The following is a 72,089-nucleotide window of genomic DNA, read 5'->3' on the forward strand; positions in this document are numbered from 1 at the left end:
AAGGGAGCCACATTCAGAAAGAGAACAGCTGAAGAAAACTCGGCTGAACAGATAAGGTAATTACATAAGTGTGGGAGCTGAGTGTGTACGAGAATATTCAGTCAGAGTAGGAAAGGAGATTCCGGTGCCTTAATCACATGTTAATGTTGCAAATTGGGTTCTGTTCTCCGCCACTCTTTTTTCAGTGTATCACAGACAATGCTGTTACTGTGCTATTTTATTTATTTCTGTAAAGAGTGAGATCGTGTTTAAATGCAACTTTTATAATACAGAAAAATATTTGAAAGCAGACGGGTGGTGTGTCTTATATTTACCAATACAGTGCTGATGATGAGGGGAGATTTTTAAACAATGCAATTGTCATTTTAAGACAGATGTGTGCATGATCATATTCAGTATGGACAGTTGAGAGTGATTGTTTGTAGCATAGCTCGTTGGAGGTACATGAGCCAACGGGAAGAGGGACTCTCTGAACATAGTTCCCTACTATATATAAGGTAGTGGAAATTACCACAAAATTACCACATATAGCTCTCTGTCGTAAATAAGTCAGTGAGATCGCCCATGGTGGCACACTAACACTAACACTGAAAATGTGGTATTCCTGAAATGTAGGTCTGAGGTCTCTCTAGTGATTACACGAAAAATCTAAGCAAAGATAAGGGATTCTGGACATTGGGGCCACAAATAAAACAAGGGAATTATGCTCACCAAAATACCACCAACCACGCATACCAACCACGCATACCAAATATGCATGTCTGGGTGCTGAAATAATGCATGTCCACTGTATTATTGTTGCACATGGCCCAATCTGAATACAAGGAGTGATTATTGCTAAGTTATTTTTCGGTGGTAATAAAATACCGTCAGGCCCCAAATCTCCACAAAATACCCTACACCCCTTAGTTACCCCAAATAGGACCCTCTCCTCAGTGTGATAGCTCAGTGGGTCAAGAAACCTGTTACAGACTTGTGCGTGCTTCTTGTTGATCACAAATTCAATTGTGGGCGGAGAGTACTCAGCCTTGCATCCTTCAGAAATGGTCAAAAAGAATACCACTGAATTGGGAATTTTTGTTGCACCAAAAAGTAATTCCACTTGCAGTTTACCCTGCTAAAACCACAAATATAATTATTTCTTTGTGCCTAACTAAGAGTTAATTCCCAACTTATTGATACTCATTTCATTACTTTCAGAAGGATAAAATGCTGAGTCTGCCCTACAAATATTCAAGTGTGTGTTCTATGGGTTGCACACAGAGGTCTGCAGCCAGTCTGTTTTTACCAGAGAGTAATAGGGAGGAAGGTTATATTGATTTGATCGATATCAATGTCGCCTTCCTTCCTATATTATGCTGCTTGATTTTACTGCAGCTTTTGATCTCCTAGATCACAAGAAGTTACTGACCACCGTATCATCGATAGGGCAATGCTCGGCAGATACTGCTAAGTGGTTTGATTAATTCCTTTCGGATAGACTGTGTATACTCTGCTAGGGAAAGGTGTTGTCACCGGAAGAACCATCTACTTGTGGCGTACCCCAAGGTGCATGTCCAGCACTCTTTAATATCTATTTGTGTCCCTTGTGCAACATTCTAGGCAAAGAGGGAGCCAGATTCAAAAATTACGCTGACGATACTCTGATGTTGATCGAGTTCAGCAGTGATTATGCCCAGCAGACAGAATGTATAAGGTAATCAAAGGCTGGATGACAGCCAATTGGCCCAATTTGCTTTGTCTGAATGGTGCCAAGACTGAGATCTTGATCTTCGGATCCCCCCAGGCAAGAAGGAAACCGGGCCCTTGCTTTTTGAATTTCTTTATTGATGGTCATTGCATCAACATACAGGATAGAGTTAAAACACTAGGTGTTGTATTGGATGTTTCACTAGGAGCAGATGCACAGGTGGACAGTATTATCAAAAATTTTCAATGTCACCTGAGACTACTCAGGTTGATAAAACCCTATGTCACAAGTACCACCTGTGAAACATTAGTGTGGCCCACCATCATACCCAGGCTATGTATTTATCTATTTATTTATTTCATTGTTGCAGCGCCCACACAAAGCGCTACAGATGGTACATTTCAGTCAGATTCGTTTGGCACACTGGTTACAGAGTAGTGTTGGCATACAGTTATCATTTCAGGCAGATCAATACAGGCAATGGTTTATGCATATGTGTTAAACAGTGATGTTTTGATCTTTATGCAGAAGATCTGGTAGGAGGTTTCTCTTTGATGTTTGGTGGGAGGGTGTTCCAGAGGGTGGGGGCGAGAACTCTGAAACTTGTTCCTCCAGCTCTATTTCTGGTGAATCTTGGGGTTACTAATGAGGAGGAGGAAGAGAATTGCAGGTGGCGTAAGTTGGATATTTTGGAGATGCGCTGGTTGAGGTATGTCAAGCAACAATGAGTGGTGGAGAGGATTTTGAACTCTATGTGTGCTTTGATAGGTAGCCAATGTGTTTCATGTCTCATTTCGGAGATGTGGTCAGACCGTTTCAGTCCCCAAACAGCTATGAGGGTATTGTTTTGGATCAATTGCAGTTTTTTGAGTTTTTTTGTGGAGGTTCCTGCCAGGATGGATTTGCAGTAATCTAATTTGCGCCAATAATAGCCCTCGCCAGCGTGAGGCAGGTATTTGGGATGAAGAATGTCCTGGTAGGTTAATAAGTTCGGTGGAGTAGGCGGCAGATGAGGCGACAGCCTTGACATATTTATGCATGTTAAGCTGCTCATAGTCAAGATATACTCCCATTGATTTGACATGGGAGGAGACGGGGTGATGTTCCTGTTGATGCAGAAGGAAGTGAACACAGGGTCTAGGTGTTTGAAGCAGTGCAGTGAATCAACAATGAGCAACTCTGTCTTGTCATCGTTAAGGCAGAGATGGTGGTTAGCCATACAAGCTTGCATGATGCTGTAAGCTCAGATGATACTTGGAGAATCATGTTCGTGGTTACTGGTGAGTTTGAGGAGGGCCTGCATGTTGTTGGCAAATTTGGTATAAGGAATGTTTAGGCTGTCCAAGTGATCAAAGAGAGGCTTGGTCTACATACTGTATAGTGGAGGAGAGAGACAGGCCCCATGAGGTACTCCATAGGAGACGGGAATGGGTTTGGCTGCTTTAGCCCTAGCAAAGACCCTGGAGGTTTGTCCACTTAGGAAGGATTTAATCCAGTCAGCCACTTCACGGGAGAGGTTAAACATGACAGTGAGGTGGTGGCATAGGATGTTGTGGTCGACTTGATCAAAGCCTGCTGAGAGGTGGAGATGGAGGAGGATGGCGAGGTCACCAGCATCATGGGTATGATGAAGCTGGATCTTAAGGTCAAGGAGGGTGGATTCAGTGCTGTGTCTGGGCCTGAAAGTGGATTGTTGGGTGCCAAGCAAATAGTTGGTTTCTTGGTGGGTTTGGAGTATGCAGTGCGGTCGAGGATTTTCAGTAAGTAGGGCACAATCGTGATTGGGTGGTAGTTAGTCAGAAGGGTAGGATCGAGGGAGGTTTTGTTTAGAGGCGAACCTAGATTATTGTAATGTGCTCCTCAGGGGAGCTAGTAAGAATTGCATAAACGAACTTCAAATCCTCCAAAATGATGCTGTGTGGATCATAAAAACATTCCCAAGAGGAACCATATTTCGTCTGCGAGAAAGGAGCTTTACAGGCTGCCAGTTGAATTCAGGATCCTCTTTAAGATGATCACCTTAACCCACAAATGTCTGCATGGACTGGCCCCTTTGTACACAAAGAAATTCTCTCCTTGCAATCACAGGCAAGAATGACCAGGTCCAATGACATGTGGTTGGTATGCCGTAGAGTCAAGAGAACAATAGGAAAGGTACGTTCCTTCTCTGTAAAAGCTACATACGCCTGGAACAGGCTGCCAGTGGATCTTCGCAGAGAAAGAAGCCTGGTCATTTTTCGCAAACGTCTCAAGACCATTTTGTCGTTAGTTGTCTGATGTGCGCCCTGATGCCTGCGGCTTGCTGCGCATTGTAAGCAATAAAATACATTTTTAAAATGTAATATGTCTTTGTTAAGACAGATCAGTTGATTAACAGGTCTGCTACAGGCATCGTTGTGCAAGCAATAGATAAAAGGTTCACATGCAGGCTGTGAGGACTCTTCCTTTCACCAATCTGATGGCCAACAAAATGAAGCCTACAGAGAGGGAAAGGACTTCCTGTTAGTTCACAAAACAGTGCGACTCATTTCATCAACTCAAGGGAAAATTCCAGAGTCCTCTCTACCTGAATTCAAAGTTGTGATGTAGAAGTACCCCAAAAGCTATCTAACCAATCACTAATAGTAAGGACATTTATTTGGTGGGGTGACACAAGTAATTCAGATTAGAGCTAGCCAAACAAGAAAATGATTCTCTGAGCTCATTGAATTCTTGAATTATCAACACAAACACTTATTTAGCCTTGAGATTTACTCTACCTAAAGTCATAACTCAAGAGCTGTTATAGGTTGAGATTTCTGTGGCCAGATTACAGAAGGTTTGTACTGCTTTATACACAGCACAAAGCTTCTTCTAATTCAGCTGTGTGTTGTGCAGAGTGCCTCGCAAATTGTCTATAGCACACCCCTGGGTTACTTTTACTATTTGCCATCACAACATACCTATGATTGCTTTAAACCTAACTATATCTTGACTTTTACCATAGTCTGCAAAACAAACAGTGTCAATTATAAATTGTTCTGTTTGGTAGTCGGATTAATCATTTACAAACATTAACTCTTTATGTACCTTTTTGGAAAACCTTTCGTTGTAGCAGCAACAAGCAGTGATTCTCATTGGGTGATGAATTACCATGCATTAACCTCTAGTGGCAGTTCAAACAACACATCTCAGGATGTGAAGAAAAGACTGGGGATATTCAATGCACCAATACCTCAATGAAATGCCAAATCTTTATTATTGTGTAAACAAAAATGAACCCTGCTGTTCATAGATAATAGATTCTATCCTGTCGTATTTCACGGGATTAATAGATCCCTGGATTGCATTCAACACTGATTTCTAAATGATGCTCATTCACTTTATAAAGCTAACAATATTGCCTATAATGTATCATTCTTCAGATCTGAGCTGACGGACAGTAGCCATCTTCAATAATCTTCCAAGTGAACCAGATAGTCTTCCAAGCATTCTTCCAAAATCACTCTCTGTATATTGAGTTATCAATGTGATGCTGCTCCTATAATCATTGTGATATTGGCATGATGTTGCGTCCGCTGTCTACAGAATGAACTGAAGTGGTCTCTCTATCCTATCTGGGTAGATCTTGATGCACACGATACACAATTTAAGTTGCCAAATTAGAGTAACATTCTGGCTGCTGAGCACAAAATTAACTGCACCAGTCTTGGATAAACAACGCTGTAAAAGGAAGTTGCTCAGTATCACAGCCACAGAAGTCCAAGCTAAGGTGTCACAAGAGGATGCCAGTGTAAAAATTCCAAAAACTGTGCATTAAGAGTTAAAAAGCTAAAGCCTTTATTTTCTTGGACACCTAAAATGGTCCTTTTGATTTGAAACAATTGCATTTTGACCCTTTGTATTCGATCCTTTCACCCTAAACCGGACTGTAATACTAAGTTGACAATGGAAGGGGACATGTAGTTTGGGGCCACAGGTTTCTACCACCTAAAGAATCTTAAAAGGCAGAGGACTACTGGGTGTTGACCTATGAACAGCCCGCCACAGTAAAAGGACCCATTAATATGAATTCATTCGGTGGCATGAGAAACCCTATTGGAAAAGGAAGAACATCAGTAATACTCTTCACAGAAGACTGAACCACTTCCAGGCAGTGCCTGATGCACCAGCCAGCCCACTTACACCAGGCTGTGCTGAGTGCCTCCTAGCTCCTACTGCCTATGCATCCTTGCTGATTGACACAACCACATGTTCAGGAAATCACAGAGACCCTTAATATCTGCCATGTTGCTAAGGGTAGAGGACCCTGTATATTCAATGAGTGGGGCTCACCCCACAGTCCTAAAAGCAGAATCTATGCATCAAGAAGGATAAGAGGATGTGATATTAATAACCTCACTAGAAAGGGAAACATGGCATGACTTGGCTGCAGCAGTGCTACAAAACCATGAATGTGCTCTTTTTAACTGACTGCAAAACTGTTCTGGGGATCATTGCAAAGGGAACTCTAAAAAAGATCCAGACTAAAAAAAGTGTCAAAAATGCAGGTAACCTGTGTGATCAGTTTGCATGTAAGTAGGTCCTGTGTTCCTGTGTGTGTGTGTGTGTTCCTGTGTGTGTGTGTGTGTGTGTGTGTGTGTGTATGTGTGTGGTCTGTGTGTGGGGTGTGTGTGTGTGTGTGTGTGTGGGGGGGGGGGCATTTAAAGCATGAATCCTGGTTAACATCTTGTTAGCAAACATCAGTTCTTTACATCTCCGAACTTAATGGAAAGCAAATCCGCTGTTATTGGTCTTTGCATGGATGTGGAATGCTGGAACCAATATTTGAGTTTGGAGACTGTATTCCCAGAACTGTCAAGCTAGATAACATAGGACTTAGATGATTTACTTAATGAACTGCCAATATATTTACCATCATAAGGACCACAGAGGACCTTCGAATTTTCATATGGCTACACATTTCAGTTCAGTATGTAAGCTGTTCCTGGATGTTAATGAGTTGGATGTTCTCTGACCTTCACTATTTCCCTATGGTGGAGAACAATGCTTGTCCCCATGGCATCCAAAACTATTATCATTTCTGGATTTGTCCTCACTAGTTGATTCTGAAGGTGGAGAAAGTGGACGGACACTGGAAAAAGAGCATGAATGGAGCTTGGTAGTAGGCAGCAACCCAGGCAAGGTTTCTTCCAGGATTGTTTGGCTGGTGAGTAAACTCAGGATGTTTTAATGAGGCAGAAACCATATGAATCTTAAACACTAAAAAGTCTAGGTCCTTTCATGCAATCACAAATAATTTGGAACACTCGGCAACAAATCACAATGCTTCCATAAGAGTAAGGACCACTACAATTAAGCAACAAAGCTGAGTTTGGTGGGCTGTCTCTCGTGGTAACTGCCCACCACACTGATAATAAATTTGAGCCAAGGTTTTCCACTGAAGGCATTTGCAGCAGCATTCCATATTGAGTAGCACTGGTCTACCATTCTTGACCATAACTGTTTCGCTTAACTGCTGGCCTGGTGACTTTTGTCAAGGCCACAGCTGCAATAGCTTCCACAGCAGTACCATACTACAACTGGATGTGTAGCTCCATGTGTAACAAGATGTGTAAATGTTTCACAAGAATTAGGATAGATATATTGAAGATGACTAGATCCTCCCCCTCTCTCTGGTGATACACAGGTGGAAATGTTATTCATGGAATGTGTCCTGCCCTCCTGTTCAACACTGTAAAAGTCAGAAGCATTGTCCATTGAGGCAGCCATGTTGTCCTTATTATAGGCAGGTACATTCGAAAATTGACATGCACACATGTATTTAGGACTACATAAAAACAAAGGAATGCTTAAATTGTGCACAGCTTCCAAAATATATAATATAGCTTTCTGACATAAGAAATATTACCCGCAGTCAATAGACATTACAAAAACATATCATAATAAGGCCCATAACAATAGCAAAAGGTAGCCATTTTTCCCAAAACGGAAGCCCCAACATACATAAAACTGAATGCAGGCCTTAAGTCTTGTGTGAATTCAAAAGTGCTGAACAAATAAGGAAATACAGAGTTGGAAAAACGCAGACAAATAGATAAGAATCCCAAGCCAAGGTTGACTGAGAGCAGGCTGGGGATTGGGCGAAACAGGTGCACTATTTGGCAGCATGACATTCAGAATACATGGTTTTCCACAGTGCTGCTCACAAAACAAAAATGGCATAGAGTCAAAAATAGATAATGAAGGGGGATTAGCCAATAAGAAACTATACAGCTTAATATGTTACCTTTGCAGTTGTCTGGAGAATGCGTAATTTCTAAAACCTGTTTTATCCAGTTTTAAGTTTGTGAAATTGGAGAAAAGCAAAGTCATACTAATTAACATAAATGAGGTCATTGTGACAGCAAATGATCATGTGTTTCAGGTAGGTTTTATATGCAATATAAATGGTCAGTACACTTTGTAGAAAATTGACCAATTGCATTATAAGGTTCATATTAGAACAGAACTGATGGAATATTTTAAAATCTATAAAACCATGATGGATGCAGAAATGCAGTTAGCTCTTCTTTTTGTCAGCCTGTAAGAAGGGTGATTCAAACCACATATTTCCGGCTAGTCATTATTTGTGTCCGTCATTTCCACATCATGGGTTCCGTCCCAGGCAGGCTGGCAACAGGAAATTATCCTAAGAAATTGACCTCTTTACATTTGGCAGACCACGAAGCAACACTTTGATTCTTTGACAGATTAACAGCGACAAGGACTCAAACTCTTCTCTGATGAGTGGCGCTGCCAGGTATGAAGAATTTGCAACAAGAAAAACATGAGAGACACAGAAAGGTTGCATACTCACCCCCATGTTTCAAAAGCATATAGTCTTCATGGCAGCTAGTGCGGCAGACAAAAGAGAAGGGAGCCCACCTCCAAAAATTCATGGTGAGGTATCACAGGGCAAACAACAGGGGTGAAATTAGTTTGCACGGGTAAATAAATATATATACATACGTGAAACAGTGTTTCTGTGTAAATAGAAGGATTTGTTTCAGGAAAGGATACCTCTGAATACTGGTAGCAAGGGCTATTGAAAGTGATGTGCTGTTTTCTGCAAAGTGACAAAATATTTATGTGTATTTATCCTGAGGCAAGGGCCTGAGATGAGCGTATTTCAAGCTCTAAGAAGGGGAAAAAATGGAGAGGTCAGTTACACCCACTGCAGACAGTGGGAAAAGACGATCGTAAGGAATTCAAAGTGGACATTTTGTTGGGGTTTAGCTGTGATAGTAAAGCTAGTTTGCATTAAGCATTAAATGTATATGGTGAATGAAGCTGGATTTCATTTTACTGCATATGTTTACTGCATATAAATGGAGAAACGGGCAATTGGTTTTTAATGAAAACATTTTTTGAATATTTGTTATATTATTCATTTTATTGTGTGACCATGAAGATTAACCCATGTTACATGTGGTATCTGGTGTGTGTTGTGTCATCGTCTGGTGAATTCAAAGAAAACAATTCTTTTTTTCATGTGCCAAGTGATTTTTATTTTACTTTTTAACAAAGCAGTTCCGTTTTTGTCATAGTTGCCATAGAAACAGAGCCACATTTTTGACCAGTGAAGAATAAGTGATGAGGTTAAGTTAAAGCATAGATCTTTAAGTGTTTTGTCATATGTCAGTGATGTGTCAGTATGTATTTTGTGATGTGTCATTTCCACTTGCGTCGAGCGCAAAGACAGGGATTTCATTTTTAGTTTTAAAAGAAACTCAGTTTGTCCGTGGCTAAGCTGTGGGCTGCATTTACAGAGATAACAGCCATATGCTTGTGATCAGTAAAGGCTGTTTCAGAAAAAAACAAATGGCTTGAATTTGGATTGGGTTGATTGATAGGGAAGCAGAGAACTCTTTGTTTAAATAGCTCTGACATTAAAAAAAATGTTTTTCAAATCCTTTTTTATTTAGGCCTAAAGAATGTGCATATCTTATAATGTATTTAAGTGAAAAATAAAGGAGTTTTAAAGGAAACTCAGTTGTTTGCTATGCGAACATTTCAACTAATGTGCAACATAATTTATGGTCTTGCCAAGCAAAGATCACATTCCTTTGCTTTGCCTCGAAGACTTCAAACAAGTGGCCCGTGCTGCCAAAATTAAAGACTTCAGCAGAAGACAAGAGAGTAGGGCTCAGAAAGAGAACAGGACTCAAGATAGTTCAGTGTGTCAAAGCACGGGTAGTTGAGATACTAACATGGATTGCAGTAATATGCATTTAGAGGTCAAAAGAGTTTGGTTGCAATGTTTGTGTTAGAGATGTCAGTAGGGTTGGGTTAAATGACAGTTGAAAATTTATGGAGAAGCTTGGAGAAATGCTATGAAGGGTTTGGATTTTTTAGAAAGATCGAATGGGTTGTTGTGCTAGTATTTTTGAAATAATATATGCAAAAGTAGTGGTATTTTTTTGTGGTTGAACGCTCAGCAGGAGTATTTCAAAAGTCATGCACACACACATATTAGTGCCAATTTCGATTGGGCAATGATAAATAGTAATATATAAATAGTAATATATGTAAATATAGGTCATGTAAAGCGCTTTGAATTAAGGGGCTCTCTGATATACATTGAGTTATGATGAAATACAATGTGAAGAAAAATGCAGTTTGCTTTAAATATTAGTAGTTACGGGTTGATAATTTGGACATGAGATTGGGATGTTTTGAAATGTTAGTTTGAAAAAAAATATACATAATGGGAATCGCACAGAGAGTGGGTGTAAATGTAGATATTCGACCTTAGAATTAAACTATACGTTGTATATAGGAGAAAAGTGATTTTGAGCTGACAATGTCAGTAGAAGAAAATATTAGACTGATTGTGGTGATATATTTTGAAAACAAATCTTTTTAATACAGACCTTTAAATGAAGCAAGGGCTCAGTACCACTATCATTGAAAGGGTATTTTAGAGCCAGGACTCATTTAAAATGACTTTCATTTTTAAGCTTTTTTTATGTTGTATATCAGTAATAATGGTGTTTTTTTAGTAGAGGATGTCAGTTTTACTTTGATTTAACAACACCAGTTGAAGGAATTTGAGATTGGATTTTGTTAAAGGAAAAAAAGAGATTGGTATTTTGTTATGTTATTTTGAGATGGTGCCCTTGGGACGCCTTTGATTGATATGAATGGGATTGTAGGATATATCAACCCCTTTTTTTTATTTGGCAAGGGTCTATATTTTTGAGTCTTTTTGTTTTGGCCAAAAGGTTTTGTATGATTAACCATATTTGCAGCACATTCTCTGACACTTACACTCTTTAGAGCTTTTTGGAGCTATGCCAGATAACTTTTTTTAGGACCTGATCATAGACATTATATTAGCACACATCAAAGCCCCCCCCCCTCCAATTGTTTTAATCTCATTTAAACAGTGTAGGTACCTTTATTAGTAGTAGATGGGGCATTTTTAAAAAGCATATACTATAAGTGTGCACAGGGTAGTCACACCGATAAGAGAAAGGCATATTAAGCAATGGAAATAAACCATTTTTAAAGTTTAGGCACATTATTGAAAAGTAATTTGGAAAAGGGAAAGGTGCCCTGCCAATGGTTTTTCAACACACAATGAATGAGCAAATGGAGGTGTCTCACACCCTTGTGTTAAATAGTGTAAACATGATTGCAACTTAGCGCCTAGAGTGGCTCTTAGATGTGTCAGTACATTATCAAAAAGAAGAGCAGATGCACACAGTTTATTTTCATAGAATGTGCAACAATAAGAAAGCAAGGAAGTACGTTAGAAGAGGGAAATGAGAAAGTGATTGAGGAAGGAGAGGGAGAGAAACGGTAGTGAGAAAGAAACAGGCATGGGAGAGCAAGAGTGAGATAGAGATTGCAATGAAGGCGTAGGAGAGTGCTGCCACTTTCTCTCCCCCTCCTCTTCCTCCTCTGGCTGACTCACATCCTGACACAGTCCTTTCCATGCTCCACTCTTAGATCTCTGACACTCTTGATGTTCTTGCCCCTGTCATGAGGATCCGCTTAAAGCCCAAAGCCAAGTGCAACTCCTGGTATGACTCTGACCTCGTTACCCTTAAATGTAAGTGCAGGAGGGGGAGAGGAAATAGCTAGCTTTTGCGCATCCTCTGACAAGCTAGCCTGCCACCTGCTCCAAAGGCAATACTGGCTCTCTGTCCACACTAAGAAGAGAGCCCACATCCAAGCCTGCGTCTCTGCAGCATCTCGGCAAAACTCTTTAAAATCTGCAAGGAGCTGGCCAATCCTGCTGCAGTCTCTACTTCTCCTTTCCCCTCCCAGGTCCTCTGCACGGCCATGGCTTCTCATTTCATCTTTAAAACCAAGGACATCCTGTCCACCCTCTCGTCCTCTCCTCCTCCTCCCTCTACTCTCGCCTCTACCTCACCCCCCCCCCCGTGGCCACCTCTCCTCCCTCTTTCTCATCCTTTTCTCTGTTCCCCCCGATGCAGTTTCTAGACATGTCCGATCTATGACAGTCTCGTCAAAACAGGTTCGTCCCTGTTCTTCCAAAAACATCAAGGACCACATTGACATCCTCGATCCTGCCCTGGCTGACTTCTGCAACCACTCCTTTGCCACTGGAGCATTCCCTTTCCCATTAAGCACTCTTTTGTGTACCCTCTTCTCAAGAAACCCTCAGCCGACCCCTCCTGCCTGGGTAACTATCACCCGATCTCCATCACTCCTTTCCTGGGCAAAATCCTGGAAAAGCTGGCCATCTCCCAGTTTAATATTCACACTGAATCTGTAGGTTGTCTCCATGACCATCAGTCTAGCTTCAGAGCAGCCAGAAGCATGGAAAGTGCTTTCCTGAACATTCGTGAAGACCTCCTCTTTAACCTTGATTCTAATCTCCCCTCTGTCCTCATCTTACTCGATCTCTCTTCTGCCTTTGACACGGTCAACCATGCCATCCTGCTCAGTCCTCTCCATGATGACCTGGGTGTCACCGATCAGGCCCTGGCCTGGCTAACCTCATTCCTCTCTGATCGACCCTCCCAAGTCCAACTTGGGTCTTTCCTTTCCTCTATCTCACTCTCTACCTGTGGTGTTCCCCAGGGGTCCCAACCTCTCTCCCTGGCTGTTCAACCAGTACCTGGCACCTCTCACTCACCGCATTGCTGCTCTCTGCTCCAACTTTCAGTGCTATGTGGATGACACTCAGCTCGGTTTCAGGCTCCCCTCTGCCACCTCTTCTCCTTCTCTCATCTCTGTCTGTCTGTCTGCTATCCAGGAGTGGTGTGCCGCCAACAATCTCTCCCTTAATACCAGTAAGATGGAGATTCTCCTCTTCAGCACACCTGCACCCTCCTTTCCTGTCACTCTCTGACTGGCCTCCTTTGACCCTCTTCTTGCTCCCACATGTGAGGCTAAGAACCTCGGGTCATCTTTGACTCCACACTCTCCTTCTCTCCTCACATCTCTGACGTCTCCATGAAGTCTAACTCTCAACCGCACTTCCTCAGAAGTATTCTTCCTTTCCTCTCCTTCCCCCAGAGACTCACTGTATCTAGAGCTCTGGTTCTCTCTAGGCTGGACTAATGCAACAGCCTCTTTCTAAACATGCCTGCTTCTACTCTCCGCCCTCTGCAACTCATCCAGGACAGGACTGCGAGACTTGTCCTTGGCCTCAAGCCCAGGGATCCTATCCCTCCAGCACTGGTATCTTTGCATTGGCTCCCAGTGGCTGCAAGGATTAAGTCCAAGACCCTCTGCATTGTCCACAAGGCCTTCAGGGGGATGGGTCCTCAATACCTCCAACTCTCTCTTTGTAAATTCTTTCATACTCAAGCTCTTCGCTCCTCCACCTCCAACTCCTTTGAGTTCAATCGCTTCTCCAAGCAACGAGTTGGTGGTAGATCTCTTTCTTTGGCTGGGGCATCCCTCTGGAACAGCCTCCCTACCTCTCCTAAACTCGAGGAGAACAATCTCTCATTCTGGAAGCACCTCAAGACCTTCCTGTTATGTTATGTTATGTTACTTTGCATTTATATAGCACCTTATGTACCATTGGTATGATCTCAAGGCACTGGTAAGTTGAATGCCCTCGGGAACCAAAGTTCAAGTCAGTAGAGAGGGAGAGAGAGAGTCATAAGGTCCATGTGAGCACCGGATATGTGTGCAGCAGTAGTGGTTTTCATGTGATAGCTGATTCTTAGCAGTAGGTGTGGTGGGTGGGAGATCAGGAGTATGTGTTCGTTCTGGCAGGTTGTTATCCAGACCGATTCTGGCTGTGTTAGACCACCTAGGCTGGAGGGTGTGTAACCGGCGGTGTTTAGTTAGGATGTTGGGGAGTATGAGGCAAGTGATGGTATGAGAACAGCTGTACTGAATGGTGCCATAGTATCGCTGTGTTCTAGTTGAGTGGTAGTGTAAAGAAGAGAGTAAGTGTGGAGGTGTGATATGGTGGTTTACCTTAGATGGTTGAGATCAAGCACACTCCAATAGTTCTATGCACTCCAACTGTTCCATGCACTCTGCCCGTTCCATGCATTCTGACCGTTCTATGCACTCCAAACCGTTCTATGCACTCCAAGCCGTTCCATGCACTCCAAGCCGTTCCATGCAATCCAAGCCGTTCCATGCAATCCAAGCCGTTCCATGCACTCCAAACCGTTCCATGCACTCTACAGCGTTCCACGCACTCTGTTTTATGCATTATAACCATTTATGCATTCCAACCATTCTATGCACTCCAACTATTCTATGCACTCCAACCATTCTATGCACTCCAACCATTTATGCACTTCGATCGTATTATGCACTCCGACCGTTCTATTCACTTCAGACCGTTCCATGCACTCTAATCATTTTGTACAGTGTCCATTCCGTGCCCTCTCTCTGTTCCGTGCATTCCATCCGTTGCATGTACTTGCTCACTTCTATGTACACTATCAGTTCGATCAGTTCTATGAATTCCTTCTGATCAATGCACTTCATCCCATCTATGCATGTTATCCCTTCATCATCCGGTCTGCCCATTTCATTCGTTCTATCCACGTTATCCATTCTTCATGTGTAATCCATCCACGTACTTGACCCATTCCATACACCCTGTTTCATATGTTCCATCCACATACGTCATCCGTTCCACCCACTTCACCCATTTCATCCACACACTTCTTCCGTTCACCCACTTCACCCGTTCCACCCACTTCACCATTTCCACCCTCTTCACCAGTTCCACCCACTTCACCGGTTGCACTTCACCCGTTCCATCCACTTCACCCGTTCCATCCACTTCACCGGTTGCACTTCACCCGTTCCACCCATTTCGCTGGTTCCACCCACTTCACTCGTTCCACCCACTTCACCCGTTCCATCCACATACTTCATCCGTTCATCCACCTATTTCATCCATGTCACTCATTTCACCCGTTCCATCCATATACTTCAGCCGTTCCATCCATATACTTCACCCGTTACATCCACATACTTCACGCGTTCCATCCACATACTTCACCCGTTCTATCCACTTACTTCACCCATTCCATCCACATGCTTCAGCCGTTCCATCCACATGCTTCAGCCGTTCCATCCACATACTTCAGCCGTTCCATCCATATACTACACCCGTTCCATCCACATACTTCACCCGTTCCATCCACATACTTCACACGTTCCATCAACATAATTCACCTGTTCCATCCACCTACTTCACCCGTTCCATCCACCTGCTTCACCCATTCCTTCCATATACTTCACCCGTTCTATGCACCCACTTCACCAGTTTCATCCACCCACTTTCTCCGTTCCATCTACCTACTTCTCTCGTTCATTCCACATACTTCCCCTGTTCCATTCACCCACTTCCCCGATTCCATCCACCCACTTCGCCTGATCCATCCACATATTTCATCCTTTCCATCCACATACTTCATCCGTTCCATCCACTTCACCCGTTCCACCCAGTTCATCCATTCCGCTCAGTTCATCCATTCTACCCAGTTCATCCATCTGTTCCAACCACATACTTCGATACTTCACTTGATCCATCCACTTCACCCGTTCCTTCCACATACATCACCCGTTCCTTCCACATACTTCACCCATTCCTTCCACATACTTCACCCGTTCCTTCTACCCACTTCCTCCATTACATCTACATACTTCACCGGTTCCTTCCTCATACATCACCCGTTCCGACCACATACATCACCCGTTCCACTCTATAAACCCACTCCACACTCTGCACCCGCCCCACACTCTGCACCCGCTCCACACCCGCTACACACCCTGCATCCGCTACACACCCTACGTCCGCTACACACCCTTCATCCGCTCCACACCCTACATCCGCTCCACATCCTACATCCTCTCAACACCCTACATCTGCTCAACACCCCCAAACCCTATATCGGCTCAACATCCTACATCCGCTCCACGCTATCATCCACTCCATACCCTACAGCCGCACCAGACCCTACATCCGCTCCATGCTCTCATCGGTTCCACGCTCTCATTCATCCTACACTCTCATCCGCTCTATGTTCTCATCCGCTCCACCGACATTCATCCGTTCCACTGACATTCATCCAAACCACCCACATTCATCCGCTCCACCGACATTCATCCGTTCCACTGATTTCGTCTGCTCCACTCACTTCATCCATTCATCCTGCATTATCGGTTCAGCCTATGTCACTTGTCGCATGCACTCGATCCGTCCCATGTACTCCATCTGTCCCATGAACTACACCCGTCTCATGCACTTGAATCGTCTATTCTAATATTTCCATTTTTACCATCCACATATTTCATCCTTTCCATCCACATACTCCATCCCTTCCACCCACTTCACCCGTTGCACCCAGTTCATCCATTCTGCCCAGTTCATCCATTCCACCCAGTTCATCCGTTCCATCTACATGCTTCATCCGTACGAATCCCGTACATCGTCTGTTCCAACCACATACTTCGATACTTCACTTGATCCATCCACTTCACCCGTTCCTTCCACATACTTCACCCGTACCTTCCACATACTTCACCCGTTCCTTCTACCCACTTGACCCGTTACATCTACATACTTCACCGGTTCCTTCCTCATACATCACACATTCCTTCCACCCACTTGACGCGTTCCTTCCACCCACTTCACCCGTTCCTTCCACCCACTTCACCCGTTCCGTCCACATACATCACCCGTTCTGTTCACATACATCACCCGTTCCACTGCATATACCCGCTCCACACTCTGCACCCACTCCACACCCGCTCCACACTCTATACCCGCTAGACACCCTACATCGGCTACACACCCTACATCTGCTCCACATTCTACATCCTCTCAGCACCCTACATCTGCTCAACACCCCCACACCCTACATCTGCTCAACATCCTACATCGCTCCACAATATCATCCACTCCACACCCTACAGCCGCACCAGACCCTACATCCACTCCACGCTCTCATCTGTTCCACGCTCTCCTTCATACTACGCTCTCATCCACTCTACATTCTCATCCGCTCCACTGACATTCATCCGTTCCACTGACATTCATCTGCTCCACCCACATTCATCCGCTCCACTGACATTCATCCGTTCCACTGACATTCATCTGCTCCACCCACATTCATCCGCTCCACCGACATTCATCCTTTCCACCGATTGCGTCTGCTCCACTCACTTCATCCATTCATCCTGCATTATCGGTTCAACCTCTGTCACTTGTTGCATGCACTCGATCCGTCCCAGGTACTCCATCTGTCCCATGCACTACACCCGTCTCATGCACTTGAATCGTCCATTCTAATAGTTCCATTTATACCATGGAACTAATACCTCCAACATTCCATGCCATCTATCCGTTCCATGCACTCTACCTATTCCGTGCACTTTGTGCGCTCATCCGTATCATGTATTCATCTTTTCCATCCTCTCCATTTTATTCCTCTCGTCCATTTTGTTCCTCTTGTCCTTACATTTATTTCATCCATTTCATTAAATTCAACCACTTTACTGCTTTCATACAATTTATTCTTTTTTGTTCACTTCACTTCTTTGATCCATTTTACTCATTCTATTCTGTTTGTCCTTTTTAGTTTACATTAGAGGTTGTTAGTTTTCGATTTCTCGTTTGGACCTTGATGCTGGATTGTTAATTATTGTTATTGTTATTTATGATCTAGAAGTTTGGGCTAATGTTATTAAGTGGCAGTTATCCAGTTTGAGTTAGGGGTCGGTTTTAGGGGAAGAGCCTTGTTTTCAGTAATTTGCGGAAAGACATGAGGTCCTTGGTGAGTCGGATGTGGGTTGGGAGTCCGTTCCACAGCGTGGGGGCCAAGGCTGAGAATGATGATCCACCTAACGTGACTGAAGTGTTGACATTGAGGGCAAATCGGTGAACCGTTCCTATTTAGTAGGTGGGACCTGGGTCTTCCATACTCTAGATTTTCTTTGAGGTTAACATTGCTGCACTAAACACCTATTTATTTTGTGGATAGTTTAGTTAATTTAAAATCACGTCATCACCCAGAATACAAGCGATATTACAGAAACTTTGCACCTTACACCAGGAAAAAATTCCTCAAATGCAAAAATCATATTCTTTCAATGCATTTGTGCACCACAGTAAAGGACTAACATGGGGACTAAGATGTCAATGTCACTGCCTAAGACCTTTACAATCCCCCTAGTCACCTCTTGCCAGAACGTTCAGATTTTACTGCATTATCACATCATATCTTCGTTTCTTCTCTCGCGAGTCCAGCCTACTCTGGTCATGATTGTAGTCTGACAAGCTCTGGCGACAAGTTCAGTGAACTCAGCCAGATATTGTCACAGCACTTGGACCACATTTCATGTTCCGGTTCTGCCTGACTTTGACCATTCTTTCAGCAGTTTGGTGTTTGGGTTGCATGTGGATCTCCACACAACAATTATGGGTGTCGCTGAGCATGGTTGGGTGCGTAGGTCAATAGTCCTAGACAGTAACATGCTCGTCCCTATCTGATACCCTAATGGTCCGGACAGCACATTGAGTATGTCCTCTGTTTACCGATATTGGCCATCTGTGCATTCTGCCATTCAATATCACCGGCATAAAGCACCAAACGGTTACATGTGATTATATCGAATGAGAAAACAACTAATGAATTTTGAACGAACAAAAAACATCTCCTCTTTGCTTCTGCCTTCTCTCTTCCTCTGCTCTGCTGATTTCCTGTCTGTTACTGTACTGGTCACCTGGCTACCCTCTGATTTTGGGCCCAGGTCCCTACCCGCCCAGTTGCACAACCGCGCTGCCTCCTGGCAACCCTTGCACTTGGGTCTGTATCTGTAACCCTACAGTACCCCTACCTGCGCATTTGGACACCTGCTAGCTGCACATACCCTTGCTCCTGCCACATGCTGGCCGCACTTCTTATTATTTTTTTGATCCCATGTACAGCACTGCCCGCTCCCCTTTCCCATGGCACTTCCTCCCCTCCACTTGCGCAATCTCAATGTCACTTGGCCTATTAAGATCGTTGTCTCTGTCCAACCTCTGTTTCCCCTTCCTTGCCTCGTTGTGCCTTGAAACACTTGTGTATAGGTGCATTACAAATGCCTTGTCATATCATACAAATAACCAGACTGTGAGGACACTGGTCAGAAGTGTAACTAAGGACAGAAAGAGGGGGGACAGCACACTCCCCACTGCACAGCACATAATCATTGAAATATTATGCCCAGGATCACACATGGTGCCAGGCATGCACCAAGAATGGAAGTGTAATTATATGTTTTATGTTTATGTTTCGGAACTTATATACCCAAAGGCTTAAGGGCGCTCAACATACAAACACAAGAAACAAAGCGGGCTGCAGATGCTAGCCCAGTGACAGGCCAGAATATGGGCTCTGTGGGTCGTCATAACAGTTATGGAGAAAAATGAGATTAGCAGAAGAGGACTGTTTTCAACTTTTCCTTGAAGACCTCTGTAGATGCAATAATACTCAATGAAGGCATTAAAGTGTTCCATGCCTGGGGAGCCCCCGATGCAAAAGCAGCATCCCTGGACTTCTTTTACATCACAGGATGTTAAGAAGATTAGAGTCATCTGACCTAAGAGGTCTTGTGCTTTGCATTAGAATGATGACTACTTTCAATTTCATGGGCATTTGTCCCTGCACACATTTGTGGGTGATGAGAAGCAGCCTAAAGGAGACTCTGGCTTGAATGGGCAGTCAATGGAGACTTCTTCTTGCTTCCGTCACATGATCTCTTTTCGTGAGACATTTAACAACTCTTACTGCCCCATTCTGAATAGCCTGGAGACGGTGAAAGTCTGATAATGGCAAATGTAAATTGCACAATAGAGAAGGTTAATGCAATAGTAAGTGATGCCAGATCAGGCACAGCACGCTTTTACATGAGTACAGTAGATTTAATAAATTGCTAGCACCTTTTGCCGTAGCACCATGAAAAGCGCATGCACTGACACAAACATTTGTATTCAGAATGGGGGGAAGTAATAGTAATGAGAGAGTAATGAGAGGGAGCACACACCCTGATAAGCATGGCTTTCAAGAATTAAGGGTGGATTGTTAAGATTACCTATAGAGTTTTTATTTAGATAAAACATACCCATGGATGAGAAAGAAGGACCAATGTGTGCAAGCAAGCTAGGGGCTGCAAACATGAGGGAATGAAACTGAGGGACAGTGATGACACAGATATACAGATTGATTTATTTGACAAATACAGGCTTGTTAAATTGGAGTTTATTTAGCAGTTAAGAGTTGTAAACAGAAACAAGAGGATTTGCTCTCCCTGCTCTGAAATCCAACTAGTCAGAATACTTGAGATGAACTGTGTGATGCTAACAACCAGCAAGGACATAAAGCAAATGTGCAGATGGAGTTGCACAGACTGTGAATGCATGACATGAGTTTATGCATAGTGACTGTGGTTCATCAAAGTAGAGGTACCAAAGCACACTGGCACTGGGACGGTACATTTGTATGGTGCATCGGGAGAAAGTGCTGCTGGTCAAGAATCACTAAGAGGTGCTTCGGTATGGGTGGCCACAAGCTGTTTAGCCATGTACCGAAAGACTGCAATTCCCAATTGCAACTGATGAAAGGAAAGGGAAGTCTTGAGTACTCCTAGCAGAATCAGAACCCACATACTAATGAGACAAGACTTCAAGAATTGCTGCTACATCTGTTAAGAGAGATGGGAGACGTGGAATGGGAGCAAGGGAATCTCTGAGTATGTCTCTCCCTCTCTGATTTGTAGGAACGCTTGCCCATTGCCCTGATCACCTAAATGCTTCTTATCTATTTGGTTGTACAGACAAATCGCTGCACGACATCCCCCAAGTGCATATCACACATCAATGATCTCACCCCAATGCTGCTGGCAGCATCAACGTCCACAGATTCCCACTCCACTGGAGACGTCATGTTGTGATGCTGGAAATGCCTTATGGAGGAACAGGGCCTCCTAGTCCTTGTCCTACCACTTCTCTGTGTGTGTTGTCTCTATGTTTTATGTCACTGAGGTCCAGCCTGGACCTCTGGCAGTGCAGCACTTCTGGTGATACCCTTTTGGCACCCATGGGTGGGCGTACACCCATGTACACCTTATGTGTGTTTCTGGGCACCTGTGTGTTGCCCACAGAGCTGGGGATGTGCTGCTAACAGCTACATGCTGACTTGGCAGTGGCTCTGAGTTCCCCTCTATTTTCGGGACACCCAGGCCCTGCCATAGGAATCAATGGATTCCTGATAGAAGGCATGATGTCCCCTGTGGCCTCTTAGTTTCCATTGCCGTTTACCTTGTTTCCCAAAGTCCTGGGAAGCCCTGACTCTGTCTCTTCCACCTAACTGGCTGTTGAGTGGAAATACCATATATGGCTCTGGGGATGCCTCCTGTCAGACAGACTGGAGCCTTAACAGGTGTTGTGTGTTGAAGGGTATACACTAGGAGTGCGACCTTTGTGAATGGAGTCTGAAGTGAAATTGCATTTTGTGTAATGGGTGCCAGGGTGTGGAGTGTGTGGCACAATGCCTGAGACTGCCCTGACTGAAACTGTTATGAATTCAGTGTAGAGTGTGTGATTGGTTGACTGAGCATGGCTCAGCCAGAGTGAATGAGGAACAGATGTGTATATCTGGGGCCTCTCACTTACCAATTGGTTCAGAAGCTGAAATCGTAGCTTAATCAAGAAGAAGCGATTCCTTAAAGCCCAGCTGGAGGAAAAGTCTGCTGCTGCATTTTCTTTGTGTAATCCAAAAGCTGCTGTGTTCTTCCAAGGACTGATCCAGAGATTACCTGCAAAGGAGACCTTTCCCTGAGCTACAAAGGGCCATCGTGCAACCTGCTACTCTTCATCCAAAGTTCCCTCGAAGCCAGTCCTGTGTGCCTGCCATACAGCAAAGGGGTCTTCATGAGTCCTGAAGAGGAGTGCCAGGACATCTCGAGTCAAAGAAGTCCATTGGTGTCACCAAGGGTCCAGAGGTGCATCTCATGACCGCTGGAAGCAGTTACTGTCTACCGCCCAGAAGAGGGGGTACCCTGGCATTGTGCTGCTAGACACCTGTAGGTGCAAAAGTTCCCAACTGCCTAAGAATATTTTTCAAAGGACATCCTTTCCATTACCATTGACCACTTTTCCCACCAGAGAGATTCCAGAGCCGCTGGGTGCAGTGTAAGGTCCGCCGGTGGCTGCTAACGAAGGCATCCCAAGGGTCCAGACTTGGTGAGGGTCCACGGCTCACTCCAGTGGTCAGGTTGCAGTCACCAGAAGCCGTTGAGAGGTCATTGAATGGTCCCAGGGGTCTTACTCTCATCTGTTAAGCCTTTAAGGAGACCGCAGCAAATGTTACCTTCCCAGGACTTCTGCTTTTGGAGAAATCGTTGACCGAAGGAGAGCACTGCGAAGAGCCAAACTGCTGCACTTCAGAAAGACTTTGGTTACATTTTTCTTTTTGGACTCAGCATCCCAGTGGCCCCTTCTTCCAAGGGGACGGGTCTATCCTCGGAGGAAATCATCGAGTGAAACGAAGAAACTCTGCCACTTCACCTGCCAAAGCACCAGAGATACTGTGACAAGGAAGATCATCTTTCAACCTCAGGATTAGTTAAGGGGTCCCAGATTTGTCTTGGATCCTGTTCTCCTGTGGCCTATCAGGTACTTTGGGATGGTGGAACATTTTAAAAGAAAGTATAAGGTTATTAAATATTGTTGGGCTGTAAAAGACAAGATACGTTACTTCCTCACTTTTCCATTACAGGTTGTCCATGTGGGGGGATGCTCATTTAGAATTACTTATCTAGTCTAAAGACAGCATCCTGGCACTGTTCATAACTAACCTGCCTTTCTTCCCTATTCTAAACGGTTAGACGTCATTTAAGAATTCACATGCCTATTTAAAACTGTCTGCAATTAGTGCATTTTTTACAGAATTTAAGTATTGTGTGGTACCACATAGACTAGTGTATATATTTGCCATTCTTTGAATAAGTATTGCCAAAGTACAGAGTGTTATTATTTTAATCTATATATGTTACTAAACCTTATTTTATATAAAGAAGCTGTGTTATCACCTAACATAGTGTGTGGGCATTCTTTTGTGGTGATTGGGGAATTCACTGTTCTTTAAGAACCAGCCTGCATTACCTCCTGCAAGCCTTGATTGCTCATCCATTGCTACCCATTAAGAGCCTCGGCTGGGGTGTTCTGTGCCTTTACCCTACCATATAGAGGGCAATGGTACAGATACGCCTTCTAGTCTTTACACATGTCATAGGGGGAATCTTGTTTTACTCCTACCGTCGTAGGCAACACCCCTGCCAAGGTGTATGTATGGCAGGCATGGGATGTGCCTGCTGTATTTTCAGAGCCTCTCCCCCGCCCTCCGCAAAAATAATGCCTCGTTCTGATCTGAACAGTTCACAACAATACAAGGAGGAGCATCAATAGTGCCCAGGTTAGACACAGGCAAGGCTGATCTTTGAAACCATAGCGACTTTATTTGCTTTGGTTACAGGGTTGTGTTAGAAGGTCTGAAGAAACTATAGCTGGGAGGAATGTTATGACTGAGGAGACTCGGTTGACATGTGTTTAAAGTGTTTTGTCTGTGAAAGGCACATTTGTTAATTGTGCACGTGACCTAAAGATTGGATTAATAACCTGCAATTTACATCACCGCAAATCACACACCTCCTCGTCACAACATTTGCAAAATGAGAGAGAAGTCATGCCCTGGACAGTGGCAACCACACTTTCCGAATTCGTTTTTTAAAAATACATTCCCATTAGGACCATGGAAGACTCCTCCCGTTCTCAAGACCATCTGTCTCAGCCTGAACCAATCAGTACAAAATGAGAGGATCAAACGCAGTTCAGGGCTGGAGAATATCACGGAGGAACTGGGCAAATCTTGCTGAATCGAATTTTCACATAAGCAGGTCAGAGATGCTCCAGGAAGCACCACGTTTGCTCCAGTTTTAGGGTGCAAGGTAGCATGAGCCAATCTACGGTGTTCCTGCTCACAGACATCTTTGGGAATTGGGCCCACTCTCTTTAAGTCTGGATAGGAGGCTGCCATGCCATCTGCAGAGAAGCCCTACGCTACAGGAAGCAGAAGAATGCCTGCCTGGGACTAGTGCATGGAGTGTTTGTGTTATTTACAATCATTATTTAGTGTGAACTTATCAGAAAGGTGCATCAGAGAGCTGTACAAAAAATACAAATGGAAAAGCAGAAACATAAAATACAACAATATATAAAAAATGAACGTTTAACACCAAATGGAAAAACAACATCAGCACAGTGTCTGCAGAAAAAACAGAAATACAAAGTTCTGAATAAGAGCAAAGTCAACTAGGGGAGCTTAGGACCATAACCAGGCTTGGCGACAGTGCTTAATTTGTGCCGGTGTTTGGTGGTGGCCAACACTGACACTCTTTTTTTGGGCACCGGAACTCATTAGGCCAGCTGGCACACGTGTAATTGCTTTCTTTCTTTCTTTGTTCAAACTTTAGTTTACATGAGAAATCATTCAAAGAGTCTGCTGCTCTGCTTGCAGGGCCTTGCTGATCCTGGGAGTAGAGCACAGCAACGAACAGCCAATGAAAACCAACCTTCTGTTGTTACTATGCAGTATTTGATACATTCTGTATAGTAACGCAGAATGTACAAGTTTTCATTGGCTGTTCTCATGAGCCAGTGAAATGACATGGTGACGTGGGGTTGGGGGTGGGTGCAGGCAGCGGCGCCACCTTCACTTCACTTGTTAAGGCGTGGCTGGCAGTCGACTCATGAGAGAGCCTCCCCTGCACATGTGGCCCCGTGTGTGCACTGTGGCCTAGCTGCTTAAGTGAAGTTCCAGTGTGTGTGGCCTACGAGTTGCTTGCTTAATTAATTCCTCAGGGGCAGGCAGGCCTGGCCAGCCAGGCACTGCTTGCTCACTGCGGCAGTGCGGCACACACTCGAGGTACTAATAACGTCAACGCACGGTAAGTTTAATCTTATGTAACTTTCTTCTGTCTGGATGGAGTCCCGGACCGCGTTCTGGTGCATGTCGGCACTCGGCATAATTAGATTATTATTGCGGCCGCCACCGTGGATATGGCGGCCCGCCGCAATAATAATGTAAGTTTGTCTGATGCATCATGGCCATCAAAAGTAAGAGAGCCGCCCCCCCTTTGACCACAGTGTGACTGCGTCACTGACTGTCACATTGGGCCATGGCGTGTACCCACGGCCACTGCAGCCCACAGGCCAGGATGTGGCCACAGCCCGCGAGGCAATGCGAGCAGTCGCATCATGATCCCTTGCTGCCAGCTTGCCTACATTATTATTGTGGCGGCCGCCGTAGATATGGAGGCCTGCAGCAATAATAATGTAACGTATGATGCTGATGCATCATAGCCTTGAAAAGTAAGAGAGACGCCCCCCCCTTTGACTGCAGTGTGACTGTGTCACTGACTGTGGCGTTGGGCCGTGGCGTGTGCCCGGAGCCACCGCATCCCAGGATGTGGCCGCTGCCCGCGAGGCAAGGCGAGCAGTCACATCATGATCCCTTGCTGCTAGCTTGACTACATTATTATTGCAGCGGCGCCTGACGTGGATATGGCAGCCCGCCGCAATAATAATGTAAGGTATTGTCAAGACATCCATTAGTTGTTTCTAAGACTGGGTGTGGCGTAGAGGCATGATCAAGGAGTGTGTTGGGGGTCAGGGGGCACCAAATCGACCCAACAATGTACTCACAAGCAGTAAATGGGGGCAAGTTTTAGTGGCATGTTAAATGTCATTTCATATGCTACCACTAGTGGGATAATCCGTAGGGCTGGGATGCAGAAGCGTAGACAAGGTTAAGGTCTGAGAGGGCAATGCCCGCCTAAAATCTGTAAATGTCCACTCAGCAGTGCTGTGTGGGCATTTACAGATGTTAATGTCACTGCGGTGGGCCCATCTACATTACCAAGTTCATGCCCCACTTGTTGCCATTGAAGATGGTCGGTGTGTTGTAATGGCAGTCACATGTTCACTGGTGGGATAAGGGTGGGCACCACTGGTTAGTAACAATGCTATGAACTTTAGAGAACATATTTTGATAGTGTGGGTGGGGGTCGGGGGCTTTAAATCCCTCAACAGTACTCTGTGCAAAACCCTGGGAAAACAACAAAGTGGACCACGCCCTAGATGGGGGATCCACTATCGTTTATGCAAAGCTGTCACAGTTCGAAATTGTTATATAGATATTTGTTGGTAAAATATAATGAGAAAAGAGAAGTTCAAATCAATTGAAACAACATATTGTGGTGGTCAAACAATGCCCACGTTTCTTTAAACATTCCAGCTGAGCCAAAAGCCAATGCATTTCGGACTGATTTGGTCTTTCTTCAGGACGAGGTCTAGCCTGCATGAATGGCAAAAGTGGAGCTGTTGCCACCAATAAAAGCACCTTGAACCTCCATAAATTCGCTGTAGTAGTGAATATGAGCTGATGCTTATTCCATCGTGAAAAAGTCCAGTCATCCAAATCCACTAGGTGTTCTCAGGATAGCAGCACTAAACGTATTTGAATCCATTAAATGAATATTTAACTCTGTAGCCTGTGCTTATCCGAAAAATGTGGTCTGATTTGGGCTGTCTACTTCAAGGCTTGTGAACCCCTCATATTGGGCCTCATTACAGCTTTGGCGGTAGCCATGCCGCCAAATCCGGGTCTGGGTCCGGGTTCGCTGAATGGGGAATTACCGGTACATTCTGAGTTCGGAGGGCCCGGTAATTCCTCCCTCAGGGAACCCGGGCCTGGACCTTCCCCATTCCCATTGAGCCCCTACAGGGCTCAATGGGAATGGGAGCAGGAGGTAACAATGGGCCGATTACGACTGGCCCGTTGGTAGCTCCCTGGTGCCCTCGCGGGACCCGGTAAGGACGCCTGGTTTTACCAGGCGGCCTTACCGGTTCCCGCGAGGGGACCTCGTAATCAGGCGGAATGGGAATAACGGGTCCGCATCCATTGGCGGACCCCGTTAACCCATTCCGCCTGACCTGTAATGAGGCCCAGACACTGTGTGCCCCACACAAACTAGGTGCATGTTTCCACTAAATAATTCATTTGTAAAAAAACAAGTGCATGGGCCCAGATATTTTCTAGTATGTCTACGCCACTGCTGCCACCGTTCATTGCTGCTCTACTGCCGGAATGCTGGAACCACTACACCTACCACAACAAGTGTTTTCCAACTTTAAAGCATAATACTTTCTCAACCCATGTGTGCCCTTCAACATCCATCTCTACTAGCCCGTGCCAGCAGTTGCTGCAGCACCAAACATGTGACATGGAGCAGCAGCAGTGTGATGGGCTGGTGGTGGGCCGATCTAGGTCAAACTGAACCTCAAACAAATGTGCTACTGCCATAGTCTGGAAAATGCGTGGTGCTGCAGAGACAAAGCTTTTCTTGCATCACTCTCCTGCAGTGACCACACACGCTACACAGATTCCTTTAAAAAGTAAATACATTTTGGTTTCCTATACTTCTGTTTTAAAAATAAACCACATTTGTTTTTTATACAAAGCCCGGGGCAGTTATGTGATAGTGCAATAAGAATCAGTGAACAGGCGAGCAGCGTGCTGAACTCTTCTACACACAGTAGTTTTTTTTATCTTGACCCGACTATCTTTTTCATAGCTCACCTGCTCTCTGGAAGGGAAGCCTGTACTGCTGCTCACCTTGCTGGACATCTTGTGCATGAAAAGTCTTGCTCTGTATGTTGGGCATGAAAAACACGATTTTTATGAACACTTGCACTGCTACTCACTGTGCTGCATGTACTGTGCATGAAAAACCTTTCCCTGTATATTTTGCATAAAAATATTTTCTCTGGGGGCGCTGTTGAGCAGCCTAGAAAATGGCTGCCTAGGCGTGGACCTCCGTGCCCAACAGTATCCTATCTGATACCATTGGCGGTGTAATACCGTATCCTGTGCTGGAAGTTACAGCGGTGTGTAGCGCTGCTCTTGAGCTACACCCACGTCTAATCCCGAAGGAATTTGGACACCGGGGTCCCTGTTTACGGCCCTTTCGTCAGGGCTGGGGAGGCCGTGCCGGGCCTTCCTCGTGTGGCGCTGTACCTGGGATCCTGGGCCCTGCTGCTTCACCTTGCCTGCGGCGTTCCTGGCGGTGTACCCGCCCCCTCCTCTCCCGCTCCCCGGACAGCTGTTGACTGCCGTGCCGCGTCCACCTGTGTGACGGAGGACTGCCGGCACGATCTACCTGGAGGCGCGGTGGGGGGACCTTCGTTGGTGTGGCCCGCGGCCTCCTCCCCGGCAGCGCTTCGGATCGCGCCCGGTGCTGCGGACAACTGGCCGGTAGTGCCCTGAATCGCGCCTTGTCTGTGGAGCCCATCGACCACTGCGGTGCCTTCCATTCACTCTAGCCGGATCACTGGAACGTGAGGTAAGGAGCTGGGGGACTGCCCAAGTACACCCGCAAACGCTGCATTGCTAGGCTCCACGGCCCCCAGCTCCCACTCTAACCAGCCTTATGCAACATTGAGCCCTGCCTCCCTGGCTCACCATGCACTAGGGATAGCGCAGCAGAAGACGACCAACGATAACGCGGCTGGAGGAGAACCTCGCCCCCCCTCCAGCGCAGGCCCGCTTAGCACCTACACAGTGGCCTCCTTCAATACAGGATCAGTCTCAGCTGCATGACCTCGCCCTAACCATAGGGAATCAACATGCCTACCTGCCTCACCTCACGGGCCCCTGTCAACCCGAATCCCGTGCCTAGGGCCCAATCTGCATCTCTCCAGTGCTCCTTCTGTTGGTCTGTTGGGCCTTCCTTGTTCTGTGTACACGCCTGCTACTCCCCAGATGGCTGATACGGTGCCCTGCTCCTAACTCCGAAGCGCCCGTCTGGACCCCTCGCTTAGCCAAGAACAGGAGGACCTAGCTTGAGGTGCGCTACTGTGCGGGCCGTCCAGACTGCAGCCTCCACTCACGCCATCTGACTCTTGTACTCAATATCACCTCCTACAGCAAATCCCGTGGGACACCCAAGGCTGTGATTATGGACAAATTCGCCAAAACCAACACCCAGGGCGGAACAGAGCACCACCTCCTCTAATGCCGCCGACAATGAGACCCCACTAGAACCCCCTGAACCGGACCTGATCACAATGATGAAGTCGATGGCCAAAAACTTTGCCTCCTTCCATGAGAAGTTCGACGATATAAATGCTAATGTGGCCTCGCTCAGGTCGAAACTAGACCAACATGGCACCAGGATCACGAGACCGAAACCAGAATCGGGGCAACTGAAGACAGCGTACTTACACTCCAAAACACAGTGTCAGGGTTGGTCCGCGACATGAAGAGTGTCAAGGCCAAATGTGACGATCTTGAATCGAGGTCCCGAAGGAATAATATTCGCATTGTGGGGGTTCCGGAGTCCGCACTGAAGGGCCGTATGGAACTGGCAGCTGAATCCCTCCTCAAGGATCTACTAGGTGACCCTTCACTCTCCCCTTTCTTCACTATCGAGTGAGCGCACAGCTCTCTCGCTCCCCGCCCGAAGCTGGGTGATTTCCCAAGGCCGATAATAGCGAAATAAATCCTCAGCTATCGGGATTGAGACCACATATTGAGACTGGCACGGGAGAAAGGCGAACTCAGAATGGACGCAAGTCATGAGAATCTTCCTGGACTTTTCCGTGGGGGTTCAGGCGGAGCGCAGAAAATTTAATGTGGTGAAGAAAATGCTCTGCGACAGAAACATCGATTATGCAATGCTATTCCCGGCACGCCTGAAATTCTCCTTCCGTAATAAACTGTACTTATTCACGGTTCCTGATGAAGCAGTCAAATTAATTGAAACACAAATCCCATTGGGGGCGCCTCCTAATGATGTGATGAACAATGACTGAGGTCGCTATACTCCCAACGCACTGGCGATGACTGCACCTCTCTTTTGAAGACACTATCCTACAATAATTTTTCACTGTAACACAATACTTTGAAATATTGTCGCTGCCTATTAGGCGCCTACGCACCACACCACTTGCTCGATTGGGTACACCGCAATGGCGGCCCCCACTGCAATTGCAGTTTCAATGTTGTGGTTTTGTTCTTGGTTCAGCCCCAGTTGGGCAAACGAACTGAAGCGGCTGGTCTGGTCGTGGCGCACTGGCAGTTTTGCTAAGGGTCGTGCACACCGCGCGTTGCCAAGTTGGGGACGGCACGCAGATGGGCACTCTAGGGGTGGGTATCATCACACTGCTAGTTTACAGCGGACAGTGAGGGTGGGGGGTGGTAAAGTTTGGGGATGTTACGTTAAAACTTGCAGGAGGGAGAGGACTGGTCTGCTTCCATGGCAGGCCACAGCACATATGATGGTAATCAGAAACAGATCCTTGACTGCAGTCAGAGATGGTCCCCTTGTCTGGGATGTCCCATAAAGTGTCACCATGGCTATTAAAATTTTAACATGGAATGTACAGGGTTTAACTAACTTCACGAAGTCCCGTAGGATTACTGCATGTGCACAGAGACATGGGGTTAAGGTACTCCTTTTGCAGGAAACTCATGCCCGGAAACTCCTATCATCTAACCTGGTGCAGACCTGGGGCCCCAACAGATTCTATACTCAATACTCCACTCAGTCCAGGGGAGTCTTGACTCTTATCCACAAATTGGTTAAATTCACGCTCCACACAGCCCATATCGACACAGACGGCAGGCATGTGATCCTTCACTGCACTTTGGATAATGAGGAATGCTTGATAGTCAACTCATATGGTCCCAACACTGATTCCCCCGAATTCATAGATGCAATAGCAGATATCCTGACAAGATATGTAGAAGTTCCTATTATATGGGGGGGAGATATGAATCTTATACTTGACAATGTCCTAGATAGAACAACTACCTCACGCAGGGTCACATCCCGTGCCGCCAGACAACTTCTAACATACATGAATACCCTAAACCTACACAATATATGGAGAACGTTCCACCCCCAGGAAAGAGACTACACCTTCCACTCAACGGTACACAATAGCTCCTCAAGAATTGATGTTTCTATTGTCGGGATGCCGGGTGGGTAAGGTGACGAGTGTTGAGATTCTAGCACGTACACTCTCAGATCACTCTCCTGTATTGTTACAGATTCAGCTGGGTACGACCCTCTCTGCACGACCCCCTTGGCGCTTTAAATCTAACGCGCTATCTGATATTGTCTTTAAAGCTGAGATCCTGTCTGATATAAACGCCTTTTTTGAAAATAACAATCCACAAGACACCACCGAGGAGGCATTTAAGCTATATATCAGGGGGATGTGCATCTCAAGGGAGGCAGGGGTCCTCAAGTCCATTAGGCAAGCCCTAAATAATTCTGAAGCAAAGCTTAAAGCATTGGAACAGGAGCATGCTTCTGCACCAGCCCCGGCGACCCTTGCAAAAATTAGAACGGAACTGGAGGTATTTGAATTTCACGCCCTGAGCGAGGTGTGGTACTATGCTCATCCTGTAGCCGCTCAAAGATATGGTGAGGGGGACAGATCCGGGAGGACCATGGCTAAACTAGTACGGTTGGAGAGGGGCAGAACTAGGATAGATAGCATTCTCGATGAACAAGGCTCACGACACTGGTCCGACCAATCCATCATTGATATCTTTGCTAGCTTTTATGCCACTCTATATGGCCCTTAGCTGGAGCACACTGCCCAAGACCTGGACGATCTATTTGAAAACATCCCCATGACCCTCATCTCCCAAAGCACTAAGGAACAACTAGATGCCCCAATCACCCTAGATGAGATAGTCCAGGTAATCTCAGACGTTCCCAAGAACAAGGCCCCCGGTCCAGACGGGCTCACATCTGAGTTATACCAGGAGCATGTTGCTATTCTGGCTCCCGTACTCTACGGGGTCTGGGCTGAATCACTACGGTCATCCACCCTCCCTCCCTCCTTGACAGAAGCCCTGATCACCGTCCTCCCCAAACCAGAAAAGTCCCCGGATTAATGCGGTTCCTACAGGCCCTTATCGCTTATTAACACTGCAAAAACAAAGAGGTGATGGCTGGAAGGTTTAGAATTAATTTTAACCACTGGCAACGCTCTGGGCAACCCTCCAGACCACCGTTCTTCGCCTGCCAAGCCATTACAGAAGGGAAAGACCATATGCAAATCAGGCTTGGCCCCACCCCAAAAGAGCAGTCCAGCCCAAACTGCTAGGCCACATCCCTTCTGCACGAGACCAAAAGCATCCCCAAACATGTTTCGCCCTTGTTGGGGCTCATCAGTGAGGAGTAGCTTGGGTCTCTAGGCCCAGCAGGCACGGGACCCACGTCTGGGCATACCCGTCCCACTCGGGGTGACATAGCAAAAACAAAGAGGTGATGGCTGGAAGGTTTAGAATTAATCTTAACCACTGGCAACGCTCTGGGCAACCCTCCAGACCACCGTTCTTCGCCTGCCAAACCATTACAGAAGGGAAAGACCATATGCAAATCAGGCTTGGCCCCACCCCAAAAGGGGCAGTCCGGCCCGAACTGCTAGGCAACATCCCTTCTGCACGAGATCACAAGCATCCCCAAACATGTTTCGCACTTGTTGGGGCTCATCAGTGAGGAGTAGCTTGGGTCTCTACGCCCAGCAGGCACGGGACCCACGTCTCGGCATACCCGTCCCACTCGGGGTGACATAGCAAAAACAAAAGGTGATGGCTGGAAGGTTTAGAATTAATCTTAACCACTGGCAACGCTCTGGGCAACCCTCCAGACCACCGTTCTTCGCCTGCCAAGCCATTACCGAAGGGAAAGACCATATGCAAATCAGGCTTGGCCCCACCCCAAAAGGGGCAGTCCAGCCCGAACTGCTAGGCCACATCCCTTCTGCACGAGACCACAAGCATTCCCAAACATGTTTCGCCCTCGTTGGGGCTCATCAGCGAGGAGTAGCTTGGGTTTCTAGGCCCAGCAGGCACGGGACCCACGTCTGGGCATACCCGTCCCACTCTGGGTGACATAGCAAAAACAAAGAGGTGATGGCTGGAAGGTTTAGAATTAATCTTAATCACTGGCAACGCTCAGGGCAACCCTCCAGACCACCGTTCTTCGCCTGCTAAGCCATTACAGAAGGGAAAGACCATATGCAAATCAGGCTTGGCCCCACCCCAAAAGGGGCAGTCCAGCCCGAACTGCTAGGCCACATCCCTTCTGCACGAGACCACAAGCATCCCCAAACATGTTTCGCCCTTGTTGGGGCTCATCAGTGAGGAGTAGCTTGGGTCTCTAGGCCCTGCAGGCACGGGACCCACGTCTGGGCATACCCGTCCCACTCGGGGTGACATAGTAAAAACAAAGAGGGGATGGCTGGAAGGTTTAGATTTAATCTTAACCACTGGCAACGCTCTGGGCAACCCTCCAGACCACTGTTCTTCGCCTGCCAAGCCATTACAGAAGGGAAAGACCATATGCAAATCAGGCTTGGCCCCACCCCAAAAGGGGCAGTCCAGCCCGAACTGCTAGGCCACATCCCTTCTGCACGAGACCACAAGCATCCCCAAACATATTTCGCCCTTGTTGGGGCTCATCAGTGAGGAGTAGCTTGGGTCTCTAGGCCCAGCAGGCACGGGACCCACATCTGGGCATACCCGTCCCACTCGGGGTGACATAGCAAAAACAAAGAGGTGATGGCTGGAAGGTTTAGAATTAATCTTAAACACTGGCAACGCTCTGGGCAACCCTCCAGACCACCGTTCTTCGCCTGCCAAGCCATTACAGAAGGGAAAGACCATATGCAAATCAGGTTTTGCCCCACCCCAAAAGGTGCAGTCCAGCCCGAACTGCTAGGCCACATCCCTTCTGCACGAGACCACAAGCATCCCCAAACATGTTTCGCCCTTGTTGGGGCTCATCAGTGAGGAGTAGCTTGGGTCTCTAGGCCCAGCAGGCACGGGACCCACGTCTGGGCATACCCGTCCCACTCGGGGTGACATAGTAAAAACAAAGAGGTGATGGCTGGAAGGTTTAGAATTAATCTTAACCACTGGCAACGCTCTGGGCAACCCTCCAGACCACCGTTCTTCGCCTGCCAAGCCATTACAGAAGGGAAAGACCATATGCAAATCAGGCTTGGCCCCACCTCAAAAGGGGCAGTCTAGCCCGAACTGCTAGGCCACATCCCTTCTGCACGAGACCACAAGCATCCCCAAACATGTTTCGCCCTTGTTGGGGCTCATCAGTGAGGAGTAGCTTGGGTCTCTAGGCCCAGCAGGCACAGGACCCACGTCTGGGCATACCCGTCCCACTCGGGGTGACATAGCAAAAACAAAGAGGTGATGGCTGGAAGGTTTAGAATTAATCTTAACCACTGGCAATGCTCTGGGCAACCCTCCAGACCACCGTTCTTCGCCTGCCAAGCCATTACAGAAGGGAAAGACCATATGCAAATCAGGCTTGGCCCCACCCCAAAAGGGGCAGTCCAGCCCAAACTGCTAGGCCACATCCCTTCTGCACGAGACCACAAGCATCCCCAAACATGTTTCGCCCTTGTTGGGGCTCATCAGTGAGGAGTAGCTTGGGTCTCTAGGCCCAGCAGGCACGGGACCCACGTCTGGGCATACCCGTCCCACTCGGGGTGACATAGCAAAAACAAAGAGGTGATGGGTGGAAGGTTTAGAATTAATCTTAACCACTGGCAACGCTCTGGGCAACCCTCCAGACCACCGTTCTTCGCCTGCCAAACCATTACAGAAGGGAAAGACCATATGCAAATCAGGCTTGGCCCCACCCCAAAAGGGGCAGTCCAGCCCGAACTGCTAGGCCACATCCCTTCTGCACGAGACCACAAGCATCCCCAAACATGTTTCGCCCTTGTTGGGGCTCATCAGTGAGGAGTAGCTTGGGTCTCTAGGCCCAGCAGGCACAGGACCCACGTCTGGGCATACCCGTCCCACTCGGGGTGACATAGCAAAAACAAAGAGGTGATGGCTGGAAGGTTTAGAATTAATCTTAATCACTGGCAACGCTCTGGGCAACCCTCCAGACCACCGTTCTTCGCCTGCCAAGCCATTATAGAAGGGAAAGACCATATGCAAATCAGGCTTGGCCCCACCCCAAAAGGGGCAGTCTAGCCCGAACTGCTAGGCCACATCCCTTCTGCACGAGACCACAAGCATCCCCAAACATGTTTCGCCCTTGTTGGGGCTCATCAGTGAGGAGTAGCTTGGGTCTCTAGGCCCAGCAGGCACGGGACCCACGTCTGGGCATACCCGTCCCACTCGGGGTGACATAGCAAAAACAAAGAGGTGATGGCTGGAAGGATTAGAATTAATCTTAACCACTGGCAATGCTCTGGGCAACCCTCCAGACCACCGTTCTTCTCCTGCCAAGCCATTACAGAAGGGAAAGACCATATGCAAATCAGGCTTGGCCCCACCCCAAAAGGGGCAGTCCAGCCCAACTGCTAGGCCACATCCCTTCTGCACGAGACCACAAGCATCCCCAAACATGTTTCGCCCTTGTTGGGGCTCATCAGTGAGGAGTAGCTTGGGTCTCTAGGCCCAGCAGGCACGGGACCCACGTCTGGGCATACCCGTCCCACTCGGGGTGACATAGCAAAAACAAAGAGGTGATGGGTGGAAGGTTTAGAATTAATCTTAACCACTGGCAACGCTCTGGGCAACCCTCCAGACCACCGTTCTTCGCCTGCCAAGGCATTACCGAAGGGAAAGACCATATGCAAATCAGGCTTGGCCCCACCCCAAAAGGGCAGTCCAGCCCGAACTGCTAGGCCACATCCCTTCTGCACGAGACCACAAGCATCCCCAAACATGTTTCGCCCTTGTTGGGGCTCATCAGTGAGGAGTAGCTTGGGTCTCTAGGCCCAGCAGGCACGGGACCCACGTCTGGGTATACCCGTCCCACTCGGGGTGACATAGCAAAAACAAAGAGGTGATGGCTGGAAGGTTTAGAATTAATCTTAACCACTGGCAACGCTCTGGGCAACCCTCCAGACCACCGTTCTTCGCCTGCCAAACCATTACAGAAGGGAAAGACCATATGCAAATCAGGCTTGGCCCCACCCCAAAAGGGGCAGTCCGGCCCGAACTGCTAGGCCACATCCCTTCTGCACGAGACCACAAGCATCCCCAAACATGTTTCGCACTTGTTGGGGCTCATCAGTGAGGAGTAGCTTGGGTCTCTAGGCCCAGCAGGCACGGGACCCACGTCTGGGCATACCCGTCCCACTCTGGGTGACATAGCAAAAACAAAGAGGTGATGGCTGGAAGGTTTAGAATTAATCTTAATCACTGGCAACGCTCTGGGCAACCCTCCAGACCACCGTTCTTTGCCTGCTAAGCCATTACAGAAGGGAAAGACCATATGCAAATCAGGCTTGGCCCCACCCCAAAAGGGGCAGTCCAGCCCGAACTGCTAGGCCACATCCCTTCTGCACGAGACCACAAGCATCCCCAAACATGTTTCGCCCTTGTTGGGGCTCATCAGTGAGGAGTAGCTTGGGTCTCTAGGCCCTGCAGGCACGGGACCCACGACTGGGCATACCCGACCCACTCGGGGTGACATAGTAAAAACAAAGATGGGATGGCTGGAAGGTTTAGAATTAATCTTAACCACTGGCAACGCTCAGGGCAACCCTCCAGACAACTGTTCTTCGCCTGCCAAGCCATTACAGAAGGGAAAGACCATATGCAAATCAAGCTTGGCCCCACCCCAAAAGGGGCAGTCCAGCCCGAACTGCTAGGCCATATCCCTTCTGCACAAGACCACAAGCATCCCCAAACATGTTTCGCCCTTGTTGGGGCTCATCAGTGAGGAGTAGCTTGGGTCTCTCGGCCCAGTAGGCACGGGACCCACGTCTGGGCATACCCGTCCCACTCGGGGTGACATAGCAAAGACAAAGAGGTGATGGCTGGAAGGTTTAGAATGAATCTTAAACACTGGCAACGCTCTGGGCAACCCTCCAGACCACCGTTCTTCGCCTGCCAAGCCATTACAGAAGGGAAAGACCATATGCAAATCAGGCTTTGCCCCACCCCAAAAGGTGCAGTCCAGCCCGAACTGCTAGGCCACATCCCTTCTGCACGAGACCACAAGCATCCCCAAACATGTTTCGCCCTTGTTGGGGCTCATCAGTGAGGAGTAGCTTGGGTCTCTAGGCCCAGCAGGCACGGGACCCACGTCTGGGCATACCCGTCCCACTCGGGGTGACATAGCAAAAACAAAGAGGTGATGGCTGGAAGGTTTAGAATTAATCTTAACCACTGCCAACGCTCTGGGCAACCCTCCAGACCACCGTTCTTCGCCTGCCAAGCCATTACAGAAGGGAAAGACCATTTTGCTATTGTCACCCCGAGTGGGAAGTGTATGCCCAGACGTGGGTCCCTTGTCTGCTGGGCCTAGAGACCCAAGCTACTCCTCACTGATGACGCCCAACAAGGCTGAAACATGTCTGGGGATGCTTGTGGTCTCGTGCAAAAGGGATGTGACCTAGCAGTTCGGGCTGGACTACCCCTTTGGGGGTGGGACCAAGCCTGATTTTCATATGGTCTTTCCCCTTTTGTAATGGCTTGGCAGGTGAAGAACGATGATCTGGAGGTTTGCCCAGAGCAATGCCAGAGGTCAAGATTTATTCTAAACCTTCCAGCCCTCAACTCTTTTGTTTTGCTTATTAACACTGACATGAAGATATTTGACAAAATAATAGCAAATAGGTTCCTTCCATTCACGCCCCACCTAGTCCATGCAGACCAAAACGGATTCGTTCCCGGCCGCTCCACGGCGCTTAATATCCGCCGTAAATTCAATGTGATGGCCAGAATAGACCCAGAAGCGGACGCAGTAGCAGTCACACTGGACGCCCAGAAGGCGTTTGACATTGTCTCCTGGCAGTACCTGTGGGCCGTGTTGGAGAAAATGAATGTTGGACCTAATATGATCGCCTACATAAAACTCCTGTATACAGGACCCATGGCCAGGGTGTTGGTCAATTCCAATGTCTCCTCTCCCTTCGCGTTACATAGAGGAACCCGCCAGGGATGTCCGTTCTCCCCTATCGAGCCTATGGCGGACCATGTTCGAAATAAGCACACCAGTAAGGGCATTCGTCTACAGGATGCACCAGAAATCATCTCACTATATGCTGATGATGTGCTTCTATATGTCAGAAACCCTTCCACATATCTGGACCCAATCATCCGAGACATAACAAAAATTGGCACATACTCTGGCTTTACCATCAACTATTCTAAGTCAGAAATATTCCCTCTGACCGGGGCGACCCAACAGCCATCATGTGAATTCCCCCTGCGCTGGTCCCCAGGTGGTATCAGATACCTTGGCGTGCAAGTATCACTAACCAAAACCTCTCTACTGGCAGAGAATTATGAGACCACGGCACAGCTTACTGAGTCCAAAATGCTCAAATGGCGCAATCTTCCGCTGTCCCTTGCAGCAGGCTATCCCTCATAAAAATTATCGTGTTTCTCAAACTCCTCTATATTTTCGCATACGTCCCAGTGTGGCCCGGCAAGCACTATTTCAAGAGGCTCCACTCGGCGTGTGCCCAATTTCTATAGCAATCTGGGGCGGTACGCAAGAAATGGCAACATATGACCTTAGCCTACGAAAAAGGTGGGTTTGCAGCCCCTGACCTTACACTGTACTGGTTTGCGGCACAGGCCCGGCATGCCACACGCTGGTACGAACACATCAACCCGCCCCCACATGTCAAATTGGAGAAACTGGCTGGTGAAGAGAATAATATCATGACCCTAGTGTTACACCGTACATACCAGGCGAATGCCCAGGCGGATCCTGTTGCCACCACTATTAGACCGTGGAATATCATTCTCGACTCAAAACAGGACCATCGCCCGTGCTACAAATGGTTTCCCATATGGCAATTCCCTTGGCTCTCTCCCACACACGATCAGCAGTTCATCCGTCATTGGGGAAACTTGGGCTACCGTGCACTCACCGACCTATATCCGGACGGTAAATTTATTACTCCCCTAACGTGGCGGCCCGAACATTCCAACTCACCGCTGGAGCTACTACAATACTTTAGGCTAAGGGCGGCAGTCCATAAAATGTGGCCCTCCTACCCAAATGAGCCCCCGGACTCCCCGAGCTCCAGTACATCTCGAACTCCGCGGGAAGTAGGGGAATTATATCCTCCCTGTACAAAATGCAGCTGGGGAAACTAGAGGACGTATCCCCCAAGCCACGGAAAGCCTGGGCCGGGGAGCTGGGGAGGGAAATTACTGATGAAATGTGGAACAAAATGTGCGCACATACACGCAAGGTCTCTCTAAGTGCTAGATTTCGCTGCATACAATACAAAATCCTCAACAGACTGTATTACACACCGCTCAAAATTGCGAAATATTCTCACACTCTGACCCACACATGCCCAAAATGTACGTCTGAAGAAGCGGACCATATACATATGTTTTGGTCCTGCGCCACGCTAGGCACGTTTTGGCTGGATGTGACGAAGGCGCTCTCAGAGATAGTTGGATCCCCGGTGGACCTTGACCCATTGGCCTTGTTGTTTGGGATCTGGGCTGGGGAAGGTGAAAAAAAATGTCAAAATTCTTAAATGTGAGCACTATCGTTGCCAAAAGATGTATATTGCAATGCTGGAACCGCCGATCTCCCCCGACTCTAAAGATGTGGTTGAAGGCCCTTACTTGGGTACAAACATGTGAAGAGGAGTATATTGGCTCATTACTCACCCCATCCCGCCCCAAGAATGTGTGGACTGAATTCTGTAGCTACCTAAACAGCAGAGATGAGGTGGACTGGCGCTCTCCACAGGAACTGAACACTTCATGATCTCCCCATGCCATGGTCCTACCCCCCCATTCTGTGTTACTTGTAATTGTTCTTGTTGCAATGCCTGAATGCCAATGGTGATTACTGTCTCTCTCTGCGTAATGTGTACTGTACCTGTCCTGACCTTCTGCCAATAAATAAAAGTTTTAAAAAAATTATAATAATTTCTCTGTAGCCATTTTCTATGCATACATGGTCTTCCATATAATTCTATTCATTATATGTAAGTCAAAGGCCAACAGAGTAACACCTGAAAGGCATTTTATTTTGCTCAAGCTATACCCTCTACCATGTTTCATGTAACACAATTGTTTTCACACATATGTCTTTCAACAAAATCCACAGTTCCACTACTTTTATTTCTACACTTCGACCACTGCCGGATGTTGGTTCCTGAACGAGTTATCCAACAAATGCTGCATGGACTCGGAACCTGGTGCATGGCTACTCTCTTAGCACAGATGCTTCTTGTAAGGTCCCCTACTTCTTTAGTTCCTTGCTCCTTCTATTCGTCTGTTGGCTTAGGTATACCAGAGGGACTGGGGGTCACACTACGAACTAACCATTCCAGCTCCCAGGGCCCAACGAACCCTCCCCTCAATGCACAAATGGAGGACTCAGCCAAGGGCAAGTTAGAACTGTGGTTTATTACACAAACAGACAGGGATCATACAGGACATTCAAAATCTCCTGGACTCACAGCGACTAAGCTCGTGTCGGGCCATTTTGTTTCATTTCTGCATCACAACATGGGGCTCTTCCCCAACAACCTATTGGAATACAGGGTTGAGTAGTTGGGGTGGTAGTGTCTATTCATGGCACCTATAGATGTTATTTTATTGGTCCTCACATGTCAGATGGCTTGCCTGCCGCTTCCTCAAGAAACTATCTATTACATTGTTGCAGGGTTGCAGGATTACCATTGGCCCTTGGCCTCTGCTATCCACCCCTGGATTTCCGTTTCCTGATAGACTGGAGATGGTCTCCCCGGGCCTGGGACCTAGCTCTGTTCTCAGCACTCTGTGCACCTTCTCAAAGTGATGCAAATGACTATGTGTTCATAATGTAAGTGCCATCAGCATTGCAACATAGTTAACGATCCCATGTTTCACTTCATGTGTGTGTTGCTGAGAACCGTTCGTCTTCCTACCGTGGGTGAATGACCATTGTCTGGCTCAGCCGCATCACGTGATTGAGGACAATGAAATCGAGCTCTCTGGTCTTCAATTTATGATGATTTATTCTGCTCTCCTGCTGATGGCTGCGTGTTCTTAGCTTCAGAATGTGCTATTTATCTCTGACCTTGGCTGCAAGCCCTGGCTTGCTGTTCTGTGCAGCCAAGTTCTGCTTTTCTTCTTCTCTCATCCTGTGGCTTGTGGCCTCATTTAACCTCACTATAGTTATACTATGATTTCTATATATCTATACTGTGCTATGTTTCCTATAGGTTAGGAGTATTCGGTTGTTCCAGGCCTCTTACATGATCCTGTAGTTCCATAGGGCTAGTTGCGATAAGCGTCTGCAAGCTTGCTCTGCATTTCTTCTTTTGTCTTGCTTTCAGCGTTTCTGCACTTGGCTAATGAGAAACATAATAAAATCTTTTGACAGTATGTATATATATCTGTCCTCTACAGAACTGTGTAAGCATGTCCTTCGGGTGAGTTTGTGTGTGTTCGTGTAACTTCGTGCATGGCTGCGAGTTTACTTAATGACTAACATTGCTATGTGGGTGTGTCTCTAGTTATTTCATCACAATGGTTTTCCAGTTTTCGTCAATCGGATCCATCGCGGCATTTGGATCCATGATTAGCGTAGCAGCACCTTTATCCATAAAGACGTTGAATGGATAAGGTTTGAATGGCTGTCTAAGAGAATATCTGTTTGCATATGTTGATGTCACTGGCCCTCCTGGGGGTGGTCCAAACAGTGACTTAATTTGTGCGTTCTTGACTCTGCGGGCTGTCATGTTGATGGCAGTGAAGAGGGGCATTCCAGGGACCCTCTCTTTAACCGCCCTCTGGTCGACTTGTCGACCAAACCACCATACTTAGTCACCCTTACTTTTGGCAGACATTTCTTTGTTACTTATCCAATATGTCCATAATAATTTGCATGGTTATCGAAACTCCATGTCATGTAACTGCAGTCTCCTTCTGGTTTGCATCATACCCATTTCACCCAGTGCTTGTTGTTGTCAAAGGGATCGTCGAATGTTATCATCTTGGTCGGGAACAGTGGGCATTCCTATATCTTTGCTCTCAGGTTGTTTCTTTCTTCCACTTTCTTGTCCTTCCCTTCTTCAGCGTGTATATCCACTAACACTTTCATCCCTATCATTTTCATTTCATTCTGCGAGATTGTTTAATACAGATCTTAATCACACACAGTCCTACTAGTACTAATATTAGTGCTCTTATTAACACTTTTAATCCGTCTGCCATCCACTTTGGCATCAATGACCATATATATGATAGCCAGCTCTGCTCTTTTCCTGTCCCTTTTGCTTCCCCCTAAATTCTGGCGTGCATTTTTGACAATCTTGTCAATGCTTCTGTCAGTATACCATTCTCTCCATCATTTGCGGGCAGCAACGTGCAACAGGAACTCCCGATTTTGATGCAAACTGCTCCTTCCGTTGCTCTGAGAAGGTCTAGAACATATCTGTTCTGGAGAGCCATCAACCTTACTATCGGAGCTCTTCTTTTATTGTGTTGAAGCCATTTACTGTTAAGTTTATTGTATGCATCAGCTCCCATCTCATTATCTGCAACCATTTTGCATTTGTGCATGGTTCCACAGCTGGAACTACTGATGTGAAAAATATTTCTGTCCTACTGAACAGCCAGTGCTCAGGTGGCACATCGTCCAGTGATGGTTCTAATGCTGATGATAAATAGTTGTCTTCTTTCACTAAACACACTTCCACTCACCTTTTCTTTCTTTTCGTATTGTCTATTTTGGGGAAATTGTCTTGATTTTCTTCTGCGGTATTACTACTGCTGCCATATTGAGGTTTACCAACAAACAAACTCCTCCCCAGTTGGGTGGCAGGTTGTCATACACCTTAGATCTGCAAGCCCAATAGTGATCCATCAGTACTGTCGTTTCAGTCTTCATTACTGGATGTTTTTCTGTGTACCTGCACTCCTTGTTTTCTCCAACCTTTACTGCTCCAACGTTCTGGAAACACAAGTCTGGTTTCTTCAGTGGTATTAAGGGCATTGGTCGAGCTTCATCGTCCAAAGAGGTCAGTAACTTGGTACTCGCATCCCATTCCTTCAGGCACTCTTCATTTTCTCCTTTTACTGTGTTTACTGGTGCTTCTACTAGGGTGTGTGCCTTGTTGCCTACTACTCCCTCCTTCAATCAATCCTTCAGCTGTGTATACTTGGCCATACATGAGCATTTGTGGTCATTCCCAACATCCCAGTATTCCTCCTATTTTTTTAGGTTCTTTCTTGGTGCATGGTAATTCCTTGAGTGCTTTTGTTCTTGTTTCTCTTTTTTGGGCCTTCAGTTATGTATTGTATGGCCTGGTCTAGCTGTTAGTAATTGTTCATCATGCCAAGTGTATTTATAGGACTGTCTTCATAAAGAAATGTTGCCTTGGACATCCATCTCTATGTTGCTGTTTTCCCTTGGAAACTTCACCGGGTTGGAATGATGGATAGGTCATAAGGCATTGTTCACTTGCTGTATTTCAGGAGCTTTAAATGTTCTGAAGGCATTCATGGCAAACGCATTAGTGAGCAGACATAGCAGCTCTTCCCTGTGGTTTCTTTACCTACTTTGGTCATGTGCTTTTACCACATGTTATTAGATACTCGAGCAGTATCATTGAGATAGAGTTCCACCCCCCCCCCATTTCTACATCTGCCCACCTTCTACCTCTCCTTAGTGTACTCACAGTGCGTATTGGTCTACCTGACATGGTCGTTCCCCCTGCTAGAGTTGGGGTTGAGTTAGTAGAGGAGACAGTGTCATTTCTAGCACCATAAGATGCTCACCAAAAGATGAGGGTGAAAATACCACATGAGAATAAGACACAAGACACAATAATCAATCTTTGAATAATGCTGCCCATCACTTACTCCCCTTCTGGATCCTTGTGTAGTTGAAGATATCAGTTACCCACCTGGAATGTGCAAAACAAGTGTTATTGGGTTAGTATTTCATTAGTTCAAAGCCTATAAACAAAGTAATCTGGCATAGCAAGAAGGAATAGCTGTTCCCACACAGCCTTTATTCTGGGGTCGCGTAATACTGAGAGCACGGATGGATTTCCCCTTTCCAGGTATGGGTATAATTGTGACAAATAGTCTATGAAAATGCAGAAATACATGTTAGGGTGGGGTCTTCTGGTACTTTTGGACCTCCTAACAAATTGGCCTTAGAAAGATTCAGGATGGGGATCAGTGGGAATCATGGAACAAATGCAATAAAAACAGTTGCACTTTCACGATGAATGTGTGAGGAAAGAAAAATAACAAATAGACAGTGTGCCTTCACTTTGGATGTGTAGGAAGTCCTTGCCCTATCTCTCCTTCACGTGAGCGGGTAACCACTAGATGTCCTCTGCTGGGTTGTGCTGATTCCAAATTGCTGTTTTGCTCTTCTGTTTGTGGATCGTTGCTATGTCGATATTGGTGCTATGAGAGGCCACTGCTTTGTAGGGTTTGATCTCCCTGAGGTGGTACCAAGTGTTCTTCACAACAAGTTTGATTGCTCACTCAGTTAATATTTCAACAACATGCGGTCTTGTAAACCGCGGTGCATTCCACTTTCTGGTGTAATTGCGTGAGAGGACTTTGTCCCCTGGATACAATGTGGCTGCTTAAGTACGTTTACTTTGGTGCTGTTGCTCTCTTCGCCTGCTTCAGGACTCTCCCAATGTCTCAGCAGCTGATGAGAAATAAAAGAGGCACTAGCAATCAAGGAAACGGTATACTCATACATTTCCTGACCCAATACATCAGACACACTCTGTGCATCTTTGCTTGCCCTAGTGAGAGGAGCCAGGGGAAGTTGCATGCACCATCCCGTTACCACCTCATGTGGGGTTAAATGGTGGTCAGACCCAGACTTATTGCGCAGAGCGAACAAGGCTAAGGGAAGGCAATGGAGCCAATTTTTGTTCCGTGTCTTTTTGATTTTGGCTATATTTTCCTTGATCAAGCCATTGAGACACTCACACATTTCGTTTGCTTGCAGGTGATAGGCATAAGAACATTTTTGTTGGATTCCTAACAAGGTTGGGATGTGTTGGAACATCTCGTTGGTGAATTGAGGCCATTGTCAGACCGCAGGACCTCACACATGCCCCATTGTGGAAATACCTCCCGGACCAGGAATCTCGCTGCTCTAAGGGTGTCAGGATGGGAACAAGGACTGGCCTCAATCCAATGGGAGAATGGACATGCAACCACTATCATGTAGCAGTAACCTTGGAAAACTTGGATCATGTCGATGTGCAGGTGTTGGAATGGACCCATTGGGTGAGGTATGGCTCCTCTCACTACCCACAATGTATGACCTGTATTAAATTATTTAAAGACTAGACAATTAGTCATGATCTCAGCCATGTGCTCTGCCAAGCTAGGACAGAACCACGTTTCTCCAATATGAACACCAAGCACCTCCTTCCATGTATGGGTCGGATAGTGTAATTGAGTTAGTGCAATGTGCAATAATGAGAAAGGAATTACCACTTTCTCTATATTGTTTTGCTGCAATAAGGCATCTGTTGGAGACACTGTACATCTCCTCTTTATCCACAACTCATTTTCTTCCCTGGGTGCAGCTCCCTGCAGCTCCATAATCTGTGTCACTGGTAATGTGTTGTACCCTTCCTTTAGTATCATTGTTCAAAAATAATCGTGCATGTGGGACGATGCTTTCATTTCTAAAATGTCCCCAATGTAGGCAGCACATTTTGCATCTGCATCTTTGGCTTAGTTGCCCCTCGAGATGGGATCCTCCTCCCTCATGTGTGCTTGGCACTCCACTACTGCGATTCGCTCTGGGAGGTCTAGTGCTTCTATCAATCTGCCCAATAGTAGTGTGTGCTGCACCAATGATCCATCAGCATGCCTGAAGCCCCTCCTCAGCCAATGTCACAACCCAGAATGCAGTGTGGATGTCAGGGCTGGGGTGGTTGGGGCAGTTGAAGGGGCAGTGGGGTAAGTAGTAGCCCCTATAAGGTCCGTTGGGGAAGTGGGTGAAGTCCTAAAGCACCCTAACAGATTTTCCAGACGTGTTCTCCACCCTTTTTGCAGGACCAAGGCCCAGGGATGGAGAACTGCCTGAAACTACATTTCCCAGCAGGCCGTGTGCTACACGAGCCTGCTGGGGAGAGGAGAGCCATGACCGCACGAGTGCGCATGCGTGAGCCCAGTAAGCGCTGCTCGCAATCCTGACTCCTGAGAGTGAGGACTTGTATTCCGCGAGCTCCTGGAGGCACACCTACGAGGGGCATCAGCCCGCCTGCACCCACACCCCAGGCCCCATGTACAAACCAAAGATAGGTAGCAGCCTATTTATATTGCGAACAGCTGATTTCTCTGCTGGAAGGGAGACGCGCTACGCGCCTTGGGGGAATGTTAACCACTAACAGGCCAGAGCCACGAACATCACGGGAGGCGCAACCGAGCAACGCATGTTAACCCCTGCATGATACACATGCCTAACTGCTCCTAGAGTTCTGTTTACTTAACAGGTGGTGAAGTAATTGCACCTGTAACTTGTTTTAACCCCTCAGGGAAAGCTCTTAGGAACGACACCTACGCGCACATGTACTGACTTAAACTTGCTCATTTCAGCTTCAAACGAACCTGCGTGACGACGCATCGGCCCACCAACAAGAAAAGACCCAGAGGACCTTGAACTCGCACAGAAAACCAAGCTAAGTGTATTTGCATACTGTGTGCAGGAACTTGCCTACATGAAGTAATGTGGGGTGGGTGCTAGTGCTAGACAGTATCCTACAAAGGTGGCAGTGTATAACCAAATACAGGTGTGACAACATACAACTGCAAAAGCATTTGCAAAAGCAATTGCTGGTTAGGGGCTCCAGTACAAAGGCCCCCAACAACAGAGACACATAGAATGATTGCGGAGTGAGTGTGCAAGGGCGGAGTCACTGTCCACTGGAGCCGGAGCAGGAACCAAGGAGCATGTTTCCCTAAGCCCCCCTACCCATCCATTCCATTACCATAAACCTCTTTCTGGTTACCCTGAACTATCTCTATCTATCCACTCAACGGACCCTAACCCTCTTTCCCCAGAGGGTTGCGGTGGCCTGTGGTAGTAATATCCCAGGTGACAAGACCCAATGGGGAGGTAGGTGTTTGTGCTGCCTCTGCGCCAGTCAAGAGGACCAAGGACCTGACAGTGGATGCCATGTAGGCTGAATATAAATACACTGTCACTTCCTTTTCTCTGCTGTATTCTAGTGCCAATATTAAGGCCACTAATTCTGCTGCTTGTGCTGAATAGTGTGACGGCAGAAGTGTACTTGTCACCACCCCGATTGTCCCGTCCTCTCTCAGCCTCACAACTGCTGTTCCAGTGTCCCTGAATTCTTCAATGTATGTTGTGCAGTCATGTGCATAGTCCCCCTTCTGTAAGACGTCGGCGAAGATACCGGATTAATAAGTCAGCATATCACTATCTTGAGAGCTGGGGTTGACAGTAGCACCTCGTGCCCCGAAGCTCTCTGTGTTGTCAATGTACTTTTCGGTCTTTCCAGTATTGCAAAGATAGCATGTTCTAGATAAAGAGTGGCGCTGCATCCTATGGTAATACTCACTGATTTGTTGTCCACTGCGATTGTGGCTGCAGCCAATGCCTGTTTACATTGATAGTGTCCTCTCATGACTGGGTCAAATTTCCCACTGTAATATGCTGGACGCTTGTGCCCCATGCGTGTTTTATGTGTCAATACATTGGTCATAAACACTCCATCGGAGTGTGAGAATAGGAAGAATTATATTTGATAGTTTGGGATCCCTAAAACTGCTGGGGCTGTGCATATTGCTTCTTTCAGCTCATCAAATGCCTCAGTGTTTCTGTTGTCTATTATACTGTCTTCTCCCCACTTTGTGCTTCCTTCAGTGCGCTCAATAAGGGCCTAGTGTAAGTGCTTTAGTCGAATAACCATGCTCTGTAACAGTTAAAAAGTCCTCAGAACTGCTGCATCTGCCTCACAGTTGTGGGTTTTGCTGTTCTGCGTATTGCTTCTGCCCTTTCTGGTGTTACACTTCTGCCATTTCGTTTTGGGATATCATCTGTCCAATGTACAACACTTCTGTCTGGCAATATAGTAACTTGGCTTTGTCCACCTTGTACCCTTTTTCTGCTAGTATTATCAACATGTGTACCGAGTCATTTCTACACTGTTCCTCCGTGTTACTGCAAATCAATATGTTATCTACGTACTGTATAACCGTGCTCTCCATGTGTATGTTATCTAGGTCCATTTGGAGTACCCTGTTGAATATGGAAGGTGATTCACAGTACCCCTGAGGAAGTCTTGTATGTTTCCACTTATTATTTCTATATAGAAATAAAGTCAAGTCCTGTGAGTCTGGATTTTATGGTATAGAGAAGAATGCATTCCTCAAATATATGACAGTGAAGTAGGCAGCTTCCGTGGAGATTCTACACATAATTTTCACTAGATGTGGAACTAAAGGAAATTCTGCTTCTACAATGTGGCTAAGAGGGCGCAAGTCCTGTATGAAACGCCATGACCACCCGTTGCCTTTTTTACAGGGTACACAGCCATGTTGCATGGTGATTCTGATGGCACTAGGATGCACTGCTTTACTAGTGATGCAATGGTCTCATAGATACCTTTGTCTGCCTCTCTCGATAGTGGGTACTGCCTAACCCTTTGTAAAATGGCTTGTGGCTTCAGCTTTATTTTCACTGCTCCTATCCCTTTCAGAAACCCCACATCAAAGGGACTTGTGATCTATATGATATGATATGATATAATATGATGTGATATGATATGATATGATATGATGTGATATGAGATGCTGGGGATCTTTGCCAAGTCCTCCTCATGAAAGGTCTGTGGTGCTTTTAGCGCCATCGCCATTCTCTGTGGTACCTCTCTGTAATGTATTCTCCCCCAATATGTGATGCTCATTTCGAACACCATCTCATGACCTGATTTTTTGTCCTTGAATAGTTCTTCATCTGTAACTGTGGTCAACCTCTATCCTTCTTCCATGTGGATCACTGCTCACCATGGTCGCCCTGTGTCATCTGTCCCATGAACTGCTATCCAGTCATCCCCCACTATTACTGCCTCTAATTCTAGTGGCAATATTGTCCCTTCCATATCATCTAATGGTATTTCTGGGCTGAATAAGTGCTAATTTGGGAGGCACCATATTTTGCCTTGAATTCCTGGGAGCCATGCTATTATTATCTCTGTCCCATACTGATACAGTTCCTCGTCTACTGGCACTCCCATCTGTACCTTCTGTCCACAATATGCTTGAATGATCTCCGTTATGTTTAGAAGGTTTATCCCTGGTGTGGAACACACTATCCCCTGGTCAATTAATGAAATGGTCATGTTAAGGCTGATCATGATATATCTCCCCAATATGTTTATGGATGTCTGCCGAGAATAAAGTAAGGGCAGAGCTAAGTCGTGCTCCCCTATGGAAAGTGCAATATTGTCTGTAAATGGAACCAGTTCCATCACCCCAGAGAACCCTTGGGCATTCATGGCATCACCTGACAGGAAGCATCCAAATTGCTCGAGCTTAAAAGCCTGAATGCGTGATTTGGATGAATTACAGCTGTTCCTAAATTCAGAGCAGACAAAACAGTTCAAACAAATCATGCATTTGGTGCTGGGGCTGCGGGAGTGTCCCCTGCACCCTTGCTCACTATATTGTGACCGGGGGTTGTGTGGGTGTCCCCCGCAGCCATCCCAAAAGCCCAAAAAAAAGAAGAAAAAAAGGAAAGGATTCTGCAGAAGTGAAAGGGAACAGGCATTGCAGGGACAGGCAGCTGCCGCAAGGGAAGTAGGGGGGGCGTGGTGGGGGTGTGGGTGGGGGTCTGGTGGGGATGTGGGTGGGGGCATGGGTGTGAGGCAGGCGCCAAGTCAGAAAAGTTCAGGGGAGAAAAGACTGGAAAAATAATCTTCAGTGATTTCTCCCTCGAACATTTGGATCTCGGGCTTTCAACCCCAATCCACCTGACATACTATATTTCCCCTCCCGGATGCAGGATCTAGACGCCCCTGTGTCTACAAGAAAGGAAAAAGTCTTGTCATCTATCGTCACTCCTATGCGTGGTTCCTCTGCTGGGTTGGGTGTAATCGATAGGATGGAACACATTAAGTCTGTCTGTGGGCTGTCCTATTGAGGTTATAATGACGTTCTGTTTCCCAAGAATGGGTTGCCCCCCCACTACAGTGACACCACCTAATATCCATATGGGATTCGTTGTCATGGAGTCTGTGCATGCCACTGTCCGGTCGCCAGGTTGTACGCTGTTCTGCATCTGCAGTATTTGCTGTGCCATGTATAATTGCTGTGTGTTGCCCTGCATCTCTGGTGCCTGCGAATACTGCTGCACGGGCACCTGCATTTGTGGTGTGTGTGTCATGGACTGGTGTGTCTGCGGGTATACCTTCGGTGTCTGTTCTTGTTTTAGCGTCTGGTCCTGGGCATAGAACTCATTCTGTTCCCGTGGATATGCTGGCTGGTATTGCATTACCCCATTCTGTTGAATCCCTCTTCTGCTCCTACATATCCTTACGATATGTCCTATGTGTCCACACACCAAGCACTGGGGCTGTTCTCCCACTTGCCTCCGTTACCCTCCAGGGAAACCATCTGGACCCTGCTGCATTTGTTGTCCATATCCCTGATACCCTCCCAGAAATCCCCCTGGGTTCTGTTGCATTTGTTGCCCATACCCGCATCCCTTTGGTGGACCCCCTCTTCCTTGAAATCCCCTGCTGTGCATCCCCCGTCCCATGTACCTGCTTTCCACGGGTGGTGTTGTGTAGTGTGTCTGTGGTCCCCCTTGTCCTCCTGTGCTTGTTAATACTGCCCCTTCCATGGTGTATTTTGATAGCTTCTTCTGTACTACCTTCGTCTCCTCCTGATTTCTTTCCTCACACTTTTTCCTCGTGTTCTCATGCATTAACCTACAGTAATGTACTATTGTAAGTTACATTTCTGACCATGGTTTTGCTTCCATTGCCACCAGCTTCTTCATTTGCATTGCACCTGTTCTGGCAACCCTTGAGATAGTATATGAAAGAGTAATTCCACAGTTTTTTCCCACGGTTCTCGCATTTTAAGACTTCAAAGCTCTTGAATAGCCTGAATATATTGTACCAGGTCATCGTCTTCCCCCATTCTGCGTGCCATAATTGCACTAATGTCTGTGTACTGCGTCCACAAAGCTTGCCATACAGCTGCTCGGCAGTTAGTGAACGACAAACCATTGTGCACCGTGTTCTGAGTTGTCACTCCTCGGTACCTCGCCCTCTGCCATACATCATCAGTGGCCACTCCAAGTGTCACCACTAGTAGACCTTTTACATCTCCTGCAGCTAACTTCTGTCCTGCCGTCATTCTTTCCATGTTGTATATCCATGTCCATGCACCCGCGGTCAACAAGGGTAGTCTACACCTCAAGTTTTCCTTGTCTATATGTTAGCATGGTATGTACTGTGGTCACCCACCTCCTTTTTCCAGTAGGTGCATCTGTGTGAACTGAATCTCGCCGTCTGGTCCCCTTTTCAACTTTATTTCCCCCTCTGATTCCCCAGTGTCTTCGGTGGCGGTGAACACCCTTACCATTTCCCCCCTCCTTCATGCTGGGAAGTCTCTAAGCCTCTGTGCATATGGGGTTACACTATCCAGGCTGCATGATGCATCCTTGGACCTTCGTGGTCTCTCGTCTTTGTGACCCTGCAATTCACCTGCATCTCTGTCTGTTCCCGATGTCAAGCTTTGATCGGTCTTATTCCCTGTCGACTGACGACTAACGAGCAAGTTGTCGCATCCCCTCATCCTCACTGTCTGCCAAGTCGTCTTCTGACTCAGTGTCTCCCAGGTCACTGTCAAATCTGTCATGAAAGCTTATTTTCCTCAGTATCTTCCCTCCCTTTGGATCCCCTCCTAAATCCATCAGATTCCTGCTGTCCCCCCTCAGGGAGGACCCTGCATCAGTTCTGTCTGGCAACACGGATGCCCTTTCATATGTCTTACTGTTACTGTGATGCTGCTCGACTTGACTATCTCTTCCTGCTTTATCATCGGACGAGGTTAATCCCAACTTCAGTCTTATTTCTCTTACTGCATGCTCCTCCTTGCATGTGTGCTCTCTTGCAAGCCGCTGTAGCTCCCACTTACTCCTTTTGCTTCTTATCAAAACTTTCTTTTCATTCTCGTCTTCCTCTCTTTGTCTCTCTATCTCCACGAGCTCCCTCTTTCTCATTTTACACTGCTCCCGCTCTTTCTCTTCTTCTCATTGATTGTCTCTCGGCACCCTCTCACGTTCCTCCTTCTCTTCCTTCTCTTTCCTTTCTACTTCTTCCATTATCTCTGCCCACTCTATGCCCACTCTTGTGCTTCACTGCTTCCCCTACAACCTTCCTTACTTCAGCTTTACCTTCAGCTACTTCCTTACTTGCCCCTCCTTTTTCTCCTGCTGTCTTCCCAGCTAACTTCAATAATATGTGCCCCCGACGCACTTGTTTGATGCTATTCCTTCCAGCCCCTCCTTGGCACTTGTCTGGGTCTCGTTGTGCACACCTTTCTGCCCCTCCTCCTTGGTATATGGTGGAGGTTCAAATGTTGGATTTATGTACCCCTTTGTTGCTTTTAAGTCTTGTATAGGGTATAATCCCTGTGCTTATGTGGTAGCCCCTTCCGGCTCATGGTCAGTAAGAAGTGAGAGAACAGGGCCAGAGAGCGCTCCGCCCAAAGTCTCCTGTTGGCACAGCATCCACTGGCACCTCCCTACTGCCCCCTGATCCTCCTGAAACATCTCCCAGAATTCGAATATCGCCATACGACTGCTTAATTTTTTCCCTTGTAAGTCTATTGTATGTGTGTTTGTAATGATTGCTGCACGTATTTGGAGAAACTTCTACATTATGGCCATGGCTTAGTCAATTTACTTTCTGTGCTATATTTACAAATCTTGTCTTTATATTGTGACAGGGCCTTACATAGGTGCTGTATCCCCCTCCGCACTTCCCTTGATACATTGCTTTATAATTACTAGACCTCTAGCCGAGGCTTTTGATACTTCCGTTACTGTACAAATACATAAATACTTTTTATAGTGTTTTTCTGTATTTCACAAATACCAAATCTTGTCAATTTTCCCGAGCCTCTATGGCATGCTCCACCACCACCCTTGTACAACTCTCTGCCACCTTAGGCACACCCAGCAATCTTGCGCATGCGCCTTCCACGCCCTGCCACTAAACAGCTTACTCTGCTAATTAGAAATTGTAAACATGAAATTCTATACCTACTCATGCTATCCTAGTCATATGCAGAGGCCCTATCAGTGATGTCACTGCTTCACTACATAGGGGAAAAGATAGAAATCACTAACGGGGCTCACAACGGTATTGTTCCATCGCACAGCCAATTTTTACGAACCCGACATATACCAACAGGTGTCTTCCTGCCTCCTGACATGGGATACCAATATTTCTTGTGCTCAATCTGTGAGCGCCCCTCAGGCCTCCTAGATCTGCGATGGAAGAGGTGGTTTATGCTGAACTGGCGTAGTGAACCATCCTTCTGCAACCAACTTTTTGGTTTAGGTATAGCAGAGGGACTTGGGGTCACACTACGAGCTCACCGTTCCAGCTCCCAGGGCCCAACAAGCCATCCCCTGGTGCACAGACGGAGGACTCAGCCTAGGGCAAGTTAGAACTGTTGTTTATTACACAAACAGACAGGGATCATACAGGACAGTCAAAATCTCACAGACTCATGGCTCCTGTGTCGGGCCATTTTGTTTCATTTCTAGATCTCAAAATGGGGCTCTTCCCCATAAACCTATTTAAAGACAGCATTGGGTAGTTGGGTGGAAGGGCCTATGCATGGCACCTATAGATATGACTTGATTGGTCCTCACATGTCAGGTGGCTTGCCTGCCCCTTCCCCAAGAAACTATCTATTACATTGTTGCAGGGTCGCAAGATTAACATTGGTCCTTGCCCTCTGCCATCCACCCCTGGATTTCTGTTCCCTGGATTGGCTGAAGCTAGTCTCCCCAGGCCTGGGACCCAGCTCTGTTCTCAGCTCTCTGTGCACCTTCTAAAGGTGATGAGAAAGACTATGTGTTGCCAATGTAACTTTTAGTGCCACTCCTGTTGCCTGTGAGAGTGCCCTCAGCCTTGCAATGTTGTTAACAATTTCATGTTTCACTTCATGTCTGTGTTGCTGAGAACTGTTTGTCTTTCCACCGTGAGTGAATGACCATTGTCTGGCTCGATAGCATCACTTGATTGAGGACTGTGAAATCGAGCTCTCTGGTCTGCAATTTATGAGGACGTATTCTGCTCTTCTGCAGATGGCTTTGTATCTCTCAGCTTCGGAATGTGCTCTGTGTCTCTGACCTTGGCTGCAAGCCCTGACCTGCTGTTCTGTGTAGCCTAGTTCTGCTTTTCTTTTTCTCTCGTCCTGTGCCTTGTGGCCTCATGTAACCTCACTATAGTTATACTATGATTTCTATATATGTATAGCGTGCTATTTTTCCTATAAGTTAGTAGTATTCAGATATGCCAGGCCTCTTTTATGATCCTGGAGTTCAATAGGGTTAGTTACGAGAAGCTTCTGCAGCTTGGTCTTCATCTCTTCTTTTGCCTTGCATTCAGCGTTTCTGCACTTGGCTAATGAGAAAAATAATAAAAGCTTTTGACAATATGTATATGTATCTTTCATCTATCTACAGAAATGTGTAAGCATGTTTTTCATGTGAGCACCTGTGTGTTCATGTAACTTTGAGCATGGCTGCGAGTTTTACTTCATGACTAATGTTGCTATGTCGTTGTATCACTAATGATGTCAGCACAATGGTTTTCCGTTGTTAGTCAATGTGATCCATCAAGGCGTTTGGGTCCATGATCAGGGTAGCGTCACCTGCATCCATAAAGACGTTGACTGGATAAGGTTTGAATGGCTGTCTAAGACAATATCTGTTTGCATATGTGGATGTCACTAGCCTTCCTGGAGTCTGTCCAAACAGTGAGTTGATTTGTGCCTTCTTAACTCTGCGGGCTGTCCTATTGATGGGGGTAAACAGGGGCATTCCAGGGACCCTCTCTTCACCTCCTTCTGTGGTCAAGACTTGTTCTCTGCCTGACTTCTGTGTATGTGGTACTGTGTGTACACTACAGTGCTCCCACATTGCCTGCTGTCTCTTGATCCTGCTTCACTCTCTGCGCTGCCTGAGGTTGCTCCCAAGTGCCTGGGAAAAGTCCACTCTACTCGATCCTGCTCCATCGGAGTCAAAGCCATCTATCATCAGGGTTTTCTTCCACAGAGGGTTTCCCTGTGGCTACTCGCTTCTCTGTCCTCCACATTCAGAGGACGAGTGGTTTCGGGGTGCTCCTTACTGATTTCTGCTGCAATACAGACGTTAATCCAGATCGGTATATTCAGGCTTGCATGACAATAACAGTTAGGATACCTGCTTACATAATGGACCAAATGCAGCAATTGATAGCAGCAGTCCAAAACTTAACTCTGGAAGTTCAAACCCTAAAGAATGAAAATGTGACCCTGTGCCAGCAGATAGCCGGTACCCCTGGGCCTATTGCTATTCCACCAGCGCCTTTACTTGGGGGAAATTGTGATGGAAATCCGCATAAACAAAAGGAATACTTGAATGCCTGTACTGTCCAGTTTTCATTTAAGGCAACCTATTTTTTTACGGAACATGACATGGTGGGTTATATGATTTATAACCTTTCAGGTAGTGCCTTGGCACGGGCAACACCGTTAGTGACTACCAACAACCCCATATTCAACTTTTATTAAGCCTTTGTGAATAGTGTTTTGACTATGTTCGGACGACAAGAAATCACTTTCGGCCAAGGAAATACTACTGGATTTCAAGCTCCTGGATTTCAAGCAAGGTTCAATGGACATTTTAACCTACATAATTTGCTTTAAGCAAATGGCAATAGAGACTACTTGACCGGATGATGATTTTATTACCATCTTTAGAAGGGGTCTCACTGAAGAGCTCAAGGGCGAGGTCTTTCGGGTTCTGCGAACTGATAATCTGATTCAGATGTTCACTTTAGGCATGCAGCTTAATTACCGGCTTCCAGAATGCTATGCTGAAAGCAAAAAAGGATGTTCCACACATCAGACAAGTGACCTAACCTGGACTGTGGTCAAAGTGTGGTAGAAGCAGGGTGTGACTCATAGACCCTTCTTCTCGGAGGAGAAGTCTAGAAGGCGCACTCAGGGACTATGCATCTACTGTGCATCCAAAGAGCACTTAGTGTGTGACTTTCCCCTTGCCGCCCCATGACTGTCGGAAAATGCCAGTTCCCAGTTTTACAGAAAACTGTGATCCGATAAGGCCAGTTAGCGCTCCTGAACCCACGTTATCTTCCATAAAACAGACAATGGTGGTCATCAAATTCACTCTACATCTCCCCGACCGGGATCTAGTAAATGTATTCCCATTGATTGACTGTGGTGCTGCAGGATTAATTATAAATGACCAATGGGCTCTGGTAAAAGTAATACATATGATGCCTAAAAGCATTGGCATACCTGTGGAAGTAGTTGATGGATCCCCTTTTGTCTTGGGTCCTACTAAGGAACAGACACCCATGTTATCCATGTCTATAGCTTCCCATACAGAACAGAATCTCATCAAATCAACTCATTACCCAGTTATTCTGGGATTACTGTGTTTGTTTCGTCATAACACATTTGTCAATTAGACTGTGGGTTCAATGTTTCTTGGTTCAGAACTTTGCATCTCTCACTGTTTATCTGAGGATTCTGTATGTCTTCATTTTTCAGTTTTAATGTGACTTTGGTCACCACTACCACCTTGGCTGATTGTTTTAAAACCATCCCTGAGCCATACCAGTGTTTCAAAGATTTATTTTCAGATCTCCAGGACAAAGAGTTGCCTCCATAGAGATGACTGTGCCATCAAACTGCAACCATACAAACAGGTACCATTCGGACACATGTATATCCTATAAGTAGCAAAAAAGGATGTTCTCAAAAACTACCTTCGGGTAACCTCAGAAATGGCCTTATTACAGAATCCAAATCCCCCGCAGGGGCTTCTTTGTGCTTCATTCAAAAAAGAATTGCACCCATGTATAGATTTCCATGGGCTCAATAGATACCCCATGCCTCCTATAACTGACATTCTGGAGGCCAACAGAGGGGTGTCCATTTTCACGAAGCTGGACCTCAGGGGAGCCTATCTACTCATTCACATTCGCCCTGGTGACAAATGGAAATCAGCCTTCCGTACTGTCTTCGGACACTATGAGTACTAAGTTATGCCATTTGGCATTTCCAAAGCCCCTGCTGCATTTCAGTTCTGTATGGATCATGTGTTTGCAGACCTCCTCCTACATTCTGTCAGCAACTATTTTGACCTTATTTTGTTTTTTTCCCAAACCGTCACAGACCCTTAACTTCATGTGAAAGCACTGTTACAAAGACTTAGAGACAATCACCTTTTTGTTAAACTGGCCAAGTGTGTATTTCCTCAATCGAAGTCACCTATTTAGGTTATGTACTGTCTGCAAAGGGTACTAAGATGGATCCCGACAAAGTAATAGCCCTGTTCGAGTGGCCAGTTACTGTATACATAAGAGAATTTTTATTTGAAACAGTTCTCGCAAACTGTGGCATCTAACTGCGTTGCTAAAGGAAGGGGTTAGGTTTGTTAGAAAATCTGAGGCCCGAAAAACATTTAGTGCCCTGAAAATTGCTTTTACCCCTGCCCCCATCTTACGGATGCCAGATCAAAGCAGAGGCTTTGACAAGACTACTTCTGATCTTATGCTGCACCATTTCTTGTGGCCGGCTCTCGCTATGGTCCAAGAATACATCTCTTCCTGTACTGTGTGTCTCCAATCCAAGATCCCTCGTATACATCCATTGAGTCAATTGATTCAGCCAGTCTTGCCGTTGCGACCATGGGAGATGATCTCTATGGATTTCATCATTGGTTACCTCCCTCTAACGGCTTCACTGCCATAATTATAATTATAATAATTTTAATAGTTTTTGTATAACGCGCTTAATACTGAAGCGGTTTCTAAACGCGGGCGCAGGATTCAAACCTGTGCTGCTCTGCGTCATCTTGAGAGCGCATTGCCAAGGAGCTATACTACCTGTGCAACCATTGATTACCATTGGTACAACAGTTCCAACAGCAACCCCAGACATGTGTTTTTCGGCCTAGTTGGGTCTCATCAGTGAGAAGCTGTGCCTCTCTAAGCACAGTGAGCAAGGAGTTCACGTCTGTGAAAGGTACAGTGAGCTAAAACGTGGTTGTAGACCCTCTAAAGTGGGGACCTTCCCATGGAACAGGTTATTTGGCTGTGTTCATTCTCAGTAGAGGGGCTACCAGCCCTTTTTGGGAATTTTTAAAAACTTTGTATTACACCCTAAATTACCCTGGGTAATCCAGATGTGACCCCTTGCTCACTGTGCTTAGAGAGGCACAGCTTCACCTCACTGATGAGGCCCAACTAGGTCGAAACACATGTCTGGGGTTGCTGCCGGTAATTTTTTTCAGAGGAGAATTGCCTAGCATTTGGGTGCTGGACTGCCCTTGTGGGTGGGACAAAGACAGATATGCAAATGGATATTTCTCCTCTCTGAAAGGTACAGTGAGCTAAAACGTGGTTGTAGAAACTCCTGAGTGAGCACCTTTCCATAGAAAAGGATATTTGTCTGTGTTCGTTCTTAGTAGAGGGGCTCCCAAACATGCTTAAGTGCTTTATAAAGAACAAATATACATAAGATATCACTCAACCTGTGTTCGTACTCATTTATCAACATCAGAAGGATGAAAGGCTGAGGTGGCCTTACCGAGATTTGAACCTGCAACCTGCAGATCACACACACACATCACAGCAGCGAGCAATCAACCCACTGAGCTATCTCACCTGTTATTGCTATCTTTCCAGCTATAGTAAAATGAGCAATTACATCTCTGAATGTTCTCAAAGTCAGAAATCCAATTACAATCTGTAGTGGATACCATTAAACTGGAAATTGAGATTTAACAGCAGGCCAGTTCATCTGTAGGCCTGGGGCAAAGTTGGTCACATGTCCAGCATGCGTGGATCTACTTTTCAGGCTTGAGAGGTTGCAAAATACATACCATTTGAGGGGTTTCATAACTGTGTATTAAATAAATTACAGTGGAGCAGGGAAAGCAGCCCACTCACACGACATCCCCTGCTCTGGGCATTCGTTACCTTGCACATGCAAACAAACATCCTGAACAGCATGCCACAGAGATAGGAAAGATAGACAAATTACAACAAAGCAGTAATTGTGGCCCAAGGCAAGTCAAGGGCCACTTTATGTGCTATGGTCAAACATTTCTACACTGTACACAAGCCTTTAGGCAAAAGGATTTTGTCAAGTGACCGAGGACAACAAGATGGAAAGTCTTGTGATGATCGTAACAGAGACAACAGCAGAAAAAAACATGCCATAACTGCAACTTGCGAAAAGCAAAATACATAGTACGAAATGGATGCTTATTCTACTCTAAAAGCTTTTTGGGAGTTTTTGTCTGCATTGTGAATTTGATGTATTTAAGAACAGACTGAATCAGTGACTCACCCGCTGAGGTGTGCCTGGAATAGACCTTTAATGAGTCTAGCAATTATTGTATACAATTCCAGAAAGACAAATTATTTGGTGTTCCTATTCCTTCTTATTTAGGGTCACTGCTCAAAGTGTTACACTTGTGAAACCCCTGCTTTTTTTAATAGGCCTGAACAAGAAAGCCAGCCACTCCAGAAACAAAGAGCAACATGCCGCTGGCCACATCCCTGGAGCATGAATTTTTTTTTTTTTTACATTTCTTTTCTGTTTAGGGGTAGCAAGGGAAACCACACGGGTAGCAAGGATGACCTCAGCCGTCACAGGTGCGACTCCTGGTGATCCCCAAATGACATCCCTGACTCTGTGCCACCAACCCCACAGTCCCACCCCTTTCTTCCAAAGGCATTCTTCTCAAGCCATGTTCCCCTGCAAATCAAACTCTTTGCTAATGAGTGAGTGGTCTCTCTACCCGTCCTCACCATATCTTGACTCAATGCCACATTTTCCTCTCCAGCCCCTCAATCACCAAACATTTATAAATTCAATGAGCCCTAGATCTTAGAACCTAATCACCTCTCCAGCTGAGCTCATCCTGGTAGTCTTCGCAGGTCAGCTCTATCATGTGTCCTCCTCAGGTTCCTACCAAAAATAGCACCTAACTGTGTCTTCAAGTCGTCTTTCTTCTTGCTGGTTATCACCGACCAGTGTTTCTAGTCCATTATATTGGATCTTTCGTGCTGTGCTTCTGTCAGCTGATGATGGGGTGCCTCTATACCCAGAATCTTACATCCCTGTTCCAGAGTTGTGACTGTAGGTTTCTGACCAATCTTTGAATCCCTGTTGGGAACAGTCCTTTGTATCCAGTCTTTGCATGCATTGAGGCACTCGTGATCAGCTTCAGGAGTCTGCGTTTCTGAAGTGTGGCATTTGACAAATCCTAGAATATTTGAATCTTAGAGCCTCTAAGATCTATTTTGCCTTTCTCCCTAGCCACCCTGAGCAACTTCTCATTGAAGAAGTAGTGGAAAAGTTTGAACACTATATTTCTCTCGGTCTATCGTTGTGCGTGCCTGTCCTATACATGCCCATTCTGTGTTCCCTGTCTAGTTCCATCATTGCCTCATGTTCCATTGGGATCAGCTCCAAGGACACGTTTCTCAGCAGCCCCTCCAGGTTTGCTCCCTCTGCGCTCTCTTTCAGAAAATGTATTTGAATATTGTCACGTCTGGACCTGTTCTCTAAGTCCTCACATTTGTTTTCCAAATCTTTCAGGGTTTACCCCATGTCCTCTACCTCTCCTGCTTTCTCAGTGGCTAATTCCCCAATTTCAGAAAATGTTTGCTCCAGGTCGTTGACGTGGTTCCCCAAGGCATCCACTTCCCTACACTAATCGGCTAGACTCTTTGCCACTTTGGCCTTGATGTCAACCATTTCTCGGGTTAAGTTGCTGTGCAATGACTTTAAGCTTGACAGAACGTCATCTCCAATGTGCCCCTTTGCATCTTGCCCAGCATTCTGATGTCCCTATGCATCTGTGGTCATCAGTGTGGGCACAGTATGTCGGAAGGCAGCACAGACCACGGCCTCGCTATTCTGCTTTCCCACCAACTATTATGCTGCTCACATGAGCCCCCCCAGTGGTGCTTTCTCTGCCAAATATCTATTCTGGTGCTTCTGTGGTGCCAGTGGGAAGCATCCCCTCATTCAGGCCGTGGGGAGGTGTTGATTGCCCTCACCACCATTCCTCCCCCCTGAGCTGGCTCTCATCGCCGCTCCTGGGCACCTGCACTCCCTCACTCTTCGATGACCCATCAGACCGTATCCGCAAAGGGCCTGCGATAGATCGGAAGAGTCTACTGCCTGCGGGACAGTCCATCAGCGCCTCTATGCAAGATGGCGCCGCCTCACCCACATACCCCGGGAGGATCGGGGCAATCATGACTCAGCAGGGCCACTGCAGCCTCCTGTCATGGTTTTCAGTGTACCGCCAATCTCCCTGGTCCCTCTCTAAAGCAGCGGGCATCCATCAGTGCTTGGGGATGCGCCCTTCACACCATGACAAGATGGCACTGCTGCGTCCGTGCACCGGGGGTTCAGGCAATCGAGACTCTGCAGGATTTTTCAGGATGCTGCAGGTCTCCCGCCCCCCCACCGCCAAAGCAGGGATCCATCAGCACCTGGGGATTGCCCCTTCACATCACTGGGGCCGCAGGTCGCTGGAGACCAAAGTCAGCACGTCATTCCTGTCCGTCATCTTGGCCCTAGCTCAGCATTTTGAGCAGGTGAATGTGCTCTAAGTGGATAAACCCAGCAAGTCACGTAGCTGCAGAACATGGAACTACCTTATGGGGAGAATGAATGGATTTGGGAAGGCCAAAACTAAATCGAATGAACACCAGCAGGGGAGAACAAGTACCGGAAATAAAAAATAAAGTCCAAACGAAGGAATAAAAAGTGGACCTTTAACATCTGGATATTGCAAGGATACGTGCAGGTCCGCGTGTCATCTGCATACTGATGCCTGACGATGCCCAAACTGTTCACACAATCTCCAGTGCTACCTAAAGACTGAATAACATAAGTGACCACATTGACCCCAAACCATATTTGAAAGGAAATGAATAACGGAGTGGTGACCCCGTCTGTAACTCTTATCCTCCACACGAATGTGATGGTGAAGGATGTCACGGAGCAATCCACACACAATCATGTTGACAGCCGGTAAGAAGGCCATTAACATAAAAAAGGCCCCTTGCCGGCTCTTTGCAGGGTGCTGGCCACTGGGGAGGTTGCTGTCTCTGTGATGCAGTCAGGTCAGAAGTTGAGGATGTGGGGCCAAACGACGTCTGTCAAAAATAAGAGTTTAGCTGCACAAATGTCCCCTTTTAATTACTTTCCTAAGAAACGGAAGGGCAGTAATGGCACAGACATTTCCCAGACGATCCTGATCAAGGGAACCCTTTTTCAATTAGGGCAGTATGTTGCTGATTTTTAACGAGTTTGGAATGATAACCTTGATTTGAGGCTATTGGTTGAAGTAGCCCAGGAATCTGAAAGAAAGGGGCCCTAAATATTACAACAGTGGCCGGAAAAGGTTGGCCATGAAAATAAAGTGGCCGACAAGAAGAAGAACCAGAGAAAAAAGGTCAATGGATGAGACAGAAAAAGAATTCATTCATAATAAAAAGAGGGGAGGAAGCAGAAAGAGGCCAAATGGTGTTTTGAATTTGTGAAAGAAATGTGCCAAAATATTGGCATTTGTTCACCTGAGCATTTACAGGCTCTGTAATCCATTTTTCTTTTATTTATTTTGTTAAACAAAAAAATGACAATATCATCTGTTCTTCCGCAGGTAATGGATTTCCAATATTTTCAGCAAGAGAGTTTTAAGTTGGCCTGGTTTTTACAAAAGGATATTTCCGCCCTAATTTGTCAAGATTACAAATGTGTGTTGCATAGAATTGAGATTAAAGAAACATCAAAAAAGTGTAGGATTAGGGCAACTAGTTTCAGAAGTAATTAAGGAATAATCACCCGTTCCACAGGCTGGAACGGGTGGTAACATCAAAGGGGCTAAGGTAATAGGCCCGAGCATAGCAAGGGCCTTTAACGAATGTCCCCAGTGTTGTTACCACCTTTTAGAGCCTGTGAAATGGGTGATTATTGCTATTAGCATCCGGTAACCACGGGTGCTGATAGCCAGGGCTTTTGTATGAATGCACAGGATGCCTCAAGGTCTGACTAGCCTGGGTTATCATGTTCCTTGGCTGTTCTGGATAGGTTGATTTCGGGAAAGTATATCACTGGAAGTAAATCACCCAATGATACAAAGCTTTGGCTCACATGCTGTGTGGCTTCCTCAAAGGGTCGTAGTAAATTGTAGACCCTGTGCACGAGCTGCCACAGAGTCAGGGTGAAGAAGGTCCCGTCCAATGCTCAACTGTGACTAGATGTAGTCCAACACAACATTTCTTTGCTCACACAGTTGGAACAGATATGTTAAGCTGGTTGTATGGGAATTTGTTCTGCACCTGCTAGCACTTTATGATTGGCTGATATTAGTGCAACATTGTGAACCACATTACATTGTGGGATGTTACCACCCATTCCAGCCCGTGGAATGGGTGAATATTGCTTAATTACTTCTGAAATGAGTTGCCCTACACTTTCTTGATTTTTCTGCAATCTCAATTCCATGCAACGCTACCTTCTCGAGCTCTCCGTTCATCCACCTCCAACTCTCTTAGTGTCAGATGCTCCTCCAAGCAGAGATTTGGGGGCAGATCTGACTCCTCGTCTGGGGTCTCCCTCTGGAACAGCCTCCCTGCCACTCTCAAACTTGAGCAGAACCACCTCTGGTTCCGGAAGCAACTCAACACCTTCCTTTTTGCTTGCACTTTCTCTCTTCTTTCTCTCTTCTCCCCTGCTGATGCACTTGACTGCTCCATGCACTAGTCACCTGATCACCCTCTGAACTCGGACGCAGTCTTCTGCATGTCCAGTTGCCCTTGCACTGCCTCCGGACACCCCAGCACTTAAGGGCCTGTATCTGTAACCCTGCAGTCCCTTCTCTCTGCACTTATCAGCCACGTCTGGCTGCACTTGTGAGTTAACTGCATTTCCCCAGTCCACTCGCCCTGGCACTTTTCCCCTTTGCTCTTCCCCACACTTGCGTGATCTGAATGACAGAAGGCCTCATAAGATCGTTAATTTGTCCTCCCTTGTTTCCCCCCTCCTTTTCTTGTGGTGCCTAGAAACACTTGTGTAAAGCCGCGTTATAAATGCCACATCATATCATATAATATCATATCATGATACAATGCAGGCCAGGTACGGCCTTTCGTGAAAAGTATGCCTGGCAGGGAAGTTTGCAGTGGGCATCAACACTTGCCATCAGCCCTCTGCAAACTTTATTTTTTTTATTTTTTTTTTAATATTTATTATGTGTTTAATCAAAAGATTTTTACAAAATTTGAGATTTCTGTCTTTTGTCTGCGGTCGTGAAAAAGAAAAGAAAAAGTGAACAGCTCTCTAAAAATGTGCCTTTGTCGGCCAGTTTATGGCTTCCAAGATTTTGTAAGTGGCTATTTGCCATTGTGTTTTGTCGCCTCCAATCAGACGAGACCAACATATTTCTTCGTCCTCTATGATGAATTCTGTGAAGGTTGATTTTAAGTATCGGCTTCTTATATGTTGGTTTGAGGCACATTTTAGGAGCAAATGGCGGATTGTTTCCTTTTCTTGTGTCGCACAAAATCGACAACAATTATTTTCCGACTGGCCTCTGATTGACAAGATCTCGTTTGTCTGCAGTAAGTTTAAACGGGCCCTCATCAGCATATCTCTCCCCTTCCTGGATGAGAACTTCTTTATATACTCCTGGAGTTCATTGAGTTTTTTCGTATTTGGAGGCAGGTGTAAGGTTAGTTTATTTTTTCCTGCTGTCTCCAGGGTGTTTATCCAGTCAAGTTCTTTGATTTTGGTGAAGGTTCTCTTTGGGTACTTTGTTAGTTGTTCTTCATCTGCCTGTACCTGTTCTAGCAAACTGATGTTTTCTTCTTTCCATTTATTAAGGGATTTGCTTGTGTTCCTTTCTATTTCGAGGTTGATGAGAAAATATATTGACGGTGGCTCGGCCATCCAGCATTTCCTGAACAGCCTTAGAGACGATTGTGAGACTGAACTTCTAAGAGATGGTAAGCTGAGCTCTCGTCGAATTGAGGCTATTGGGGTCGAGTTTGGGAGTCTAAGTACTTTTCGCCAAAACTTTGCCTCAATTTTTGTCTAGATGGATGGTGGTAGGTTCATCATTGCGCCTCCCCCATATGTTAATGTCGGCATCACCTTTTTCTTGTAGTGTTCTAGCACTGGGATCAGGGAGAATCTCCCGAACTTTTTATCTATGGCCCTAGCTTGAGCTGCCAATTTATTGACTTTGGTCATCAGGGCCAATTGCATAGCTTTGTCTTGTGAAGAGGAGTCCAGGATTACTCCTAGGTATTTGAAATCGAACACTCGCTCGATCAGTGATCCTTCCAGTTTTAGTTTCAGTTTTTCTGTTTTCCTGGTTGATTTTTCTAGTACTAGGAATTTTGTTTTCTTTGCATTTATTTCCAGTTTATTTTCTTGCATATACCCTTGGAGCTTTGTCAATTGGCGCTGCAGACCTATTGGTGTGTGATCCATTAGGACCAAATCGTCTGCGTAGAGCAATCGCGTTATCGGGGTTTTGCAGATTTTTGGAGGAAATGCCCGAATTTCTGGATCCTCATCTTGGATGTCGCTGATAAATGCCAGAAATAAAGCCGGGGCCAAAGGGCACCCCTGCTTCACTCCCCGCGCTGTTGGAATGGGTGATGATAAGAGACCGTTTTGGTCGAGTCGAATGCGTATTGAAGTATCAGTGTACAATGCCTTAATCTGGTTTAGTATAGAAGGTGGACACTCCCAGGCTTCAAGTTTGGACCATAGGCAGACCCTGTCAATCCGGTCGAATGCTTGGGTAAGGTCGATGAACGCCACGAAAATTCTCGTTCCCCCTTCCAGTACTCTGTTTTTCAGCACGTTTAGCATTAGAATGTTAGCTGTCGTGCCCAGATTTTTTTTAAATCCTGTTTGGAGTGGGTCGTTGCAAGGTGATTCCTCCGCCCAGATCTTAAAACGGTCAAGAAGCATTGAGCCAAACACTTTACCTATAACATCCAGGAGCGCAATGGGTCTATAATTTGTCGGGTCCTTTTTGTCTCCTTTCTTGAATATTGGTACCATTGTTGCTTGTTTCCATGAGGGTGGTATCGTTTTCAAGCTGCAGCATCTGCCAAAGATTTTACTTAGCAGACTGGCCCACTCATTTTGATTTGTTTTTAAATCAATGTTAGTAGTCCTATCGGGTCCTGAGGCATGAGAGTTTTTTAAGCCTCTGATCTTTAATCGGATTTCCTTGGGTCATCTATGATTACCCATGGCTCCGAAGACATTTCGCCCTGTAATTTTAAGTTGGCAGTTGGTGCCAGGTACATAGTAGTATAGTATTTTGTCCACGTAGTTTCTCCAATCTCGGTTATGATAGTATTTTCTTGCGTTTCATTAACCGCTCTCAAGATTTTCCAAAATTCTTTTATGTTTTTGCCGCTTATCGCTTTTAGGATATTTTCAGCGTCTTGTTGGTAGAGGGACAGTCTATGACCTTTTACCCAAGCTTTGTAGAGTTTGGTTTCCACTTCGGCCGCTCTCACAGCCCCTGGAGATCTGGAAGATTTTGCTTTGCGTTGTATTTTACGCAGTGCCCGGCGTTTCTCCACCAGTGTTAGGTCGTACGCGTGTCTTGGGGGATTTCCACTGTTTGTTTTTATTTTACAGTTCTTCTTGAACTTCGTCAGAAGTGGCGTATAGTCTGTTTTATTTTTGCCCAAATGGTTTGACATTGAACTGAATCCTTTTTCTATTTCCACAATGGAATCTGTTGTAAGATGTAAGCGGTTTGCCTTCGTGTTGACTATGACTTGGTGCTCAGCGTAATCATTCCGGGGCCTTGTTGACATCCAAGTTGTTGACAGGGGGTTGTGGTCACTTACTGTTACTCGTGTAATTTCAAAGTCTATCGTTATTGCCAGTATTGGTTTGGTGACGAAGATGTAGTCTATGGTACCTGTCGATTCATTTCTTTCCCATGATGGCGGGCGATTTGAGTCTGGGAATGCTTCGTGCAAATTGTGAAGGTTTCTTGAATTCATCAATTTGATCCATAGATTGCCACGTTGTTTGCCTGTTGAGTTGTGTCCTTGGTCCGCCTCCCTTTCGTCCAAGCTCGTGCACGTAGCGTTCAAGTCTCCACAAATGAGGAAGTATTTTACCAGATGTTCAGATAGTGCCTCGTCTATCACGTCCTCAATTCTTTCTATGTAGGTGGTAGGCTCTATGCTTGCTGAGTTCCAGTAGGTGTTTGCTACGATTAAGGTAACTTTCTCATAGGCATTTTTGTCGGTATTCCGTCGGGTCCATGACACCTTGACCATCAGAATCAATTGGTTGCTGATCAATGTTTCTTCTAATTTGATCCCGGAGTCTTTTTTAAACGCAATCAGTAAACCCGATGAAGGTCTTCCTCGACGTCCTTGTTTGGCTGGTGCAAGGATGACTTCGAACCCCCTTATTGCAGGGGGTTCGGTCAGCCAGGTCTCTTGGAGGCATAATAGGTCATATGACCCCAGGTCCATGTCACTTGGAGACAGTAGGTGGGTGTGTCCTCTCGTGTTCCACGAGCACATTTTTAGTTCGCACTTTTGGGGGGTCGAGCGATGTCTATCTTGAAGAATGTGCTCGTCTCTCGCGGGTTGCTATATTTGCTTTATTTCCCTCAGAGTTTTAGGCAACCAGGACCATATGCCTTTCATGGGTTCACATCTTTTTTGTGGGACTTTTTCTGTTGAAAGTTTGGCCGCTGTTTCTGGGATTGTCCTGGCATTGTTACGTTTTTTTGTATCTTTGGTTTTTGTGGAACTTTCATAGTTTTTGTTTTCTTTGGAGGCTTTTTGGTTTTCCCTCAGTTTCTCTTCAGGTTCCAGGGCTCTTGCTCTTTCCTTGTTTTTTGCAGGAGATTTCTTACGGCCGGTTGTTCCTATGGCGCTTTTCAGGTGTCTGCCTACTTGCTTTCTGCTGGGCGTATTGTGCCCTTTGTTTTCAGCCTCCCTTTTGTTATCTTCTTCGCTTGTGGCTGATTGCACTTTGACATCATAGCCCATTTCGTCCAGTTCTTCACTACAATCGAGAATCAGGTTTTTCAACGTTGTTGATGTCACGTAGAGTACCGTTTTTGCTTTTGCGTTTACATGGCTGGGCTCTACCACAAGCAGGTCTTCTGATTTTATTTGATTCAGCTTTTGAATGTGTTTAAAAAGTTTTAACACCGAATTTCGGGTCAAGGTTATTTCATCTCTGTTTTCTTTCACTTGTGTCAGCTTTATGCGCCATTTAGCTTTGTCCACTTTTCTCAGTTTTAAGTTGTATTTCTGTGTTCTGGATCTGTACCGAAAGATCGTTTCTCCTTTATCTTGTGATGGGCTGAGTCGCTTTTCAGCATTGGTTTTGTTGTGGGCGTTCCTGGATTGAGAACGAAGTCTGCCTGGTGATGTATTTCTGTACGGTTTTCTTTTATGTTTTTGTTCGTCCCATCTATCTTCTGATCTCCTTCTTGATTTACCACGTTCAGTTCACCATCTTTCTGTTTGAAGGAGTTATGTCTTTGTTCTTTTTTCCGATTTCTTGGGGTCTGATTGTCTCTGGGTCTCGATTTCGTCCTTTCGTTTTCTTTTTTTGTTTCTTTCATCATCCTTTTTAGCTTTGTCTGTCTATCTGTTTCCATTGATCTAATGCCCTTGTTCTTTGTGTTTTTCGCGTTTTCCCTAGAATTTTTTGCTGCTTTTTCTCCAGTCGCTTCTTCATGTCTCCCTGCGATTTCTGTATTTTCTTTTTCTTTGTGTGATTGTGAAGTTAAAGCTTCGCTGGGGCTATGTGCCTTTAGGCTCATAGGAGAGTTTTCTGGCAGGTGTTGGCTCAGGTTCATCAATTCTTCGTTTTCAATACGTTCAATTATTGATGGTGATAGGCTGGAGGTTCTTTTTTCTGATACTTCTAGGTTTTTTGTTTGCCTCGACTCTGGTTCTTTGGCTTTCATTAGTGATATTTCCTTTTGATTTACTGGTCGTGTAAAAAATTGAAAAATACCTTCTGCAGTTTGGTTTCCAATAGTGGGTTGTCTAGGTGATGGTCTCTTTGTTGGTTGGCTCCCGGTCGGCATTAACTTTGCCTCTTTATTTGCACCCTCTGTTGGTAAGTTATTTGTTGTGAGGTCTATTGTAGCTATAGTTTGAGTCCCTGTTGTTGTGCTCACCAGTCTTTGTTCTTTTTCTCCATACTGCTCTTTTTGTCGGGAAGACGAGCCCTCGTCGTTTGTTATGACTGTGCTTGATTTTCTGGCTTCCAGAGCCATGACATATGCTTCTAGGAAGATAACTTTGCTGTGGATCATCGCTTGGATGCTTGTATGGTCTTTCAAGGAGTCAGCAATAGTTTCGTTAAGCTTCATAAATGGTGCCAATGCAATGTTCACTGATGACATAATTGACAATAAGTCAATTTTTTTTTTATTTGAGGAATCCGTCGGGCTGGTCAGTTGATGTGGAGAGATTCTTCTTATAGGTGATTCAGTTAACATTGTTGTCTGATTTTTCCAGCTGCCTCGAGATGGCCTTGTTGTTTCTGATGAGGCTCTTCCTTTTCGATCTTTGTCGATATGGGAACTTCGGTTGTCATTTCCCCCCATATTCAAGTTTTGATTGATTTGGGGTCTCATAAGATTATCTTGATTTAGATCGTCTGTGCCTGCTGTGGATGGCCTTTCTATTGTCGTGCTCTCTCTTTGGGCTTTGGAGAGCCCTGCTTGATTGAGTTTTTCAGGCACCAGCGTTTTATTTGGGGTTTTGTGAGCTTTGTCTCTGTCTGTTCCGATGAAGTTGTCTACGTTCGGGGCTGTACCCTCAGGGGGTGAGGGTGTTGCAGGGTTTAGCTTGCAGGAGCCTTCCTCATTTTCTGTTGTTAAGCCATTTGGACCTTCCATATCAACTGTAGTAAGGCTCTCCTCTTGAATGGTATGGGGCTTTCCTTTGCGCTGAGACATGACAGCCCCCATTTCTGACTCTTTGTCCGCATTTCTCTTGTGTTCCCCCTTCTCTGTGTCTTTTGTCAGCTCCGGATTTAACTGGCCTCTTGGTGAATTCCTAGGACTCTTTTGGGGTGGCATCGAGCTCGGTGATTCCCCCTCGGCCCTCTCTTTGACACTTGGCTGTCCTCGTGCCTTATTAGTGCCTTCTGAGGCCAATCTTTTACTGTATGACAGGTTATCACTAACATAGTGCTCAACTCTGCGTAGTTTTGCTACCAGTAAGCAATCATTTAAAGCTTCCAGTATTTCAAGATCTGTAAGTTCCCTCTGGGAGTACTCTTTTGTTGCTTTTTGCCTCATGTTTGCATAAAAATAATCCTTTATAGAATTTTTAAGTGCCCCTCCTTCTCCTCTCTGTGGCTCGTTTTCATTTATTTTGTCCATCAATTGTCCTGGTGTTTTTTGTTGCTGTTCGAGCTTCTGGGGCATTTTTTTCGTTCTGATACTGATCTTATTTTTCGTTATTTTGCGGCTCTTGAGTTTCTTGAGGGGCAAAGAATTTGTTCTCTGTCTTTTCTTTTTATTAGGGTTGGATTGCCATTGTTCATTGATTTTTTCTGAGACCAGACTGGTCTCTGCACTTTCCTCCGCCTCTTTGTGAATGAGAGCCACCACTTTCACTTTCGCTTCCGCTAGTGGATACGGCGATGATGCCCTTGCAGTGTGCAGCTCTCTATCGGGCTCCCCCTGCCCCTTCTCCTCAGGTGGGGGGCCCGCCGCCTCCTCTGGCTCTGCGTCTCCTGAGGCCGTTGCACCATCCTCCTCCTTTCCCCTCCCTCCCTCAGCAACATCCACGCCCGTCAGCCCTCCTCCGAGAGCTTCCGCTGTGGGGCGGGGAGGGCCCTGCGGCGCTCTGAGGGGGAAGGGAAGTATGGAGGACTGCGCCAGACCGTCGAGCCTGGCTCCCACTCTAAGGCTCGCTCTCCCGGCGGCTCCAACCGCCTCAGCCGTGCCCTCCCTCTCCGTCAGCCCCTCCTCGCCGTCCCACGCGGGCCGCGGTCCCCCTTTGAGGGCTGCCTCCGCGGAGTCCTGCTCAACCGCAGCGGCTCGGGGTGGCGACAGGGCATCTTTCCGGCAGGCAGAAGCCTCGGCTGTCCTGACTTCCAGGCTCTTTGCCCACAGCACGTCAGTCGCCCCTCCAGGTAAGGATGGTCGTCGCTGGGGGCCGTGTTGGGCTGGTTTAGAGTCTTCTAAGACCACTGGTGGGCGGTAGACTTTGCTTTTGGTGGCTTTCGCCTTTATGGTGGTCACTTGCTCTTGCTGCATCGTCAGTTTTGGGGAGCCCATTTGAAGCAAACCCATGTTTGCCGCAAGATGTTCCTTGGAGGTTAATGTTTGTTGTTGTTTTTGACCCTGCTGTTTCTGGTTAGGTTTGGCGCTCCTCAGGCGTCTACCCTCTTCCTCCATTTCTTCCTCTCTCCGGGGGTCGTTCTGCTCCGAGTTAATATCAATTTCCCGCATTTCTCTGTTTGCCCTTGCAGCCCTGACAGTCATG

This window comes from Ambystoma mexicanum, chromosome 1p (genome assembly GCF_040938575.1).
Source record: "Ambystoma mexicanum isolate Mex_15411 chromosome 1p, UKY_AmexF1_1, whole genome shotgun sequence".
In the NCBI taxonomy this organism is placed as follows: Eukaryota; Metazoa; Chordata; class Amphibia; order Caudata; family Ambystomatidae; genus Ambystoma; species Ambystoma mexicanum.